Source organism: Tenrec ecaudatus, chromosome 12 (genome assembly GCF_050624435.1).
Source record: "Tenrec ecaudatus isolate mTenEca1 chromosome 12, mTenEca1.hap1, whole genome shotgun sequence".
NCBI lineage: Eukaryota > Metazoa > Chordata > Mammalia > Afrosoricida > Tenrecidae > Tenrec > Tenrec ecaudatus.
Window position 1 is genome coordinate 22,521,793 of NC_134541.1, and position 72,089 is coordinate 22,593,881.

The following is a 72,089-nucleotide window of genomic DNA, read 5'->3' on the forward strand; positions in this document are numbered from 1 at the left end:
CCACTGGTGAAATTTTCTGCGTAAAGGCACTCAGCTTTCTTGCTTTGTAAGCCCACTGTTTGGCTTCCCGCTGGTCTCACGCTTCTGCTAATTCTGTTACTTATGCTTCTGCTATTGTTTTTGGTTTTTTGTTTCTGCTTCTCACTGTCTCTTACCATGTCCAGTGTCAAAGCTTGTCGTCTCCTGGATCAAGGATGTTTCTCGGGGGCAGGGATCCTACATCCAAAAGATGCACTCAACTCCGGACTCTTCTTTCTTGGTGGTCCTGAGATCCCGTTTTCTACCGAGGGCATGGCTCATTTTAAGCCTATCAGGATGACAAAAATTGAAGAATCTGCATGTTAGCCTTCCATATATCTTATTTGCATAGTATCACCCCTATAAGGGTACCAGGAACCTTGTTTTTATTTTTAGCAGATAATCTAATATGCTTAATGGGACAACCTCACATTTTCATATTCCTACCCCATCATTTGGTGGATGTTATAAAAACTATGGTAGAAGAGCCACATCATTCATAAGAGTATTTAAATCATCATACCGATTATAAGCATTTCTCTAATTGCTATTTAGAAGGCATGATGCTAACAGCTTTGCTAGTGCGGTCTTATCCTCAGAATAATATAGGTATTATTTGCAATCAGTATTTTGCAGGATGAGGACCTTGAGAAACAGATATTCAATCTAGACTGTTAAACTTGTTTGTACACTCACAGGTCACAAGTTGTAAAGCCAAGATTCCTTTACATTCAAAGTCAGTGTCTTAACTACTATGTTTGTTGATGCATTCTTTCATATTGACTTGAACAAAGATATATTTGGAGAGATATCGTGGTAAGGAGACACATTGTTGGCAGGGCAGGAAGTCTTAAGTCATAAATCTCATAACAAAGTCTCTAAATCCTGCTCTTAACTTAGATAGTTGTCTTTCTCCTTCCCTCCAGCATCAACACTGAAGATGAATTCTTGCTCTAAACCATTAACCCTCTTTGCTGGGTTGCCCCGGTGACCAATGGCATTTGCAAGGCAGTTGGCTAAGGTCATGGGTCAGGCCTTAGGTATAGAGAACACACTCTGGGTCTTTGCCTCCTCAATCACCAAGCTGGTCTTACCAACTGAGAGGGCTAATTGGCCATCCCTTTGAAATGAGGATGCAGCATAGCTTGGAGTTAATAAAATGCATCTAAGGGGACACAAAGTAAGAGAGCAAAGGTTCTTAAACGCACTCACATCAAAATCACTAGGGATGAGCCGGGGACATACAGCTTCCTGAGCCTCATACTCAAACCTCAAATAGGACTCTTTTTAAGAAATACTAAGGCAAAACTTCCCAGGTTATGTTTGTTCACAGTTTGGTTTAGAAATCACTGAAAAAAAGTCTATCATCATGTGCTTCGGCAGATGATCGTGTGAAAATGGGCCTCTGGGTGCTGAGCTAAGAGAAGCTGGGAGGAGAATGAACGTATAGTGCATCTCAGGTTTAGCACTCAAGAATGCTTGGGAGTGGAGACAGAGACAGCAGGCCCGGGACAGGAACATAGGTCCGAAGAAGTGACCTTGGAAAGAGAAAGGGACTGTCGCTTCTTTATCCCCATCAGACTCAACTATAGCCCCATCAGACTCAACTTTACCCCCATCAGACTCAACTTTACCCCCATCAGACTCAACTTTATCCCCATCAGACTCAACTTTATCCCCATCAGACTCAACTGGTAAGCAGGTTTGGGTAAAACTGATGCTTTCTGTGACTTCCTGGCAGCCACATGGTGAATGTACAGACAACAGAAGCTCAGGGTTGACTTTGTTGTGTACAAGTACCACTTTTGTCACTGGTTTGCCCCCTTTTCCAAGCTTCAAGAAGGAGCCACTGGCAACCAACCATACCACCGAGGTCTTTGCCTTGAAGTCCTTCGGTGGGTAGTCAAGGAAAACTCTGGCCCCCGTGTTCTCCATTTTCGGCGAGCTTTACTTTTTCTTAATATCTATGTAAATCCAAAGTCAGACAACTGCAAATACCACTTTCTGAGCTTGATCTCACATAAACCTGAGGTAAGAAGGCCTCATTCTGAGTCTCTGTCTTCTCCTAAACCATGAATCATCAAACAAGTCTATCGACAGGCTCCCAACTGCTCTTCCAGATGTTTTTGTGTGCGCTGCAACCTTCTTCTGCAGATGTGGGGGAAAGAAAGGTGGACTGGGAACCCATCTTTGAATTTTTAAGTTAACCCCCTTCCTCTGGAATGGGGCAGGTTCAGGGATGAACCAACTGTGCTCAGGACATAACCAACCAGGAGCTCCCACACTCTGCCTCTGAACAATCATGTTGGAAGGCCAATACCCCCTGCAGAGGTGACAGGAGAGGTGTTGAGTTGCCGTGAAGAGGGAGAGTTGCCCAGGTAAAAGTCTAGGTCAATGGTTCTCAACCTGTGGGTCATGACCCCTTTGGGGGTTGAATGACCCTTTCACAGGGGCCACCAAAGACCATCAGAAAACACATATTTCTGATGGTATTAGGAACCAATATACCGCTCCTCTTATCTGTCTGCAGGCGGGTCCGCCCATGTATGAGTACCTGGTGTGAAGACTGTTCATGCTACACCATGCTTCAAGAAAATTTTCATTTATAATTAGAAACAAAGATTTCACAATATGGAATTACATATTGCTTTTGTGATTAATCACTATGTTTAATTATGGCCATGTTTCACCACCTCAGATAGACCAAGACCCCCTGGGAGCAGAGAGTCTATTCATTGTTCTGTTACAAAGTGATAAGCCTGGCCACAGAAGCATCAGAATGGACCGATCTGGTCCATAGACCTAGCCTCTCTATAGCCACTCACCCATCCAACACCCCATGTCATCCATATTTCAAAGATGTTTGTTGAAATGAGGTTGGCATACAGGAAAGTCCCTAGGAATCTACAAGGAATGATTTTGAAATATATAATGGACGCTTATAATTAAACTTTATTAGGATGACTCCGTTAACTCAATCTCTTTGAGTAGAAAGCCTTGTCTCTTTTCCTCAGAGCGACTGGTGGTTTTGAGCTGCTGACCTTGTAGTTAGCAGTCCAGTGTGTAACCACCAGCTTTCAACACTCCTGTCTTCCAGGTAGAAACTGGTATTGATTTTTCAAGTACAAGATGTCCACCTTCTCTGTCTCCCTGTTCCTCTCTCTGTCTCTCCAGCTTCTGGGGCCTGCTTACTTGGTAAAACCAGGTACACCAGATCTCCTAAAACCTCCTCAAGAAAGACAAAGGCCAGCCCCCTGTTGTTATGTCCAGGGAAAGTCGGCTCTGTGCAGGCAAAGAAGAAGTGCCAAGGCAAGGGTCCTGCTAAGATTACAGGCTGTTAATAAGGAAAGACAGAAGCCAGTTGGTTTGATGTACAACTGGACAAGCAGAGGTTAAGAGGAGAGCCAGGGCAGGCTCATTTGCAAACGTGGTCCCATTTCATTAAGTGAGAGCAGAGACAGCCTGTCTCAGTCCAGCAGAGAAGGACCTCATTATCCACGTAGGGAGCAAGAGATAAGAATCTTTTAATAATTGCTGGGAATTTTTTTTATTATGATGTGGAATGCCAATTTAGGCCTTCGCTTGCAGGCTGGCTACAAACAGCCTCCTTGGGAGTTAAAGCCGGTGCCCCCTGGCTGTGGTCATTAAGGACAAAGAGGAGCGAGACTGATGTTTGCTCAGAGAAAGGCTGCAGCTCTGGGGTCCTGCTGGCTGCCTGGAGCCAGGACTCCACCAGGCAACCTGAGGACTGGCTGTCCGGCCTCCAGAAACTTCTCAGAGTCTGCAGAGCCGGGCTTGTCACCCCAGGTCTTATTTCCCTACCACTGGCCATCACTGAGTCTCCTCAGGATGTTTGACACAGCCTTTCCCTTCCCTTTAAACAGCTTCAAGTGCCAACATTTATACAGAAACTTTACATCGTTATATACCGGAGACAACCATGGTGCCTTAACCTCCTTCAATGGCAGTTAAATGAAACTCTGCATAGCTCGACACCATTGTCTATCGAGGGCTGCACCTACTGCATGTTTAAAAGGCTGGCTAGCAAAGTGTGAGCTGTTACACACGCACACACACACTCCAACAAACTTCATGCTTTGCCCTTGATATGAGATGAGGCGCTGAAAGAGAATGGGGCCATGGCTGTGGGCTCTCAAAGGCCATGATGGAGAAAGGAGATCAAGGCCTAACAAGACCCGCAAACCCCTGATCCTGTAGCCCCAGGCTGTGCCGAGGGTTCCCCTCTGATCCCACCCAGCCCAGCTGTTAGCTCCTGTTGTCTACAGGACCCCACAAGTGGGCCCCGATTCTTCCCCCCAGCCTCCTTCCCCTCTTACTGCCTGGCTCTGGAGGCCCCTGCCCTCCTGAATCCCTCCTAGCTCTCTCCATCCTATCACCCGTGGCGGGCTGGATGCTGAATGACAGCGATGGTGGATGTTAAGTCTGAGGTGTCAGGAGCAATGAGGTATCTTCCAGTCAGACAGGACTCCCTGTTTCCATCTGCACAGCGAGGGCATCCTGTCCAGGGCCGAGGCTCTGGGAGCTGTCTGCGTGCTCCCGGGCTGGATTTCAGAGAGACCTGAGGAAGTGCAGGGTGTTGCTCATTCCCTGGTGGAATCTATGCGGACAGCCCCAAGGCTTGGGAGGACTCCTGGTGAACTAGCAAGGTAGCTCCAGAGCAGACATGGCCAGAGAGCAGCCCCTGGCTCCTTGCTTCCCTGCTCACTGCTGTGCTTCTGCTTGCCCCAGAAGTAACAAGCAATAGTGATTATTAATAACTAATTATTGATGAATGGTGGTTGCTAAATACAGGAGGGGAGGTGATGGAGGTTGAGTAGCATATTGACTACTTTCTGCTCGCCCGATTCTGATGGCACAGTATAGCTAAGCTCTTTACTGCCAACCCAAATGTAAGGACTTAGAACTCACCCACTGACTCCATGAGAGAAAGCTGCACGAGTCTGCTTTGGTAAAGAATGTGTTTGGCAGATAGACAGGGATGGGATGTCCACTGACGCATGCCCAAGAGAGCCAAGCACGAGAACAAAGGGCGGCGCACTGCACATGCTCAAAGGCCTAGGTTTTCCCGCGGTGGGCCTGGGTGGGCGTTAAACCTGGATCGGCGCACCTGGGTCTGGTAAATTCAATCCAGCCAATGGGGTCAATCTGGGGTCGTCCACCAAGCCTCCCCCTGGAATCCTTGAAAAGGCAGGAGCCAGGGTGAGGGACGAGGAACTGGGGGAGAGAACGTGAGAAAGAACTTGAGACAGAACTTTGGAGGAGAACTTGGGAGAGAGATCTTTGCATGACCCTGAGCAGTATCTGCCAGACTGCATGGTTGGGAGGAATCCTATGGGTGCAGTGTAAAACCTGAAACTTCTTTTAACTCTCATTAAACTAACTTGGATCACGAGCCAGGCTTCGGCGTGAATTCTTTCTCTTGTGGAGCCAAGGACCGAGGTGTAACGCTAGCCCAGAGAGAGATCTTACAAATGCCCACTGTCACCAAGTGGATTCCCACTCACAATGGTCCTAACAGCTTCTGAGGTGGCATATCTTTCCAGGAGCAAGCAGCTGCAGCTCTCTCCAACAGAGCTGCTGGTAGGTTTAAACCACTGACCTTGGGGGTTAACATCTCAATGCCAAACTCAGAGTGCCAAAAGCCTTGTAAAGGCTATAGGGCATTTCAACTCCACTCGAAAATCCCTGTCTAAACCAGGGTCAGCTCAGTAGGAATGGGGTTGGAACATCAGCATGACACTAGAGTTGTTGAACATCACTGAATCTTAATTTGCTCATCTGGAAAACTGGGCCCATAGAGGAATCTACTTGTGTTAGAAGTCAGAGACAAAGAGAGGAATGTGATTATGACCTATACTCTCATGAAGACAACCCAGGAGTCACACAGTGACAGGCGATGACAACATTAGAGCGGTGAAGACAGATAAGATGAGTTCAGAATCTGCTTCCACTCTTTCGAAGTGACCCCTCCAGGTCTCTGTTTCCTTATCAGCCTCCCACGATGGTTGAGAGAACTGAGATTCTATCTCTGAAATCTCCTACCCCATATAGGTGTTGACTTAAATGGAGATGAGTAAGAAAGGGATCCTGTCAACATTGAAAAAGGAAGACAGAAGTATTCGATGGAGGTCACTCAGTCTTGATGGACAAGTTCTCAATATCTGACTTCTTTCCCTGGCCTAGACTTTGAGCTGACAGGTTGTTCTGGTCCAGCAGGCCTCCTCACATGCATCAACCAGCTGATGCACCCTCCCAATGACCTACCCTAGTTCTTTCCAGAATGAGCATCTGTCTGCCTTCTACCTACTGACATCCTTAAGCCATGTCCTCCAAAGAGGCTTCGCTGATTTCTTTTAAACCGTATGAAAACAAACCAAACCCATCCCTGTTGAATCCACCTTGACTTATAAAGACCTCATCCAAAACCAACCTCCTTTCCACTGAGACTATTCTGACTCATAATGACCCTAGAGCACAGGGAACCCCTGTGGGTTTCCAAGACGGTACCTCCTTATGGGAAGAGGAAGCCACACCTTTCCCCCAGTAGTGACCCTGTAGGACAGAGTCAACTGCTTCAGGGGGTCTCTGAGGCTGTCCATTTTGACAGAAGCGGACGGACTTCTCTTTTCCTTGGAGTGGCTGGTCCGCGCAAATGCTGAGCTATCGGTTTTCTGCCCAATGTTTAACCCACTGACCACCAGGCTTCCATTTCACTCGTATCATACTGTACACTATGAGTCCTGGTGAAACAGTGGTTCAGTGCTCAGCTACTTACCAAAAGGTCACACTGCAAACCTACCAACCCTTCTATGAGAAAAAGATGTGGTAATCTGCATGCATAGGCTTAGAAAGCCTATGGGGCAGTTCTACTCTGTCCTTCAGGATGAGTTGGAATCTATTTGATGGCAGTGGGCTTGGTTTTGGTTTTATTACCATACAAAGAGAGGAGAGATCAATATTTCCACATGGAGTAGCTCGCTTGTCTCACTAAAGTGCTGAAAAGAAAAGATGGACTGTGGGTCTGAGGAAGCTGACCTGGGTTCATGTTCTTTGTGGGTCAGAATCAGAAACTCTGCTTATGGCAGGATGGCTGATATAATGTGCCCAGTCCATAGCGTGTAATTTCCAAGATGACTTGGATGCAAGGGAATTTTCCAATAGTTTGTTCTTGGCTTCCATGAACACCAAGGGCAGAACAGAACACCAAGAGATGAGAAGACGTAGCGATGGACGAGAGAAGAAAGAAAAGGCATTTCTGGATCATCAGCATGCATGGACCATGGGATTCAGAATTAAATTCGAGAGCCAATGTTCCAATGTTTGTACCAACCTGATCTTTTGCTCTCTCTCTCTCTCTCTCTCTCTCTCTCTCTCACACACACACACACACACACACACACACACACACACACACACACACACCCCTTCTTCAGCACTGCGGCTGCTGCTCTTGTCTTCTGTCTTCCTCTGCCTGGAACACTCTTTTGAATCATACTTACATGCTTTGTTCCTTTTCCTTCCGGCTTCCACTTAACTCAGGCCTCCTCCAAAGGCCTTCTTTGACAACACTATCAAAAGCAGGGTTAGGGAACCATTTTTCTGTCAAGGCCTATTTGGATAATTATAACATAATTCACGGGCCATGCTGGTCAAACATTTAATGAACTCACATTTAATGTGATGGCTAGACCTGCTTCTCTTTGGTGAGACATACGATGTGAGTTCGTATTAATGATCTTGCGCCTTATATGGCCCACAGGCTGGACATTATCCACCCTGACTAAAGCCGTGCTGCGTCAGTATCGACCCTTAATAATTTTATCACCTTCATTTCAACAATAATCATTTTTATCATTCTTTGCTTGGTTATTTTGTTTCCTTGCCCAGACAATGTGACTTTAAGGGCCCTCTCCTAGGTGTTCGCCATCATCACTCCAGTGACTGGAACACAGTCTGGCATCTAGTTAATGGATTGAATGTTATCGAGTGTTTGTTGACTGAATGCACGAAGGTCAAAAGGAGCAGAGCTGTGGGCACTTCATGGATTCTCAATTAGGATTTTCTATGCAGACTCTTCTTAGGAAGACCAGCCCATGGACTGCCCAGGGGGACTGTTCATGACATCATCACATCTGCCTTCTTGGTTCATTGCTCTCAAATTATTGCTCCCAAATCAAGACTCAGGCAACATCTAGGATCTATAATTACTTCCGAGGAGTCTTGGTGGCACGGTTGCTAAGCACTCAGCTAGAAACGGGAAGGTTGGCAGTTTGAACCCATCAGCCGTTCGGTGTGTGGAAGATGTGGCCGTCTATTTCCATCAAAGCTCACCGCCTTGGAAACCATCCGAGGCAGTTCTACTCATTCCTAGAGGCTCATGGTGAGTCCGAATCCACCTCATGGCAGCAAACTGGGGTTTGGATGATATGGATTTGCAGTCCGCGAAGACTTTTTTAGTGTCTGAAATGCTACCCGAGGGAGGCGGGGTGGAGACTCAATTCAGATGGTGAGATTATAAGTACAGTTTGGAATGATAGACAACATCTTGGGCAAAGTCATGGAAGTCCTCTTTATTCTGTCTTTGTATAAAGTGCTTTGATCTGTAGACACCTCATAGAAGACAGATCAGTAAGCCTATTGAAGAGGGACATTCTGCAGATGTTTCCACACTCACTTTTACATAGTCCCCCAAAGTGTAGGAAGCCCAACGCCAGAGCTATGTCAAGCACAAGCCACTGAGGTCAGCATCTCCCACCACAGGGGTGAGGGCATCTCTATGTGGACTAAGAATGTCCATGTTGAAGCTGATGGAGTAAATCTACAGTTCTGACTTTCATGCCACCTATTACTTGTAAGACGTTGGACAACTCAAGTGACCTATGCTTCAGTTTGGCATCTAAATAATACTGATAAAGATAATAATAACGCTTCCCTCGTGGGATTTCTGTGAGCCGTAAATGACTCAATGTCTCCAGCACTCTGAACAACTAGGAAGAATGAAGAAAGAAACAACCCTATCAAGTATGTTGTTATTATGATGATAATTCTCGGAATTATTTCTACACAGCTGTGATTCATCATGGTACACCCGCTGCTCATCCAATTTGCCTAAATATACTAGTTGTGGTTAGGAGCTGTCTAGTAGTTTTTGACTCATAGTAACCCCACATGAAAGACGGAAAAAGCCCCATTGGGTTTCCTAGGTTATAATATTTCAGGAAGTTGAATTCCAGATCTTTCTTCTGTATAGTCTCTGGGTAGATATCCATCACTAACTTTCCAGTCAGCAGCCAAGCACTTAACCAGCACGGCACCTGGGCTCTGTTAAACTTCCTTAGGACACTGCAGATGTCCTAAGTCAAATGCAGACAAATGCCCAACACGTAACCACATCAAACAACCTCTGCCTTCGAGGAGCCGAATACCGAGACAGGAGACTGGAACGGGCAAAAATGATTCCAAGAGGTTGGGAAATCTATCATCAAGGTAAGAGACACGTGTGGATTACCTGGAGGAGTGAAGGATCTCCTGAGATCATCAATGAGGGCTCCACGGACACAGTGGCCTTTTGGCAGGGTGTGTGTGGGGGGTGGTAATGAGAGATGGCAGGGGAGAGGGTGTACATGAAGGCACAGAAATGTAGAAGGGGGCAGTGTCCTCCCAGGGAGCTGCAGATTTAGGCTGGTCTCTAGCACACTTAAGGATGGAGTGATGACGTCATCAGAGGTAGGGTCTTGGTTCTACTGTATCATCAAGCACTTGGAGAATCACAGAAGAGGGGAGAGAGCAACCAGTCCAACCTGGTTTGCAATAGGCACATGCGTAACAGGAAGTGAAGCCTCAGGGGACTGGTGCACGGACCTCTTCTAGAGATAGTGAGCCCTCATCTTCACCAGGCCAGCGGCAGGTGCAGGAAAAATGCTGGAAGGAGATTTAGAAGGCTGGGTGAAAAAGGCCTTATTGACTGGCTATGCAGTGGACATTTGGGGAATAGCTTCTCAGAGCAGTAGTCAAACTAGTGCAACTCATCAGAGTGAACCTGTGTTCATACCCTCCCAACACTCTTATCAATCCCAGTGTGATTTGAAAATGCTCAGAGAACCCATTTCCCATCTGATTTAGGTCTTGGAAGATTGGTGTTACCTGGTGATCTGAAGGGAAAACTGTTACAGATATCAGCAGGTCATACTAAAGGAACAGTTCAGAGGCCCCCAAATCACGCTCCCAGAAGCTAATGTCTTCCATGTTCCCCTTCTCCCTCTGGTTGTTAATCTAACTAAGATAGCTCCTTGGAGGCAAGGACATTGGGGCCTCGGAAACACGCCGTTACCGCAATGGATGGGACAGAAATGATTTCTCCTGATGACGTTTCCAGGGAACCCCTTTCCACCTGTAGGTCACCTTGGCTATCGGAGCCTCAGTTAGTCAGGGGAACAAGAAGAAGAATGGGTAGGAAGAGAATCCATAGAAAAGGAGACCAGGAAGCTTGCGATTGAGATCGGACATCAGCTCGGATATACTTATTGGCTAAATGCTTCAACTCATAGACACCCGCACACAGAGACAACTGAGATACCCTAAGACATGCACATGGATGCTCCCTGATGTAAGGACAGAGAAGGTTGCACGTGGATTCTACAGAGTCCAAAGAGAGAGATAGGAAAGGAGAATGACGAGTAATGAAATATGGATACAGATTGACCCCTGTGGTCCTAAATTATAACAGACAATGCACTCATATATAACATGATGCTGACATAGGCCAGGAATATTCTTATCCTGATCATATCCATACCTGCTAGCACTCTTCTCCTCCTGTTCTCCTCCTCCATCTTGGCTTAAGTCCATCTAGCCATTTTGCTTATAAGTCAGAATTGGCTGGATGACAGTGAGTGAGTACAATGGTCTACCCCAGGGCCTTTGCATATGTTTTTCCTAGAGCCCTTTCCACATACTTCTTTGCTTATGTCCCCTTTAAATGGCTCATTCTTTTCCTCATATGCCTCTTGCTCAGAACAGCTCTACCTGGCTCCTTGAATTAAAGTTGTACTTCTCACCACTCCTTATTGCTTTATCCTATTTTATTTTTTTCCCACCTACTGTATCACATGCTCATTTGATTATTGTTGATCGTCTGTTATCAAATAGAGAGTTTCATGAAGGCAGGGGGTTGTTGTTGTTGTCGCTATTGTTGTTCCTTTCCTCCAGTCCACATCTAGTGACAGTCAAGGGTCTTGCTCCCAGAACGTTTTCAAATAAACACTTGTGGTATAAAGAGTGAAGAGAGAAGTTAGTCTGGTCCACACTAAATGTCTGCAACTTACTTCATTCTACCACTGGTCCTATGAGGTACTCCCTTGTGATCATACTTTCCAGATAAGGAAATGGGAGTGTTCATCAGTGTTACCACCTAGGTTGTTGCCCAAGCACTGCCAGAGGCAGCAGAGCGGGCCTTGACACCCAGGTGGCCTAACTCTCTGGTCTACTGGTGGAGAAACATACAGGTAGACCTCATTGCATGATGCTTCACTACGTTTCACTTCATAGCTACGCATTTTAGGTATTGCAGGTGGTGGCAACCCCACATCAAGCAAGTCTGCTGGTTCTATTTCCCCAATAGCATATGCGTTTCTTTGTTTTTCGGGGTCGCGCTTTGGTAATTCTTTTTTTTTTTTAACATTTCATTAGGGGCTCATACTACTCTTATCACAATCCATACATGCATATACATCAATTGTATAAAGCACATCATACATTCTTTGCCCTAATCATTTTCAAAGCATTTGTTCTCCACTTAAGCCCTTTGCATCAGGTTCTCTTTTTTTCCCCTCCCACCCTGCTCCCCACTCCCTCATGAGCCCTTGATAATTTATAGATTATTAGTTTGTCATATCTTGCCCTATCCTGCGTCTCCCTTCACCCCCATTTCTGTTGTCCGTCCCCCAGGGAGGAGGTCACATGTAGATCCTTGTAATCAGTCCCCTCTTTCCAACCCACTCACCCTCTACTCTCCCAGTATCGCCCCTCACACCCCTGGTCATGAAGGGATCATCCACTCTGGATTCCCTGTGCCTCCAGCTCCTATATGCACCAGTGTACAACCTCTGCTCTATCCAGACTTGCAAGGTAGAATTCGGATCATGGTAGTTGGGGGGAAGGAAGGATTTAGGATCTGGGGGAAAGCTGTATTCTTCATCGGTGCTACATCGCATCCTGACTGACACATCTCCACCTCTAGACCCCTCTGAGAGGGGATCTCCAGTGGCCGACAAATGGGCTTTGGGTCTCCACTCTGCACTTCCCCCTTCATTCACTATGGTGAGATTTTTTTTTTTTGATGATGCCTTATACCTGATCCCTTTGGCACCTCGTGATCGCACAGGCTGGTGTGCTTCTTCCATGTGGGCTTTGTTGCTTCTGAGCTAGATGGCCGCTTGTTCACCTTCAAGCCTTTACAATATTTCATTTTTAATACCTCTATTCCATACATCATAGACTACAGAATAGCAGAAATGTCAGTTTCGTATGCACCAAGAAACTAGGAATTGTGTCCCTCCCTTCATTATGGACTCACTTAGTTGTAACCATGGGGGAACTGAACCTGCACTATTGCCAGGTAGGTGTGTATATCAATCACTTGGAAGACTAGCCAACTGCAAATAGTCTCTGGATTGATGAAGATATTACCTGAACTGACTTAAGTAAAGGATAGTTCAGTTCCTGGCTACTTGCCACCTGGGCTCAGTGTCTATGTCATCTGGGCTCTGTCCTCAACAAATCTCTTACAGGTATAACAGATTCCTGCTGCATAACCCAGAGGAGGCAGGAGCTGCAGGGACTTGTCCAGGAGCAAAGGGATCACCACACCTCTACATGGCCTCAGGTCTGCAGCTTCCTTAAGCAGAGAGTTTGTCCTTACCTCAGTCCACACCAGCAACACCAGCAGGACGCAGTGACTCCCATGAGTGGCTCATCAGTAGCCATTGAGTCAGCACTGTTTCTGATGCCCTAAGAATCTTGTGACTATGCCCAAGGTTCCCACTCTGAGCGCCTCCCTTTGTGCCCTTCTCTAGAATCTCCAGCTTTCCACAAAAACCCAGCTGAGCCCCATGAAGACATTGCCAAGACTGACTTTTTGACAGGAGTATAACTTCAACCTTCCCGCAGAGTTTCTCCATAGCAACTTGTCACTGCCCCTCCTTCAGTGCCCCTATGTGAACCTATTCAGATGTCCGGCAGCCCCATCCTTGATCTCATTCCTTATCATTCTTCCATTGGCTCCTTCTCAGTTACATTTCTGGGCTCTACTCAACTCCTTGGCCCTGCTTCTACACCAGCCCCTGTTTCCCTATCTTAATAGAAATTCAAATCTAAGATTCCAATACTAGAAGTTTGGGACATCAACAGAAATTGCAGAGTGTAGAAGATGGTGTGTGTGTGTGTGTGTGTGTGTGTGTGTGTGTGTGAGAGAGAGAGAGAGAGAGAGAGAGAGAGTGAGTTGTGGAGTGCTAAAGAGGAACTAATTTAAAATTTAAATTATTTGCACAGTTTGAGCCTGCACATATATCCAGGTATTGATCTAAGCTCTTTGAGCTATTTACATTTCAACACACCTAGGAGACTGAGATTTACACTGCATTTGGTGTTTAACTAGCCTCTTAATGCAGCCTGTTGAGCCATAGTATTGGTGGGCAAGTTGTAAATTTCAGTCTTGGTACTGAATTGATTTGCTTAGTGGAGTTGAATTTAGACCATTAAAATAAATAAATAAATGAATAAGAAGGCCTCCCAGGCCCTCATGTCATATTAAAAGCCACCCAAGTCAGAGAGGTGTAGACTTCAGTCATGACTGGGTTCACTGTGTCCCTCAGGACATAACCGTTTCTATTGGAATCCCACAGCAATGTGGGACTAAGGAAAGGACTAAGGCATCATGAGTGATTTGAAATTATGGAGACCTGAATTCAAGTCCTGATTTATTTATGCACTTAGAGCTAGAGTTTCTTATGTTCTGGCTTCTAAATGAGTAGTCAGGCTGAGTGAATAGCCATTTATTCTCCAATCAGGAATCTCATCCCACTGTAGTGAAGCTTGCCATGTTCTGTGGAAATCTGAGACGTGACCAGCCCTTGTCTTAGAACAAGAGATGAGCAACTCTCACCCATTGAGGACTGAGGCTTGGAATCATCTCTTGATCTGGGGACATCTCCAAGTCATCAAGGGGTCTCAGTTATTCCATCATTCTCTTGAATTGAATGGTTTCAGTGAACCTCAGGCTACCGGGGTCCAAGCCAATGGGGAACCAGACCAGACATGTTCTTAAAGCTTATTCCAGGATCCCCAATGGCATAGGGGCTATGCACTCACTGGGCAGTGAACCATCAGATATTCATTCCAGATGGTAAGCTTATTTTAGTTCTTAAATTAAGAAAAACAGTCCCCAAATCCACAGTCTACTGATGTTCCCTGATTCTCTGAAACTGTAACATTCCCTTTGCATCCATTCCAGTGACCCTGGCCATTTTAGCTGGCATTTTATTGGTACTCTAAGCCATCTGTTGGGTCACCAGCCATTGCCAAGTGTAGGCCAGCATCAAAGGATATCTCTGACGGATAAGTAGGTCACTGGGACTTGTTATAATGAGAGTCACACGCTCTGGGAGCAGATCCATGGGAATGGGAGCCCTAGCAGGCTTTAGATGAACCATTTCACAGTTCCCAAAAGAACAAAGTATGGACACTTGGCTCTGTGCATGTTTTCCCCTAAAACGCGATGTCGGTTTGGCTTACCCACCCTTTCAATGGTCCTTACGCCAACCTTGACTTAGGAGCACAAGGGACCCAGCAGAGATGGGGAGTGTTAGAGCTGAGGGAAAGTAAGGGACAAGGAGAGAAATAAGCAGACAGATACTGAACACCCTCTCAATAGAACGAGTCGGTATTTTACAGCGAGGCAAGTGTAACAGCAAAGATAAATGAGACCGCCGGGCCCTAGTCATTGTCTCTGGATAGAGTGTAGGCTGCAGTGTAGACAAGAGATCATTGCGGTTGACTTATACATGCCAGGTTGAGAAGTTTGGACATTTTGCTGTAGACAGTGGTCTGTATTGAACAGATGTTGAACAAGGGATTCGCATTGTTCAATTTGTATATTGGAATGATTTTCCTGAAAATCATCTGAACAACTGGATGGGATTTGGGTGAGTTATGAAAACAAATTAATTAAGAACTAGTGACTCTAACTCTAAGTGAGACATGACGGGGCCCTTAAATTAGGGTAGATTGTAATACCTTCCACAAAAGAAATTACATGATAAATAACTCCTCAAGTTAATAATTACTTCATACCTGCACGCACACACCCCTACCTCACACCATGTCTCCACGTGCCCAAACTATTGGCTCACTTATAAAACATCACCATTTAAAAAGAAACAATAGTGAATTTCACAAACCATAGCAGTCACTATGACTCTTTACTTTCTTTTAGAATCTGAGCGCTTCAACTCCCTAGACATGTGTGAGGCACTGCTGAAAGAAGCAATACTGCTTACTCATGGAGTTCATCTTCAGCCTCCTCATTTGTGTTCAGCATGAGCGGCCAGATGCCGCTTTCCTCCACACCTGTCTGCGGGGGCAGAATCCCTACGCCTCTTCCATGAGATTCTAGTCTGGTTCAAAGCAGCAATTCAGTAATAGCTCACCTCATGGTAAACATTAACTTAAGCAGACTCTGATTTATTTACTGTAACCAGATCAGAGTGGAACGGGGGTGGGATGATTAGGCCTAGTTCATCAACACTTTAGGAACCAGCATACTTTCAGTGGAGAGCTTGGAGTGGCATGGGCTGGCAGGATTGGGATGGGCTGTACTTGGCTGAATTCTGGGAAAAGACAAATATTTTACTTGAGGTGTATGCTGATACTGAGACTCAGGTTCGGGTTGAGAAGGGGTGACAAGCGTGCCATTCCTGACCCGGGTAGGACTGGTAGCATGGAATTCTCGGAGTAGTAGCTGTTGGATGAGGGAGGCAATGTATGGATTGTCTGCTGTATCTACAGTGGGCAGGTATGGCCCGGGCAGCCAGGAGGCATGACACAGTCTGGTGGGAGCCCCTGATTCCTGGCTCAGGTTGGTTTGCCCTGAGCCTGGATGTTTGCCTTGGCAGTCCTGGAGCATGGGCCTTGGCCTCAGCACAATTCCCCAGTGGCCAGCCAGCCGGGCCAGCACACCTGAAAGTCATTAGCTTGGGGTCCCATTTTGTTCTCATATTTCCAAGCAGTGACCTGCAGCCATGTGTGACGGGGCAGGCACTTTATCATCTTGCTTTCCCCAGCCCAGCCCAGGCCCAGAGTTTCCCCTCCCCATCAAGCCCTGGCCAAACCCTACCAATCCCTCCCAACCCAGAGCTAGCAAGTACCGCTTTCTTTCATTTTTAGTAAATATTTGAAAGATCTGATGATCATTTTCATAATACAGTTAAGTCAACCTTCATCATGTTTCCATGAATAGAGACATTGAGACTTGAGTATTTAAGTCACTTGCCCAGAGTCATGCAGCTAAAAAGGTACAGAGAGTCCATAGGGGCTGTCTGATATCAACAAGCTGTTCAAGTTATGGGCCTCACCCAACATGTGCGCCACCCCCCCCCCCCAGGTGCTCTAGCATTCTACCTTGTGGCTTCCCACCTAAGATGCTGCAACCCATGTTTTCATCTAAAGCGACTTGTTCAATTTGTCTATCAATCACCTAAATACCGGCTCTCTTTTCATATTGCCAAACCACTTGAATATCTCATTATTTTTACCTCCTTTGAAAGAGGTGAGTAGCAACTTATTTTTCCAGGAGTATGTCTTTCTACCTTAGAGTTGTCTGTTTCTAAAGCCATTATTCTCGACCCAGGCATTTTGCCTAATAGGACCCATTTGGCAATGCCTGGGGCCATTTTTGGTTGCCATAGCTGGAGTGGAGGTGGTTTCTGCTACGTGATAGTTAGTGGGCACAGAATGATTAAACAATGTGCAAGACAGTCTGTCTACACAATTAAAATGATCCAACTCCAAGGTTGAGAACTCTGTTTTAAAGGTGTCAATAGAAGTATATAAAAATATTTCCTTTAGACCCTTCTATTTCTAGAAATCAACACTACTGCTTCTATGGTATTATGAACTCTCTCTGAGCTACATTCTACTGAGCGTGAACCAGCAGATGAAGTCCTACTGGGTGCATATCTCCCCAGCTCTTCATTCAATAACACAATATTATTAGCTTGAAAGTGACCATGATGTGAATATTTCCCCTGCAGGAAATGGCAAGTATTACCTCAGGGACTTAATACTTTCTGAAAAGCCAGTTTATCTGTACATCCTTAAGAATTTTCCATGTAACTGAGATAGTGAGTTTCTTATTTATTACTCATAAGAACAGTCTGTAGTCACTAAGAGCATTAGTTCCATTTAATATTAGGAGGCCAGGCACAGAAAGCTAGAGCAGCGTGTCATAAGTAATATCATTTTGAAGGAGAAGGAACAGGACTCAAAATCAGGCATACACACCCCATACCCGACAGTTTGCACACCACACTGCCTGGGGCAACATTGTCTGCAAACAACTTCCATGCACTAGGTATTTCTAAGTTTATCTATTTGAATATTGGCATAAGCACAATGATTTTCCAAGATCATTTTGCAAATGTGAATCTTGATAGATGGTAGATTTTACATAATTTTTTGAGATGAATGTGTATGTTTTAGAACAAATAATGATTAAACAAAAATGGCTGAAGAGTTCTTAACATTTAAACCTTCTCCTGCAAATTGCAGGTTAAGTTAAATGTCACCTTCATGTGCTATTTTCTTTGATCAATATTTAAAATTGTAATCCCCTACCCATTTTCCTTCCTTATTTCTCCATGGGCTGTGGTTTTGTTTTTTTAAATTCTACATCCCTAACCCCTAGAACAGTGTGTAGCTCATAAAAGACTCTCAGAAAAGATTCGCATAACAGAAAAGATTTGTTGACTGAATAAACAAATACCAAACATGAAGGCTCCCATGAGCATAGAAAGCTATCTTCTCAGTCATAAGATGATTTGATGTTTGACATATGAGTGGATACGTTTGTGAGAAATGTAAAGAAGGACTGGAGGCGCCTTAGAGAAACTGGATAATCATCTTTCCAATAACCAAACCTGGAAAGACAATTAGGCCAACTGAGTTGGTTTCGCTGAATTGATGCTGGTCTTCTGAAATTATGTGGGGTTTCTCCCTCAAGCAATCCCTCTATATCTATACATCTACCACAATTTTCTTTTTAGAAAAAAGATGGACCTGGGGTTTAGGCAGAAGCCAGCTAGCCATAAGTGCTAAGGAACGATCCATGCTAAGCCTTGTAGAAGTCCAGGTTGAAGAGGACATCCTCATGCTTGTTGGTTCTGTCTGAAATGCCCAGAAGCAAAAGTTCAAAAGGCCCTCTTGGGGAGGAACAACCCCCTGATTAGTATCTCACCCTTGAGAGCTGCAAGGAGGAGGGCTGCTAACTTGAGCAACTACAAATACAGGTCACACCATTCAGTTTTTATTTCATCGACACGTCCCCAAATATTTTGATGTAAGTATGTCCCACAGAGTGTACAGGACCTACTGATGCTACAACGAAAAAATCAAACTGGCCTTAAGCTAAAATCCAAACCAAACCATCATCCTGTATTTTCTCTGGCCCCTCTCATAGGGAGCTCCGGCCTGACTCCAGGGTTGCCTGGTTACTCTCAGGTTCGCTGCTGTGCCGAGTGCTTGGGGGGCATGGATGGAGACCAGGGACAGGAAGCAGTCCCCAGGACATGATCGGTCAACAACTCTGGGAACTGGCAGTCCCTCCCTTCTGCTGCAAAGATTCACAATATATTTGAGAAACAGTCAAGCCCATTCCTGGCATTCACCTAAAACTAACTCTCTCTCTCTCTCTCTCTCTCTCTCTCTCTCTCTCTCTCTCTCTCTCTCTCTCTCTCTCTCTCTCTCATATTCTTCCTAATTTCTACTGCCTTCATTGACTTCCTTCTTACTGCCTTTCTTACAGCCACCATGAGAGCTGTCGCCCAGCCAGTTTAACTCATTGGATAAAGGGACACTCTCCAAATACAGGTCCCCCTTCATACATAGTCTGGGGAATGGACCTCCAAGTCTGTTTTTCACCTTTTTCTTTGAGAGATTCCAATAACGCCCCTTTGAAAACACCACCTGTTTCGTGTCTGCATATTGCTTGTTCGCGCTACCAGACATCCTACATCATTAAGAAAACTAGGAGTTCAGTATTCACAAGCACAGGAACCAAAGGGGGGCATGGAATTCAGCCATCCATGGAAATGGTACAAGACTGGGAAACATGGCCTGCGTTGGCCATGGAAGGAAGGATACTATTAAAAACCAAGCCAGTTGCCTCTCAGCCGGGTCTGATTCCGGGAGGCTCCAGGTGAGTCACTGTACAACTGCACCCCAGGGTTTTTGGCAGGATGTGACCAGGCCTTTCTTCTGAGATACCTCTGGTGGGTTCGAGATGCCAATGTTTTCATTCACAGTCCAGTGTTTGACCACTTGGGCCACCCAGACACAGGCAGATAGAAGAATGAAGAAGAAGCCACAGGTTATAGTGAAGGTGAGCACACACCAATACTGGGAACAGAGATCCTGGGAGAGGGACATTAAAGCTTCCGTCGGGTGACTGCTTCCATGGGGGATCTGAGCCATGCTTCTGAGGCCTACAGACAAAAGTGGTGGGCATAAAGGAGGCAGTACACCCAACTGGTTAGCAGAGCAAGGTCCAGTGATTTGATAAATCACTTCATCTATGTAAACTTGAGTGTCCTTCAGTATAACATGAGAATTCCATCCATTTACATATTTAACAAATGTATGTGGAGTGTACTGTCCTGATAGGAACACAGCATGGAGGAAAACATGCACGATGTCTGCCTGTACAGGGCGACCATACGAGCAGGTGATGGGTTGAATCTACCTAGAGGCAACTGGAAAGAAAGGTCTGGCGATCTGCTTCCCAAGAATGTCATGGAAAACCACATGAAGCACCCTGCTCTGACCTGCACAGAAGTTGTCATCGACTTCACTGACTTCCCCCCTTTAATTTGAGAGTCTCCAAAGTGATGTGCTAGAGTTACCTTGCCCCAGCTCACGAGAGCCAATTGTTCAAAGCTTTAAGAAAGCATATGTGCCCGTTTTAGATACTGCCAGTATCTTAAAATTACATTCAAAACCTTCCAATTAATAAAGTGCATTAAAAACAAGGGCAAAACAGAAATGCTCAGGATACTGTGCTCTCTAATGATCACCTGCAGGGTTTGGACCTTGTCTCTTCCCTTTTGCGCAGTAATGCGCATGAGTGCCCACAGCTCTGTTCTGTTCTCCCAGAGGTAGACTAGAAGGCTGGAGAGAATACACACACACACACACACACACACACATTCTTCTGTTGGGAGTCCTCACCCCACGCATGTGTGGAATATTTCTAATCCATTCATTGTCTGTTAAAATTACCCACCCCCCAAAAAAATCCCCAAAGAAACCCCATTAAGTTCCATGTTCCCTGGTGGGGACTTGCTGGCAGACCTTTTTAGACTGCCCACCCTTTTCATTACATCCTTCCTCCCCTATAGGTGTTTTCTGTACCTGAAAAATAACCCAAACCAAGAGATCGTCTTTCTTTGGAACATGCCAGTGCTACTGGACTTCTCAACCATAGCCCATCTGGCACACAGTGGTGGCTTCCTGGAAAACACACCATCAGCATTTCAATGACAATTGAGCCATCCTGGTGGAAAGGTTTCAGCAGGACTTCCAAACTAGGATGAATGAAGAAGAAAGACCAGGTGATCTAGTTCTGAGGCTGAGCCAATTAAAAGTATATATATATATATATATATATATATATACATATACACATACATACATACCATAGTGAATGAAGGGGGAAGTGCAGAGTGGAGAACCAAGACCCAAATGTCGACCACTGGAGATCCCCTCATAGAGGGGTTTAGGAGAGGAGATGGGTCAGTCAGGGTGTGATGTAGTACCGATGAAGAACACAGCTTTCCCCCAGATCCTGGATGCTTCCTCCCCCTGACTACCATGATCCAAATTCTACCTTGCAGGACTGGATGGGGCAGAGGTTTTACACTGGTGCATATGGGAGTTGGAGGCACAGGGAATCTAGGGTGGACGATACCTTCAGGACCAATGGTGTGAGGGGCGATGCTGGGAGAGTGGAGGGTGAGTGGGTTGGAAAGGGGGAACCGATTACAAGGATCCACATGTGACCTCCTCTCTGGGAGATGGATGGCAAAGAAGGGGGGGAAGGGAGACTCCGGATAGGGCAAGATATGACAAAATAACAATCTATAAATTATCAAGGGCTCATGAGGGCAGGGGGAACGGGGAGGAGGGGGGAAAAAAGAGGACCTGATGCAAAGGGCTTAAGTGGAGAGCAAATGCTTTGAGAATGATTGGGGCAAAGAATGTACGGATGTGCTTTATACAATTAATGTATGTATATGTATGGATTGTGATAAGAGTTGTAAGAGCCCCTAATAAAATGTAAAAAAGAAAAGAAAAAAAAGAAAATGATTAGGGCAAAGAATGTACAGATGTGCTTTATACAATTGATGTATGTATATGTATGGATTGTGATAAGAGTTGTATGAGCCCCTAATAAAATGTTTTTTAAAAAAAGAACAAACAAACAAAAAGCCATGGATCACCACAGAATGTTGTCTGATTCACTTCTTTGGGACGCATCATCAGAGGAGACCAATAGCTTGGGAGAGCGCCAGATTTGGCGAAACAGAGGGCTAGCCAGGACCAGAGAGACCCTTGGTGAGATGAGCTGGCGAGAGAGCTGCAATGAAGGCCTTGAACATGGCAGCCATCATGAGGCCCAGGACCAGGTCACTGCTGAGTCGGTGCCTATTCAACAACAGCTATCTAGTATCTATCTATCTATCTATCTATCTATCTATCTATCTATCTATCTATCTATCTATCTATCTATCTATCTATTATCTATCATCTATCTATCATCTATCATCTATCTATCCATCATAATATCTCTTTCTATCATTAAACTTCCAGACCTTCCCAAAAGAACAAGAACAGACTTCTAGGATTAAATTGTATCAGGTAGTATCTCAACCAGGGCATTCTGGATGGTGAATGGGGCTGGGGTTGGGCAGGGGGGAGGGCACCATTCATATTAGTGCAGAGGACAAGAAGTACTATGTTGAGCAAAGTATGACGTGTAGAACACAGCCTGTGCAGAGGAGCTTTGAAGTCACCAGCCAACTCCCAGAAGATCTGCCTCCTTCTCCACAGAAAGAAACACAAGAGCTCAACTCATCTGTCAGAACCTCAGGCTCTGGTTCCCAGAAACCGCAGCACGTCACGCTCAAGGGAAGCCCATATCTACCCAAGCACTCAGACAAATTCACATCTTTCAGGAGAAAAACAACACCGATCTGTTCTCCTCTGCCACCTCCTTTGGGCAGCTGCAGCTTTTTAAGAGCCAGAGAGTCCCCCGTGACTGAGAATCACACCAGGGCATGCGAGCTTTGCTGAATGACTGCTAATGGTGGAGTCCCACCAAGCCCGGAGCTACTTTGGTGAATTGAGTGGGCGAGCAGGCAGGGTGAAGTTTGGGGGTGGGGGTGGGGTGAGATTTTCAATGAAGGAAGTTTCTATACAGACTTCACAACCCAGAGAGATCAGGTTTCAGCTTTGTTCTACTAATTCCCATTGCATTTTTCTCTCCCACCAAAACATTACAACTTAAATAGCTATGTAAGTTCAAATGCACTTTTATGGAGTGAACTAAAAAGCTTTTATAGCCTGAAAACAGCAAGCTTCAAGATCAAACCCTTTACCATAGAATCAGGCATGCTTGAGCTAAAGAAATTGATGGCATTCTTTTCTTTATCGTTAGCTTTATTTCCCCTACAAAACTAATATGAGAGAGAGAGACAGAGACAGAGACAGAGACAGAGACAGAGAGAGAGAGAGAGAGAGAGAGAGAGAGAGAGAGAGAGAGAGAGAGAGAGAGAGAGAGAGAGTAGTTGCTCTCTAAGTTGTCAGGGAGAAGAGTTTAGTAAGAGGCTTTCTGGCATTTTACTGCAAGGCTGCCCCCCTCTGGTTCCCACCACAAAGGGATTGCTGGAGAAAAGGAGTCTGTTTAGAAAAAGCAGCTCAGAGTTAAAGGCAAGTCAAGATCAGAGGCCCAGCTGCTGGTCACTGTTTCTGGTGTCTCAGCCCATTTGAACCTCCCTCAGGTACCAAAATATGTAACTCAGTTGAGAGGGACATTCGGCAAGCCAGGGTTCCTAAAGTCTAGTTCAAAGCAGGTCAGGTTGAACGGCAGAGGGATATTCCTCAGAGAGACAGCAAGCACTGGGACATCCGGGGCTTTATCCCAGTGATAGAGTATCCTGCCTTTAGGATTCACAGTGACCCTATAGGGCAGAGTTGAACTGCCCCTGTGGGTTTCTGAGGCTGTAACTCTTTATGGGAGAAGAACGCCTCATCTTCCTCCTGGTGGGTCTGAAGTGCTGACCTTGTGATTAGCAGCCCAATGCATGGCCCACTATGCCACGTGTAGGGCCTCTATGAGTCAGAATGGACTGGACGGCAGAGACCAGTGGCCTTCAGGACAAAGGAGCCCTTGCCATCGTGGTTAAGGCACTCAGCTGAGAACCAAATCAGTCAGGCCTTGATCGGAACCAGCCATTCATGGGAATAAGACGTGGCAGTCTGCTTTCAGAAAGACAGCCCGTCTCAGAAACCTTAGGGACCCCATGGGGGCAGTTCTACTTTCTCCTGTAGGATCACCGTGATTCCATCCACTGAAGGGCAAGTTGGTTTGGGTTTGGCCCTTAGGACTCTTTCTCCATGGGGGCACTGGGAGGGCGACGGAGCATTCTTCCACCTAGGAGAGCCTCCGTACCTTCCTTGTTACCAACTTTGATGGTGAAAAGCGGTGCCCACCCAAAACATCATTTGTCATTATCTTCTGCTACATCCACGCATCTCAGTGACATGAGGCATATTCCCAACAGTCATTTGCTTCAAGCAATTGAGCTTCTATTCTAGCCTCCAGGCCTTCTCTTCTATTAATATTTGTTGTTGTTTCTAGCTGTCTTCCAGCTGACGCTGACTCATCACAAACTTATGTGCAACAGAAAAGTCACATGGGCCGAGGTCATGCTCACAATTACCAGCAGGTTTGAGTTTGTCACTGCAGCTGTTCTACCAATCCATCTCACTCCTATTGGCTGGCCTTCAACTTCACCAAATATGATATTCTCCTCTGACAATTAATCCTTCCTGGTGACTTATGGAAAGTAAGGGAGTCAAAGTTCTGTTGAGATCCATAAGATTTTTGTTGGCCTATTCTCAAAGTAGAACACAAGGTCTTTCTTCTCAGTCTGTCTGAATCTAAACAGTCTATGGAAGCTTGTCCAACACGAGTGACTCCGGTAGTATTTGAAATGCTGGTGACATAGTCTCCGGTATCACAGAAACATGTCAAGCCAGCGTGACAAACTGAGGGACCAGACAGGTTTGATTATTGAGAATCTCTAAAATGTTTTTCCTATGGATCAATACAACATTGCTGACCCAATGTTCTATTCAACTGGACTCCATTTAATTCTGTGTTTCAACTATACTCTATCAAGGATGATCAGAAATCTGTTCCACTATCTCCTACACTGGTCTAGAAGTTCCACATGCTTAGCCCACACATGCTCAGTGGCTGTTTCTTGAATAAATAATATCTCAATGTCAATTTCCCCCCTTTTGTCCATGACTACTAGGGAAGCATGACAAGCCAAGTCATGGTGACATCAGTAGTACTGCAGTCACTTCATATGGCCTGTCTAGTTATGAAGTCTTTGGAACTCCCACTCAATGACTGTAAAAAACTAAAATCACTAAGACCAGATAGCCTCAACTTTCTCCCACAGATCAGCTGTTGGATTTGAACTATCAATCTTGTGGTTAGCAGTCCAATGCTTACCCCAAATCACCAACAGGACTATACAAACGTGATGGCCCACGCAAAGGATTGGATAGCTTGCCAATAATATAAATAAAAGGCATGGCACCCTTTTGGGGGATTGGTCATTCAAATAATATGTATACAACCCTAACTTGAGGATTGGTCAGTGTTGTTTTGTGGGTAGACCTTAAATGAGCCATCTCAAAAGCTACTGTCAAGAAAGACGAGTCAAACGTGGAGCCTCTCCTTTGGTCACAGGATCTCTCTTTGGACACAGGATCTCAGCTGAGAACCTGCTTGAGCCAGGAAACCAAAAGCCATGACACCAGAGATGGTGAGAAGCAGCAGCAGAGAAGTGGAGGCTGCAGAACTCAGAGCAACATGAGACGGAGCAGCGGATTTCCAGGTCCACAGAGGAAAAATCCCGGGAGCCTTTGGGCAGAAGACTTGCTGGTCGAATGGGGTATCTGGGCACTTACTTGGGGGGAGCCCAGAGAGTTTTGTAATACATACAAAAGCTGGACAGAAGTCAAGGGGCACCAAGATATTTGCCTGTTAAGTCTGAGAAGGGTGAGAAGAGGATTCCCTGATTAAAGAACTGCATCCTGAGTGTTTCTGATGCTGAAATGTAACCTTTAATTTCCCATTAATATTTAATGTTCCTATAACTGTGAATATTGCCTGTGAGATCTGGATGGCCATGGCAGCGAATCAGTGAACCCATGAGAGAAGCCAAGAGTCTTTAGGGGATGTTCAGTTGGTGTCAGATATGGCGGAAAGTTTGGATAGTGGGAGCATGTCTGCTCTTCATGAACAAGATATAGCTGAGATCTAAAATGATTCTCCCCCTGTCCTCTGGATCCAGGCCTTTTCTCCCTTTACTGAATTATTTTTCCACACATCTCTCCTCTTCTTCCCCCGACCCTTGTACTTATTTCCAGCCCTCCTCACTCCTGCGGACACCAAGACACTTACCATGTGTACCCCTGATGTGTGCTAAGTCTAAAAGCGACTCTCGTGGACAGGAGGGAAATATGGCCTACTACGAGTTGATCAAAGGACTCCCATTCTGTAGACTAGCAGACGTCGTTCATATAGTTGTCGCAAGGCACCATGGAGTTCACTCTGAATCATTGTGGCCCTACTTACAACCGAATGGAACCACCCTTTCGGCTTCCTCTTCCCAGTTTTCCTATATTTGAGTCCACGCTCAGCACCACTGTGGCAATCCACCTCCTCAAGGGCCTTCTTTTGCACTGACCAAGCCTGATGCCCTTTCCCAGAGACTGGTTCCTCTTGATAACAGGCTTGACATGTTTCAGTTTTTCTTGAGACTTACATGTTTTTCTTCCATTCTTCCAGCTTGACACATGCTGAGCATGCCCTGCCCCTTTGGGTTCCTAAGGCCAGGTCTTTGCACCTGTCATTACAATGTTTGAGTCTGTCTTCTCAAGCTGCCTTTTGAAAATTTCCCTTCGGTTCTTTTATTTCACCATTTCTTCCTTTCAATTGAACTAATATGTACTCAAGAGCAAGTTCTAGAGTCTGTTCCAACATCCACTTTGGCTTTTTAATGACCTTTTGCTTTCTTTTTTCTTATTATTAAAAGATAATTTTATTGGGGACTCTTACACCTCTTGTTCTAATCCGTACATCGATTGCATCAGGCATGTTCGTACATATGTTGCCTTCATTCTTTTCTTGACATTTGCTTTCCATTGATCCCTTGGTATCAGCTCCTCTTCCCCCCACCCCCACCCTCATAACTCCTTGATAGACTATAAATTATTATTACTTTCACATCTCATGCTGACTACTATCTGCCTTCCATGTTTTCTGTGTTCTTCCTCCTGTAGAGGGGTGCATGTTATGTGTTGATCACTGCGATTGTTTCCCCCTGTCTTCCTTCTTTCCCCCTTCCCTCGACCCTTCTGGTCTTGCTATTCCCATACCTATTTCTGGATTCTGTGTGTCATGAACCCCCATCTCCTTTCTATACCTGTGTATATGCTCTGGTCTAGTCTCAATTGAGAAGCAGCTTTCTTCATGTATAATGTATTTGATGCCATCCCACAACTTGTCTGGTCTTTGGTCATCAGTACTCAATGCAGCAACTTTATGCTTGAGAAGGTCTCCAAATCCAGGCCGGGTATACTCAGCAGTGCACTTTGGCTCTCATGGACTCTCGTGTTCCACAGTCAGCCTCCAGTCTTATTTCAGCTGCTCAAACTGAGCTTCTCCATCAGATCTTTCACAAAATGTAATCAATCTGATTCTTTCGTATTTCATCGGCTGAGGTTCATGTGTATAGTCACTGGTTATGTGTTTGGGAAAAGGTATTTGCACTGAAGATTTTGGTCTTGCAAAATTCTATCATGTGATAATAATTTCAATTCTAATATCAAGGCCATAGTTTCCAGCTACTGACTTCCTTCCTCTTTGTTTCCAACTTTCACAGGCGAATAACCAGCAATTATCAATGCGTCATGTTTGGTAAAGTGGATGGGGCAGCAAATAAGAGGAAGGATTATCGTAGTGGCTGCAACAATGGGCTCAAGAATAGGCACAATTGTGAGAATGGCTCTGGACTGGGTAGTGTTTCATTCTACAGTAGAGGCCCGGACTTCGACATTAATCCATTCTAGAAGACGTGATGCCGTCGAGTTCCGAATCAGTTTTTCCCATAAGAAATAACTAAACATGATTAATCCAGTTTTGACCACCACATTTTTACCCTAAACTTGCCTTTTTATGCAAAGCATTACACACAAATTTCAAAGTAAATAAGTTCAGAGTTAAATAATATAATTTAAATAAGAAACACAACATTAAATTTTTTTAACAGCTCCAGTATGGCCCATCCCTTGAGATGGCTGAGGATCCGGATCTGCGGACATGGATGTGGAGAGGAGGTGTGGAGAGAGAGGCACTGTTTGCAAGGGGAGTCCCCTTCCATAAAATCAACTGGCAGCAGCTTTTGAGGAGGTTTTTTTCACTTCTTTGCCTTTTTTCGCTAGGACCTGGCTGGCTTTCTCTAAAGAAAAATCTGTCTAATGTGGTCTCCCGTTGGTGTTTCCTTAACTGTCCTCTAAAACGATTTACTACACAGCTGCAAACGGTTTAAATAACGCATACTAACAACGCCAACTAAGCCGAGTGACCAGAACCCGAACAGCTTTTGTTTACAAAGATCATGTGCGTGGGGTCGGATTCCGATGTTTTGTCCGAGCTCTGGTGCAAAAGTTTTTTTGACATTTCACGTCGAAATCCAATTAGGTCAAGTACTGCTGCCGTCGAGTACCGGGTCCTACTGTGTTGGACATAAGGACACTCTGGGTCCGAACTGGCTTGATGGCCCCTAACAGCATAATGATATAACTTGTACTGTGTGTGTGGCGGGGGGGGGGGGAGCACACACCATTCAATCTGTCACAAAAGTGAGGCTAAATCGGGGTCATCAACTGTGTCCTTACCGTGGTTACACCATCATGCCTGGCAGATAAACATTTCAAGTCCAAGTCTGCAGTTCAATGCAGAGCTGGCGCAAGGTTTGGGGAACGTTGAGCATTAACGAGAGAATCTGAGAGGACCAGTCATGATAACCACCTGTCTCCCAAACCAGGCGGGATGCGGAAGAGTTGATGCCCCCAAACACAGACCACACATGCACTGGCATATGAACACAGAAATGAAGCGGGGTGAACTTGAGCATGTATGAGCAGGTCTGTTGGAGAGCAAAATACACAGTGTTTCATGACAGTTTTAGAAGTTGCATCTTTATTTCAACGATATCCTATGGGTCACCTATATCAGCCCATTCAGTGTGAGAACGGACTACATGATGGAATAAAAACCAGGAGGCAGGAGCCTTAGGAGTCAACTTAGAGCCTGGATAACTCCGTCTATAACCAAGCCTAACTTTTAAGATAAAAGGATTAGAGGCATGTTCCTAGATGTGACTCGTATAGAAACCCTTATCTGTCAGCAGACATACCTTCATATTTGTACGTGTGTTCATACTCCCACCCCCTGCCCCCCTCATGTTTTCAATGTCTTCTCTCCCTTGCTTCTCTAAGCTCCTGCCCATACTCACCCACAAAACCATAACCACCCACCAGGTCATCACTTTTCTTCTTAGGTATCCCTGGCCTCCCAGCACTTTGGGGAGAATAAATTATTCCTTTGCGCCATTTCCACAGCTTTTCTTTTGAAGCTCTTTTTTTCACATGGATTCACCCTATTTTACCTTAAAACAGAAACTATAGTAGGTATTAAAGAGAGGAAAGGATGTAGGATTGGTTACGGTAGATACTTGTGTATAAGCTGAGTTTTTCAGCACAATTTTTATGCAGTTTTTGTGGTAAAATTAGGCGCCTCAGCTCCTATTCGGGTGGACTTATACTTGAATATATACAGTATATAGGTGTTGGAAAAGCTGAGGGTCCACAGGGAATTCTTGGCACCCTGGTTAGGGCTGGAATGCGCCCCTACGTTCGGCCTAGACTCAGCCTCAGACTTGACTTTTAACCTTTCCTAGAACCCCAGCTGTATAAACAGATCAGCCCTATTTGCGCAACTCCGCTCGCTCTGAAACGAACAATACTCAGTAATTCTACACCAGCACACTGCACATCTTAGATGGCCTATTTCCCTGAACCTTCAAGTTACCAATCGTTCTGGTTTGTCCCTCTATGGGGAATGAATCCGCAGGAATTCCCTAGACAGTCAGAACCGAAGACGTGTTCTTAGGCAAATGACCACAGAGCTTCCCTTGGCTTCTTCCAGACTCCTGGTAGGGAAGACGGGCCAATACCTGGGAATAGAGGGTGTGGTGTGTGTGTGTGTGTGTGTGTGGTGTGTGTGTGTGTGTGTGTGTGTTGTATTGAAGAAGTATATACTAGGTCCAAGGAAATGCCAAGGTCCAGTTAGAGATAGATGTGCTTAGCGAGGTCTTGTTGTAACTTTTATTATACTCTATCCAATCAGAAAATTAATACTCGTAACTGTTGTCTACTGCTGCTTAGTGTGCACCAGGCATCATATTGGTTTATACACATTACTTCCTTTAAATTTTATGACACGGGGTGACAGAGGCAACATTATTATTAGTCCTACTTTAAACAAGGAGAAAACTGAGGCTCAGAGAAGGGAAACAATCTACTCCAATTAAACAGGGTTGGCAAGATTTGAATCAAGGAGTATCTAACTCCTGGTCCCAAGTCTAAGTACCCTGCTATCTTGCTTCTGTGTGAAGACTCTGTGATATGTTTGCTCTTCAGCTCTCCCCTTTGCTCACCTCTCAAGGGAGAAGAAAAGGGAACGTGGTTGGACAGGCTGATGGCTGGGAAGACTGCCTTCCTAAGGCGGGTCAGGTCACAGGTAAAGAAAGCCGCCATCCCTCCTGGCTTACCCAGGGCACTCCCGTTCATGCGCATTGTGTGATGCTTCATTTGGTATAGAACATGTCCTTCTCTCTGTCACTCCCCCAAGTTCCTGTCGGATAACACATTAAATGTAGACTGATCACCCACTGTAGAAGCTCTACTTGCTGCACGGCCTGGGACTTTGTCGCTTCTTGTGAAATATTTGTTGCACTGAAAGATATTTTGTTCTCTGGGGAGCAGACATCACACCCCAGCAGAAGGAGTATCTATTGAATAGAATCTAGACAGAAGAGGCCCCGGGACTGAAATGTCCCTAAAGCTACCTGCTCCAACTCCCCGGGCATTTCTTAGTTCAGGGAAATATCAGGGCCCAGGGTATAAGCATCCATACTTTAGCCTGATGGCCGCAGGCCTCTTTACCCCAAGTTTCCGGCCTGGCCTCTGTTTTTCCACTTTCCTTCTTCCCCCACCCCATTCCCTGAACTGGCTCCCCCTTCCCTCCATCCGCAGGCTGGTTACTAATAAAGCTCACTCCTGATGAAAGGCCCCAGCTCTCTGGGAATCTCACAGTAAAGGAATGTCAACGTCTGCCAGACCTGGGTCAGGCTGGTGTCAGTGGTCTCAGCCCTCTCTGCAGTCATGGCTGGCCCAGGTTTAAAGGCATTACTCAGTCCTGCCACACCCCCCTCCTTGGGGGCTCACACCTTTGATCCTTCGCAGGCCTCTGACCATAACCACATCCTGGACTTGTGTGAATTATAAACTGCCACGTCTGCCCTCTTTGGCTGCCTATGGCACTCTGTGCCTCTCTCTTTCCTGGCTTAGTTCTGAGACTTCTACAGTCTGGCCCAGGTGGGAGGCTATTTATTTATCCCTTAGACCTCTGCTTTCATGGCCCTGTGCATGCCAATTGATTCTGAAAGGTCTTCCTTGACCACAGTACTGAAGTGCCCCAAGTACACAGTCCATGGGTGTTATTGACTGCCCATTGCCATTACAGGTTAAATTAATTTACTTTAAGTTGTTTTTGTTAGGTGCTGTCCATTTGGTTCCAAATCATAGCGACCCTTTGCACGGCAGAATGTATCCTGCCACGTCCTGTGCTGTCCTTAAAACTGCACTCGTGCATTGAGGGATTGATATTCTATGATGCCCACCTTCCTGACAGAACTGCTGAAGACAAAGTGGGTGAACAAGCAAATGTGGTGAAGAAAGCTGATGGGGCCGGCTATCAAAAGATAAAGCGACTAGGGTCTTAAAGGTTTGAAGGTAAATAAGCAGCCATCTAGCTCAGAAGCAACAAAGCCCACATGGAAGAAGCACACCAGCCTGTGTGATCACGAGATGCCAAAGGGATCAGTTATTCGGCACCAAAGAACAAAAAATCATATCATTGGGTGCTCACCTTCATATGATTGTTGAAGACAAATGGGGGCATACGCAAATGTGGCAAAGAAAGCTGATGGTTCAAAAGCTATAGCATCTGGGATTTTAAAGGCTTAGAGGTAAACAAGCGGCCATCTAGCTCAGAAGCAACAAAGCCCACGTGGAAGAAGCACACCAGTCTGTGCAATCGCTAGGTGCTGAAGGGATCAGGTATCAGGCATCATCAGAACAAAAAAATCTTACCATAGTCAATGAGGGGGAGGAGATGAGCCAGTCAGGGTGTGATGTGGCAAGGATGAAATATACAACTTTCCTCTAGTTCCTAAATGCTCCCCCCTTCTCCACCACCACAATACCATGATCTCAATTCTGTCTTACAAGTCTGGCTAGACCAGAGGATGTACACTGGTACAGATAGGAACTGGAAACACAGGGAATCCAGGACGGATGATCCCTTCAGGACCAGTGGTATGAATTGTGACACAGGAAGGGTGGAGGGAGGGTGGGCTGGAAAGGGGGAACCGATTACAAGGATCTACATGTGACCTCCTCCCTGGGGGACAAACAACAGAAGAGTGGGTGAGGAGAGACGTCGGACAGGGCAAGATATGACAAAATAATTTATAAATTATCAAGGGTTCATGAGGGAGGGGGGAGTTGAGAGGGAGGGGAAAAATGAGGAGCTGATGCCAGAGACAGGTGGAGAGCAAATGTTTTGAGAATGATGAGGGCAATGAATGTACAAATGTGCTTTACACAATTGATGCAAGTATGGATTGTGATAAGAGTTGTATGAACCCCTAATAAAGTGATTTAAAAAAATGTATCTCTTAAAAAAAAACTGTACTCATGTTTGAGTCCATTGCTGCAGCTGCTGTGTCAATCCATCTCATCCAGGGCCTTCCAAGCATGAAGTCTTCCTCCAGGGTCTAGTGTCTCCTGCTAACACAGCCAAAATACATGAGGTGATGCCCTTGCCTCCAAGGAGCATTCTGGCTGTACTTCCTCCAAGATCGGTTTGTTCTTCCGGCAGTCCGTGGCACTTCCAGGGTTCTTGGGCAGCCCTACAGTTCCAGTGCATTCATTTCCTGTTTCCTTTTGGTCTTTCTTATTCAATTTCCAACTTTCGCACACATATTAGGCAATTGAATTCAAATGAACACATTTCCGTTTTTAACAGTTTTATCGACATAATCAACATGCCATACGATTCAATGATTCGAGTATACTGAAAAGAGTTATGAAATTATCACCACCACCAGTCTGAGAACATTTTCTTCATGTCTGTCCTCATTATGATTAGCTTCCCATGCCCCCCACCCCCCCCAAACTCATGTGCCACCATCTTAAGAAACCATTAATCTAGTTGCTGCCTCTATTGATGGACTTACCCCAGCTTTCATATAAAGAAAATCATACCCAATAATAACAATAGTACTGACATAAACCATAGAAGAGCTTCAATCCAAACGGAACAGAAAATACTGAAAGCTAGAATAAATTTAAAATGTGTCCAAAGTGAAAACAAACGACAAGGTGTTAAAGTTACGTAACCTAACGATGTCTGCTTTCATTCACTCTCGGCGGGCGGCGTCTGAGGGCAGGATTATGCACGTCCCCGGGCCATGGTTTGAAGAATTCAATGCAGGCTTAATTTGAGTTGAGCAGACACTTTGCAAATGGATGCTGGGCTTTCATGGTCATCCACAGCCTCTACAACCAGGTGTCTGGAATAGATTTAGTTTATTGCCTGATCTCCACTGAATACAAGATCCACGAGGTTCACCATTCGATGTGAAAAGGTCTGACTCTCCATCCTTCTATCCCCATTGCCTCATATGAGCCGACTTCACACTGGTGAGACCCATCAGTCTTTCCTTCAGCTTGTTGCTCTGTCTCCTATGGCTGGAATTATTCTCGTTTCTCCAAGGAACAGCATTTGATGTTCCTCTTTTGCGTGCAGCTAAGGAATGATTTCAACTTACTCCACTTTTCCATCGGACACCTGCTTTAACTGCATGAATTCCCTAAGGTCGAGGACAATAACTCATGCTTTTAAGTGGTTTTTTTTATGATCCTGAGGCAAACTGTTGGTTGCCGAGCCTGGAGGAGAGTGGGTGAAAAGGAAGTTATGGGAGTGGTTGTTTATTGAGGGCGATGTTCTGCCACTTGCTTGGCAGGGAACTACCGTTGCACACTTCAAAGCATATAATCAAGCACATGGATGGCCTTGCTAACTAACAGGGATCTAGTCTCTGGAAAGCAGTTTAGAAATGCCCGTTTCCATGGTTTGATGGCAGTTGCTTTTTAATCTTTGCAACATTAATTTACCATTCTTTGCCTTTCTGAAGTTGCCTTTTTCAATGTGTGTAGTCTTCTCCTGTGCTTCATTGTAATTTGGTCATCAAAGAACTTTATCTACATTTGGACGCAGTGTAACAATAGAAACCTCTGCTCAAACTGGCTTTCCTGAAGCGACTGCAATGGTTGGTGGACCTGAATAGATCCCACTTTAAGTCCCGTGTGGTCCAGGATGTCAGTGAAAATAGGTTTGTCTCTGGCCGCCTCTCGGCTCGACTTGTTTGTGATGGACACCACTCTTCTCTACGCAGCAGGAAGACGCCTTACAACTTCTGAAGTTTATCTCCTTCTTCATTCATCTCTAGTGGGGGTGTGGGAGGAGGAGAACTTTTGGTTTCATATTCTCAAAAAAATAGTTCATCTTTGCCTTCGCAGCCTCAGAAAATGTTCCCTCGGGGCCAGGGTGCTGTTGGGTTACATATCCCTTTCAGAAGTCATCGCTGTAGCCAAGAAGCAAGTCCGCCTGAAGCAAGGAAAGACTTCGGTTTGCAAGTGTGGTTAACCCAGTCCCAGTGCACAGTGGGGGCGTGTGGCTGGGTGGATTCGCTTACTAAAAATTCGGGCAGTATTAGAGAGAGACTTAGAAGAGAAAAAAATAAGAATGGTCCCTTCCAGAGCCCCACTGAAGGGTCCTGGTGGTTGATTTAGCTATCAGCCAATTGCTCATTTGTTTGTCAAAGGGCTTTTATCCTAGGACCGGCTATATGTCAAAGAAGCTGAGGGTCTACAGACGACCTGTACAATGGAGAACTGCAGCACACAAGGAACCACCAGACACCAGGTCCCCACTAAGATGCAGACTGCTGTGAGAGCCCCAAAGAAGTGATTAGTATCCAGAGGAGTAAAGGATACCCGTTCCAGGAAGCATTTGTCCTGAGTGTTGAAAGCGCCCTGATTGTCCTGGCAGGAAGAGTTGAGTGAGGGGAATACATGGAGGGAAGTTATTACAGGCAGTCACATGTGCAATGATATACAGGCTTGAATTTGACCTTCAGGCACCCAGAATGGTAGAGAACTACATGTGGGGAGAGCTCTGCGTGACGGATCAGAGTGATGGAGCAGGGAAGATGGCGACAAAGCCAGGTGAGGACAAGTGGCACTGGGCCAGAGGTACCACTGTTCAAAGAGCAGGTGGTACTATGCATCGTTGATTGGAAGGCACAGAGCAGAGAATGAACCGCTTAAAAATGAATCATTTTCTAAGCTTTATCAAAAAACAATGGAACATAAATATGCCCGATAAAGTGAACTTAAAGAAAATGAAAGTTCCCCCCCCAAAAAAAATACTCTCCGCCTACGACGCATATCACTAAGTATATTACAAAAGCTGGGAAACATAAGCGAGGCATAAATGTTATGACTTTCTTAAAATTAGCACTGACACATACACACTTTTGAGAATCAAAACAGTAATAGTATTTCTTACATGGGTACAAGGCTGATGTTTTGTTTCTTCATGAGAGACAAATTCTATAACTCAATTAGAAAAGATTGAAAAAAATGGATTAAAGATTGAAAAACACTCGTCAGTAAAATCACAAAAATATGTTGAAATAGCAGACATTTTGTACCACGTATATATGTGTGTGTATATATAGTAAGTTAGTTAGTTAGTTAGTTAGTGAATGAGTGAGTTATCAGCTAGTCAGTTTTGGGTTGCCATCAAGCCAGTTCATATGGAAAACAACTGTCTGCACAGCAGAAAGAAACACTGAGCGGTCTGGAACTGTCCCACCAGTGACAGTTATGTTTGAGGACCTTGTTGCCACCACTGTATCAATCCATCTCATGGAGAGTCTTTCTCCTTTATGTTGCCCTTCTGCTTTATCAGGCATGAGGACCTTCTCCAGGAACTGACCTCTCCTGATAACATGTCCAAAGAGCAGGAGATGAAATCGCACTGTCCTCACTTCTGCAGAGCCTTCTGGCTGCACTTCTTCCGAGACAGATTTCTCTCGGCAGTGCATGGTACCTTCAACATTCCTCACCAGCCTTATAATTCAAACACATAGATTTCTCTTCCATCTTCCTTGTTCAATTACCCCACCACCCTTCCACACGCATACTTATCATGATAAAAATAGTGCAGAGTGGAGACTCAAAACCCATTGGTAGGCAACTGGACACCCCCTTACTGAAGGGTTGTGGGGAGGAGATGAGCCAGTCAGGGTGCAGGGTAGCAACGATGAAACATATAACTTTCCTCTAGTTCTTAAATGCTTCCTCCCCCCTCCCCCTATCATGACCCCAATTCTACCTTATAAATCTGAGGATGTACACTGGTACAGATAGCAACTGGAAGCACAGGGAATCCAGGACAGATCCCTTCAGGATCAGTGGTGAGAGTGGCAATGCCTGGAGGGTGGAGGGAATGTGGACTGGAAAGGGGGAACCAATTACAGGAGCCAAAGTATAGCCTCCTCCCTGGGGGATGGACGGCAGAGAAGAGGGCCGAGGAGATGTCATGCAGTGTAACATATGACAAAATAATAATAATTTATGAATTATGGAGGGTTCATGAAGGAGGGGGAAATGGGGAGGGAGGGGGAAAAATGAGGAGCCAATATTAAGGGCTCAAGTAGAAAGCAAATGTTTTGAGAATAATGATGACAACCAATGTACATATGTGCTTGACACAATGGATGTATGTATGGATTGTGATAAGAATTGTATGAGCCCCCAATAAAATTATTTAAATAAAAAAAATAAAATAAGGATAATCAACATGTTTACAGTGGCAATCTCTGGGTGGCAACGTGGTATTCTTGTTTGTGTGTGTGTGTGTGTGTGTGTGTGTGTATCTATATTTTCTATGTATCCTTCTGTCTTTTAAAGGTCAAGCATATATAATAATAATAGCAAATGACATTAAGATGTTAAAATGCCACTAGACCCTTACTTAAATGCAATGGGTTTGATGGTCAGGGAGCAAAGCTTCACTGAGGACCAGGGGGAAGTGAGAAGGGGACATCAAAGTCCTTGTGGGTGAGATGGGGTCCAGGGAAGGGTCCAGTGCTGGGGATGGGACAAGGCCTTGCTTTTTTTTTTTCTTTCTATACAATGAGGATACTAGATCTTTCTGAATTTCAGAAAGTTTTGGTGAGAATCTATACATAGTCTGTATGTGGATTCTTTATAGAAAACTGTTAGTGTCCCACCGGACTTAACCCGGGTTTAAGAATTTCTATGGGTATTCATGCCTTTACTTTCCCAAGGAGACCGAGATACAGAGGTGTCCAGGGGTGATGACTCCGTGAACCTAGGCACTTGAACCCTGATTTTGTACTTGAAACAAAATATCAGTTTTGGACTCCATCTCACGGGGTCCCTTGTTTATCAGAGTAGAATTGGACCCCATACACCTCAATAGCTGCTATTTTTGCCTAGATTGCCCGGACCTTTCTTCCAAGTTGGTCTCAAACCAACATGTTTGCCATCATCCCAAAGACTAGCCCTCTGTACCATGCCAAAACTTTGATGGCTGTTACCCACCGCCAAGTCCCTTGGGTCAAAGGAAGTGGCATTAGTGGATGGAAAAAGGCAACTATGAGGAGTGGGTCGGAGGAGACAGGACACAGGTCATGGAAAGACTACACCATGTGGGTGACAGGCTGCACTGAGGGAACACGACTGAGAGAAGGAGCCATCAGTTCTCTTTAACTCAGCAAATCCTTGTGAGGTCTCCTCTCTGGTGAGAAGCGGGGCCAGAGGGGGTTAAGCCGAGCAGGAAACTCTCACCTCTTTTACCAACTTGCTAATGGGGAGAAGCCGTTTCCAGCAGCTAAGTTTGCACCAATAATCAGGACAGACTCTGTTTAAAGAATATGTCCTCTGTCATATATTCACAAATGATTCTGTCTTCCTGCCTGACTCAGGAATGTAGGCCCTGACCTTGCCAGCAGGGAGAGCTGCCCCCCCCCCCCCCAAGCCCGAGGCAGCCCTGAAGGCAGAGGCCCAGATTGCCAAAGGAAGTCTCCCTCCATAGAAATGGGGCTCTTGGAGCCTGGGGTCTGAGCGGTTCCAGCGCAGGCCTGTGTTCTAGGTCCCTCTCTCTGCTGGTGAAACACTCCCCTGGATGCATAAGGGTTCTTTGTTCATTTATCCACAGCACAGGCCAACCTGCCACAAGGCTGAAAGGTTGGCCTCTAAGCGGGGATGGAAACAAAGGTGGAACCTGCTTTGGGAAATGCTGAGAAAAACGGATGGGCTGTACATGCTAAAAGAAACAGAAGTCCACCCTGCGACCCAGCTGCAGAGGGTTAAGTCAAAAGGAGGCAGACCCCCAACAAGATGCATTGACACAGCGGCTGCAACAAGGGGCTCAGACGCAGCAAAGATTGCAAAGATGTTGCAGGATCAGGCAGTGTTTCGTTCTATCACACACAGGGTGGCTTTGAGTCACCCCTGACTCAAAGGCACCTGACAATGATTATCCAGCAAATATGATTCCTAGAAACACACACAGGAGCGAGAACAGCTTACACACACACACACATACACACACACACATGAAAGTGCAGCATTTAATTCACAATAGCCCCAAACTAGAAGCAGCTCAAAGGTTCATAGAAGTTTCTCTAAAGCCCTGTAGCATGTCCACCCTATGGACTAATGGGGTACCCACGACATGGATGAACCCCTAGACCTGGTATGCAAAGGAGCCAGGCATGCACAGATACAACAAAAAAAACCCAACAAGCTTAATAAGTTTAATTATATAAAGTTAAAGATTAATGATATGAAAGAGTTCTTTGTGGTGAAGTTGGGAAAGCATCGGACTGCTAACATCAAGGTCAGTGGTTCAAACATACCAACCACTCCTGAAGAGAAAGATGAGGTGATGTGCTCCCACAAAGGATTACAGTCTCAGAAATCCCACATAAAGTTGCTCGAAGTTGGAATCAACTAGATGGCGGTGAGATTAAGTTTTGAATCTGAAGACAAGGAAAAGGTCTTTGCCTAGGGAAGATCCTTCTGGCTTGCTAGATAGGAATGGTCATTCAGGTGCCTGCAGATGTAAAGAGCTCACCCATATACAGTTAAGACTTGTGGACTTCACTGTACAGAAATGTCTAAAATATATTAAAAGACTTGGGGAGCAAGCATTGTCATCTCTTTCTTAGTGTGTTTCTGGAAATGTCTATAGAATCTACATCTTCCAAAGTTGAATAATTGCTTTCAGGCTAACAGTGATTCAAATCCATCAAAGCCAAAATACATGATAAAATTCCAAATACTTTTAATATGTTTTAATGTTTTTTGCATAGTCACGTTGGAACAGGGTGTTAATTCGCTTAAGGGCAATGAGCTATTGTTTGATTAAGACCGGTGATGAGATTTGAAACTTACTTGCACTAGACACAGTCTAAGTACTTCAGATAACTGACTTATTTCATTTTCTAAGAAGGAACCCTGTGGCACAATGTTACTAACTAAAGTGTTGACAGTTCAGACCCACCAACACGTCCACAGGAGAGAAGACCTAGTGATCTTCTTCTATAAAGATTACAGCCTAGAGCCATCTAAATGAGACATCGACTAAGTCCGCATAGAAGAGGCACACCAGTCTGTGTGATCCAAGGATTGGAAACAATGTAATCCCAATCAAAGGGAGGGAATGGTATCAGAGATAGAATAGTGGACACCTGGCTGGAAGAGGCTATGAATGACAGTAGAAGCCCCATGTCCATGCGCAGGGTTCACACGGAGATTAAGCCCCAGGTGACCATGGTCAAGGGAGGTAGATAGCCTTTTTATCAAACAAAGCATTATAAAGTTGATACTGGCAGACATAGTTAGATTACAATTTAATACCTTATCATCTGATCTTCTTGCTGACCTCTTTAAAAGTTGTTTCAGTTCAAAAAAAATGAAGGAGAAACACACATGGTTGAAGCCCTGTGAATCCCTCTGACCGTGCACCAGGGGCGTGACCAGCCTTGCTGTCATGCAGAGTGTACTGGAAAGGGGGTTACTGCAGATGCAGTCCGCTTCAAATGTAACCCCTCCTCAGCTGATCTTCCTCCTGACCCATTTTAAATGTGTTCTTGGGTTAAATATTTTATACTTTCTTTTGGATTGAGGCGTTCCTATATTTTACTCCGTTGTTATTGTTAGTATTTGTTTGCATGCTTTCTGCATATGAAATCCAGAATAAGTAAATCTATAGGGACAGTAACTGGAATCATCATTTCTTGGGGTGTGGCGGGGGGAGGGGAGGGAAGACGGGGTGCTAATAACAATGAGTACAAGAAAGAACAAAGTATTCTCAAAGTGCTTGTGGTGATGATTATACTCTTGAATTGTAGACTATGTGGATTGTGTGACAAGAAAACTGTCTTAAAAAGGGATTACAGCCTAGAAGTCTCTTATGGGTAAATCCTACTGAATCATACAGGGTCACTATGAGTCCAGAACACCTGGATGGCACAGAACAGTTTTATAGGAAAAGTACCAGCTACCTCTACCATCAGGCGCATGCTTAGGTTGTATACAGAAAGCAAGATGCATGCTTCATAGTCTTTCAGTCTGAAACAGAATTTAGGAGGCATCAGGGAGTGTTCAAGGCTATAAAGCTAGTAATTAGCAACACTAAGGTCTAAACTAGCAGTTCTCAACCTTCCTAATGCCGCCACCCTTTAATGCAGTTCCTCATGTTTGGTGACCCCCAACTGAACATTATTTTCGTTGCTACTTACTTCATCACTGTAATTTTGATACTGTTATTAATTGGGTTACCCTTACGAAAGGGTCATTTGACCCCCAAAGGGGTCACAGCCCACAGGTTGAGAACCACTGGTCTAAACCCAAGCATTCTGGTTCTAAAAGAGACAGGCTTCGATGTATGTCACACTTCTGTTTTAATCGCTACCTCTTTGCAAGCCCAATGTTTGCTATTTTGATCTCAATGTTATTACTTTGGGGAAACATTTTTTTTCTGCACTAGCATTAGCAGTTTAATTTTTCTGTGTCCAATTCAATTTGAGGTAATATTCTGCACACACTGTAATAAAAGGTAAGTTTTCAAATGCTTTCTAGTAGCAGAGTTCTGATTTTCAATTAAACATTTACCCTGAATCCCAAAATAAATTTAAAAGTTTCTTTTCAGCTGAAGAGGTCTGTGTAGGTGTAGGCAGGGGTCACAGAGAAAGGTGTAGTTTGGGGGTTTGGGGCAGTGAGGTGGGTGGGGATGTGAGGCTGTTTGCAGCTGCTCACTCCCCCTGAACCGCACTTCAGTTTTCTCAGACGGAATGTTGGCACCACAGAATTCCAATCATTGCAAGCAAAACAAAACAGAAAAAACAAAGACGCAGACAGCAATGTGTCAAAGACGGAAGCCCACTGAAAGAGAGACATGGGCCAGCAGGCAACTCCGTATTGCTTCAGTTTGGAATTCTCCCTCACCAGCTGATGCAAAATGTCTGGCGGCAAGTGAAGTCGGTTTTAGAAATCATGGTGCCGAGTATTTATAATGTATGATAGGGTGGGTTGATCAAAAGTTGAATTCAGTCAACCCAAAGACTACACACACTTCAGGGGCTGGTGGCCATCCTCTCCGGCCCTCAAGTCCTCAACTGAGACCCCTCTAGACTCAATGGCCATGGCTTTGGTTAGTTTCTTAAATAATATCTGCACTGAGATAATATTTGCTTTCTGAAGTGTCAGCTTCCCATGTCCTTCCCATTGTGAAAAATCTGTGCTTTCATGAGCTCTATTAAGTCCTGAACTAACTTTTCTTCGTCAACATTATTTTCAGCTTTTGATTTCTTTACATTTAAAATGTAACACATGTATATGGTAAAAAAAGAAAGAAAAATAATAAAATAAGTTTTAAAAAACTTCAAATGGCACAAAAGAATATCATGAAAGTAAATCCTCTACCCAGACCAAATTGCCAGATGCAGCCGACATAATGGTTTCTGTTTTATCTTTCCAAAATTATGTTCCCCATCATCCTGACATGTATGCACGCCTGTCCTTTGAGTTTCATTTTACAGCCTCTTCTGAGTCATGCTATTGTCCTTTTCATTTGTTTGTTCCTTTGTTTTTGGTTTTACTTGGAAATATGTCTTACAAAGTTTGTGCCACTTTACCTCACTCTCTAAAAGACCAGGCACTTTCCTGTGTATTGATGAAGCAAATTAATCAACCCAAAGTTCAGTGGTTGGAAACCATCAGCTTCTTCATGGGATGAAAAACCCTAGCTATCTGTTCCCATTACAGCCTAAACACCCTATGGGGCAAGTCTACTGCCATAGAAGGGGACTATGAATCAGAATGGACTCAATAACCCACAAAAATGACAGCAAGGTAGCTAATAAAGTGCATCATGGATGGACATATGGTTCTGGAGGCAAGGAGATCCACGTCAGGGGATCCACAGGGGCCAGGTTCTCTCTGAATGCTCTCTATGAGAAGAGTCTTTCTTACCTCTCTCAGTTTCTGCTAGCTCCTGGGGTTCCTTGGCTTGTAGTTGTTGCCTAATCCATTGTCTGCATCTTACATCTCTTCTTTCTTAAATGATTTCACTGAGATAAAATTCAAATTTACCTTACTCTGATATGATATCGTGGTAACTTCTAACACCTTCAAAAGGCTTATTTCCAAGCCGAGTCATATTCATAGGGGTTAAAACTTTAGTATGGTGTGTGGGGGTGGGGGAGGAGGCACACAATTCAATCCATAACAATGGTGAGGCCAAGTTAGGGTCACCAACCATGTCCTTATTGTGGTTGCACTGTGCTGTCCAGTGAATAGACATCTGAGGTCCAAGTTTGCAATTGGTGCAGGGACAAAACAGGGTGTGGCGAGGGCTGAACATTAAGGAGATGAGTGAGAGGATCAGTCATGAACCTCACCTCTCTCCAAAATCAAGTTGTAAAAGGAGGAGTTGGAGTCCCCAAGCCCAGGCCAAACCTCCACTGACATGTGAATGAGGAAGCCCGGCTGGAATGAACCTGGGCATTCGTGGGCAGGACTGTTGGTTCCTCACAAACAAGGCCAACCTTTAAAAAAAAAAAATCTCCAAATGTGAAGAAAGCTGGGGCCCTATAGGCGGGAAGATAAACAATTGGCCATCTAACTGAGAAACAACACAGCCCACATGGAATAAGCACACCAGCCTATGAGATCACAACACGTCGAAGGGATCAGGTATCAGGCATCAACGACCAGGAAAAAAAACAATCATAGCATTGTGAATGAAGGGGAGTGCAGCGTGGGGACCCAGGGCCCTTCTTTGGGAAATTGGACATTCCCTTGCAGAAGGGCCTCGGCGGGAGGAGACGAGTCAGTCAGGGTGCAGTGTAGCAATGGTGAAACATACAAATTTCCTCTAGTTCTTGAATGCTGCCTCTCCCCCACTATAATGATCCCATTTCTACCTTACAAATCCAGCTGGACCAAAGGATGTGCACTGGTGTAGATAGAAGCTGGAAACAGGGAATCCAGGACAGATGAACCCCTCAGGATCAGTGGTGAGAGTGGCAATACCGGGAGGGTGGAGGGAAGGTGGGGTAGAAAGGGAGAACAGATTATAAGGATCTACATATAACCCCCTCCCTGAGAAACAGACAGCAGAGAAGTGGGTGAAGGGTGACATCAGACAATGTAAGATATGACAAAATAATAATAATTTATAAATTATCAAGGGCTCATGGGGGAGGGGAGCAGGGAGGGAGGGGAAAAATGAGGCACTGATACCAAGGGCTCAAGTAGAAAGTAAATGTTTTGAGAATGATGAGGGAAAAATTGTACAAAAGTGCTTGACGCAATGGATGGATTGTGATAAGAGTTGTATGAGCACCCAATAAAACGATCTATAAAAAAACTTCAAGTCTTAGGATTCTATGGTTACAGTTTTCATTTTGTGCCAAGACTTTTCTTTAAAAGCCAAACTTTCAGGGAAGTAGGGATAACTTGGCCTTGGCCAGGTGAGCAGAGGAGAGATTGCCCAATGTCTATGTTCACGGTGACTAAACTCGTGATGCGTGGCTGCACAGATGTCTTAATCCATGTCTGGATACATCGCTGGGGGGCGGGGAGTAAGGACAGAATTCACCTGAGGGTTCATGGAAGAAACTCCTCGTTGCTGTTGGGTCCAATGGACTGACCCCTTTGGGACAGAGGAGAATTGTCCCAGAGTTTTCTCAGCTGTAATCTTGATGGAAAGCACATCACAGTGCCTCTCTCCCACAGAGCTGCAGGGTAAATTTGAAATAAGTAGCTTTCCATGAGCAGCCGAGCACTAAACCCTGCGCCACCAGGGCTCCTTACAAAGCTTCTTGATGTTGTTTCTGCTGCTGGTGTTGTGAGCCAGAGGGTCCACTGCCATTCATTGCCACCCCACATGACAGCGCAAAACTGCCCCGTAGGATGCTCAAGGCTTTGAGACGCGGGCTGCTGCATCTTACTGCTGCAGAGCATATGGTAGGTTTGAACCGACAACCTTTCAGTTAGCAGCTAAGTTGGGCCAAAGGGCTCCTTAAAAAGTTCCTTAGGCACCTTTATTTACAGCAAGATTTTCTTTGCTGGGGCATCTGTGGTTAAGAGGATACACCAAGATTTGGCTTATTGCTGGCAGAGCTGCCGTTTATGGGCTGTGAGTCCTGGGGATGGTCATGCCTACCTCACAGGTGTTAATGTGAGCCCGGCAGCAGATGATGCAGGTGAGGGCGTCGGGAAGCCAGAGTGCTGTAACAAATGTGCCAGCTTCACTTTGCAGGGGTCGCAGCCCTGGAGGAAAACTAGGTCACGCACAGGGATTCCTGGTTCCGGGCCAGTGAACCGTATGGAACGGCCATCCCACCTTACCTGCTGCCCCAGGATTGGACGGTGGCCCAAGTGGTGCCCGTGCTTCCTGCCCACACAGACAGCTCTGCCACTGCATAGCTTTACCTTCTTTGCTTCTGCTCCTGCTCCTGCTCCCGTTCCGATGACTCCAGGCCCTGGTCCCCTCAGATGATGGGGAATATGGGTGAATCTGCTGCCCCAATGAAGCGTCCGATGCCACCTCCTGCCTAAATCCTTGGGAAGAGCTCCTTCTTTTGTCAGGTCCAGGAGCTTCTGTGTCCATGCAGCTATGTCTCTGCCCACACCAAGATTAGCTCCTGTGCAGAGAGTGTTGCTTTTCTCCCCAAAAGCTTTCATCACACACCCATTTGCTTGAGAAATAGCAACATTGGTGTTTGCTCATGAACTTTTAGAGAAAGCAGAGCTCAGTGGATCAGTGGCTCAAGGGCAGGGTCCTGGGATCAAAGAAAGGATCACACACTGCTCTCTGGGAAAATGGATGCTGATGATCAGCTGGGACTTCAGGTGACACAAGGGCTGCCACACGCTTTTGTGGCCATACTTTGTAGCTGCTTGGCTTCTTCATGGCATGCCACCTGGTCTTCATGGTCATGGCTGTGAGCACCAGAGAGGCAGAAAAAGAAGAGGTCTCTCGCTCTCTCTTGTTTATGTCTTATCCGTGGAAGAGTCAAAGTGTCATTTGAACCCTCTCATGTTTGTATCGTGTAAAAGCTGACAGTCATTTCTAACTTCTCAGGCCAGCATATAATCAAGAGGAAAGGAATTAGACTCCCCATTTTTTAGGGGAGAAGTGTCAAAATTTTTCAGACATGTTTAAAAGGCACCACACCCTTACACCCAACCCCATGGCTGCAAACCTGCTTTGGCGGGAATTAGCAGGCTCTGGCTCCCGAAAGATTTATTAAGGAAACACCTCCTGCCATTTTATGGGCAGTGTGTGCTGGCCCCGGGCCTCAGATCTAAGGCCCTTGATGCTAGATTGGGAACACGACGCTCTGCATTCAGAATCACACTGTCCTTTTGCACAGTCAGGGGTTTTGTTCATGAACTGTGTTATTTCACTACTTTGTGAACCAAACCACTGCAAGGCTCACACATCTTCAGGGTGGCTGGACTCCAACTGATCCAGACTGGGCTTCATGAGAGAATCGTCTAGCAGGAGCTCTGTTTTGTCTCTCCTCCTCTCCTGGAAGCGCCAGACTAGATAAAGGACCTCTTCATGAACACAATAATGTCGCTCATGGCATCGACCAGTGGTTCTCAACTTGTGGGTCGTGACCCCTGTGGGGGTTGGATGACCCTTTCTCAAGGGTTGCCTGCTTCATAACAGTAGCAAAATGACAGTTACGAAGTAGTAATGAAAATAGTTTTATGGTTGGGAGGATCACTACACCATAAGGAACTGTATGAAAGAGTCATGGCATGAGGAAGGTTGAGAGCCACTGATATAGACACAATTGGGCACATGGTAGACCTCTTATCTCCCTGTCTCTAAACGCGTCCACTCACTAGTCCAACTCATACACTCGAGTTCAAAATCAAGAGTCAAGGAAATGCACTCCACCCATGATGAGGCCAGAAGCTATGTGTGGATAATGTCAGAAGTTCAAAAGTGCATCCCGGCCTGTGGCTCCTGCTTACAGTCGCTGGCTTTCTCCATACCTGAGGCGGGAATTACAAATCACAGCATCCCCGGCTCACCTCTAGGGCAATAATGGGATAAGGTTCCTGCATGTCTATGGCCAGTCTAGAACGCAACCTCAGGTGTTTTCTGAATGCAGTGCTCCAAGGAGTCAATATGCTTTGGTTGGAATGGGAGAATAAAACAAATCAGCCATGGAGTGAAATCTATGAGTATTCCCCAAAAGGTCCTAGCTTCCCAATCCTAACTCTTAATTCCCAGCAGGCTAACTTTCCAGGTTTACAGGGGCAAACCAAAGTGCTTACATTAGATCAGCTGAGGCTCCCGAGTCAGAGATAGGTGAGCGTTGCCCTGTGAAATATACACATCTCTCTTTTTATTAGGATTCATGTGTTATAGCCCTGTTCCAAACATCCATGGCAGCCAGGAAGCATCTTCTTATGGCCTCAGGGGAGATGAGGCTGTGACTCCTGTGAAATATACACATCTCTCTCTGCTCATCTGTTACTCCGTGTAGAAGATGAGAGGCCATGGTCATTTCATCGTGCCCACAAATTATGAAGTGGATTAATGTAGCTCTCGGCTCTAAAATTCATCTAATCTAATTGTTGCTTTTATTTGATTGGTGAACAGAGACCTCAGTGTTACCATCACTTGGAGGACCCAAGCCAAGGTAACTTTGATGACCTCCTGCTCGTGCAGAAGCTGTCGAGTTTATAAGGAAAATCAAAAGCGAACAATAGCTTTGAGCTATGGTGTAAGTGAAGCATCTTGAATATGCCATGGGATTCCAGAAGAACAAACTAATTGCCATGTAAAAAGTACAGCCAGCCTGTTCCTTTGGCATGAGGGTTGCTTCAGATAGTTAGACATGTCACCCAAAAGTACCAGACACCGGAGAAGGGCATCATGCTTGGTAATGGAGAGTCAGCTAAACAAGAAGGCCCTCGAGGGGTGGGTTGACCCAGTGGCTGCAAGGACGTTTCAAGCGTAGCAACGATTGTGGGGATGGAGCAGCATCCTGTTGTCCCCAGGGGACTAGAACTCACAAAAGGCTCAATGGCACCAAACAGCAGCCCGTGTTGCCGAGTAGAACTGGTCCGTGGGCTTCTCTCGGATGGAATACGTGTGAAAGCAGATCGCCAGCCGGGTTCCTTCGGCAGTGCCACTGGCAGCTGCTCCAACTACCAACCTTTCTGGTTGACAGCCAAGCACATCCGATGTCCACCCCCCCCCTGGAGCCTTGAGGTGTCTCTTCTTAATGAGGACGTCTTTTAAAGGGGCCTCCTTTGGTAGGCGAATTAATAGGCTTTGGTTAGGTGGAGATCCCTGCTATGCCAAAATTAGACGGTGGTCTTATATAACACATACACGCCCACCTACACACACAGTGTATACCAATGTAGATGCCCAGGGAACCATCTAGAATCAGGCACCAGAAAGTGATTGCAGTATCAAGATTTCCACATTCCTATGAAACAGACCAGGGGTAAGCACTCTAAGATACAACCCATTGTACCTCGTTTTTCCAGTTGATATTGCCATTCAGCAAAGAACATTACTTGTGGGCAGTGTGGACTAATCACCCACCAGGGGGTAGGTGGAGATGAACAATAAGGGGGGAGGGCAGCACAGAATGATCAAGGCAAAGGAAGACACTGGGCGGTTCCTAAAGGGTAAAAGCAACAGAGGGAAATGCATTCGCATACCCAATTCTGCAGGAACCCTACTGCTAAAAATACAGAAGCACACTCACTAGCTGAACAGGGGTGGGAAGGAGAATGGCATTAAACCAAAAGATTTGGTTTGGGGGGTGGGGAGAAAGAAAGAAACCCCCGTGCTGGTCCGTGTATTATGAAATACGTGAGAAATACCTTTTTTTTTTCTGATTTGCTATTCTTCAGAAGTAAATAATTTCCTTAATATGCCAAAATAATATCTTACCTTGCCCTATCCGGAGTCTCCCTTCCCCGGATAGGGCAAGATATGACAAAATAACGAGGTATAAATTACCAAGGGCACATGAGGGAGGGGGGAAAGGGGAGGGAGGGGAAAAAAAAAAAGAGGACCTGATGCAAGGGGCTTAAGTGGAGAGCAAATGCTTTGAGAATGATTGGGGCAGGGAATGTATGGATGTGCTTTATACAATTGATGTATATATATGTATGGATGGTGATAAGAGTTGTATGGGTCCCTAATAAAATGTAAAAAAAGAAAAGAGGAGAAAAAAATGATTAGGGCAGGGACTGTACAGATGTGCTTTATACAATTGATGTATGTATATGTATGAACTGTGATAAGAATTGTATGAGCCCCTAATAAATTGTTAAAATTTAAAAAAAAAAGAAAGAAAGAAAAAAAAATAATATCTTACAACGTAAACGGAAAAATGAAAGCACAGGGGACACCACCCCTGAGGGAGTTCCCTCCCTCATTCCTGCTCACAGATGCCACGCCCCCACTCCTCAGTTACAGGGTCAGCAGATGTCCAGAGGGTAGAGTTGATACAGAGGGTCACTACCAGGGAAGACAAGAGGCATGGCCTACGGCCACAAGATCCACAAGGTTAGGTGTCAGCAACCCACCAGAGGCTGAGTTAAGGGTGCTTGAGAAGAAGGGCGAATGCATTCTTCATCCATCACTACCTGAGGTGACAATGACTATGTGGGTTAGTATTCTCCCTAGGGGGCTACTTGACTCTCAGGCTTCTAAGTCAACTTGATTTGTTTGGGTGTCTCTACATTCTGTAGGAACTAGCTTGGTTCAGCTGCCTTCGAACAGGATGGCCATTTCTCGGGAGACGATGGTCCCTTTCTAAAAGCAAGCTGGTATTTTAGGATCTAAAATCCCCATAGAAAAATAATCATCTCCCTAGGGCTAAAGTAACTCTCTTTTTCCCGGGCAGATTGGATGACCTGTCTAGATGGGAAAAGGCATTGGGCTGGCGGTCCTTGTCGCAGACCACTCAATGAAGAAGTCTCTAAGACACATCAGCCAGTCCAGCCCAGCTGCTAATTGGTTTGCAATTTCCCTAATTAGTTTGTCATCCACCTGGACAGCTTCGGAGCTGGCTGGAAGCCCAGACCCTGCCCAGCCAAATTCACAGTTCCTGGAATTTAGCAGTGTAACAGCAGTGACAATTCCACACCTTGTTCCCACGTGGGCATGCCCACCCGCACACAGCCACTTTCTTGCTAAGATATAATAATAACAGGTTCTCACAATGTTGCTAACAATCTCATTAGGCTGTTTGGTGCAGGGAGGAGCAGGAGTGAGTTTCACTTGGCTGTAAAGCTTGGTGAGTCGACACCAGCGCTGCGGCTCAGATAGGCTTCATCATTCAGCCAGAATGGCAGTGAGGGTTGAGGGGTGTGTGAGAGGCTTGGGGCTCCCACACAGCTCCTCCATCATAGATATGAGAATGTGTGCTACAAGCTCCTGGCCCCGCAAGAGCAAGCATGACTCTCTCCTTCAAAGATTCTCTACAGAGGAGGGGCAAGTCTTAAGACCCCAGGTTCTACTGTCATACAAACAAAATCCGGTTACCGTCAAGTCGATTCCAACTCATGGTGAATCCATGTGCTACAGAGTAGTACTGCTTACAGGGTTCAAAATGGAAGCAAAAGAAAGCATGTACATATCCTGTGTTAATAGAAATGATTTCTGCCACAAACTTCAAGAAATAGCTACATCTGAAAAAACTCACTGCCTTCGAGTCTATTCGGACTCATTGTAACCCTATCAGACAGAATAGAATGGGCCCCTGGTAGTCTCAAGGCCGTAAATCTTTACAGAAGCAGAAAACCTCATTATTCTCTCAGGGAGCCACAGGTGCCTTCAAACTACTGACCTGGCAGTTAGCAGGTCAGTATATACTCATGTAACCCACCACACCACTAAACCTCCTATACGAACATAAAATTCCAGATTACCTGTTTATCCTCACGGCTGACCTCCAACTTTAACAACAAAACAGATTTACAACTCGAATTGAAGTGAAACAGCAACCCCATTAGGTTTGAATCAGCAATATCGACCCCACGTGGCCTTTTGCATCCTTTCCCCACAGCTAACCTGCCGTTTGAGACCTGAGCAGGACACCGAGAGCTGTTTCCGAGGTCCTTTCTCGGTGCTCTCTCCTCCCCCTCACAAGGCTTGTCTCGTTGAGCAGCATCAAAACCTTGGCTCATACCCATGGATTTGACCTTCGCTTGGAAGGCATTCCTCACTCAAGCAGTCCAAGTCCCCTCCTCTTCTTCGGGTAAAGACACACATGCAAACATAGAAAGCGCATGGGAGAAACCAGTTGCAGACTAGACATCTCTATGACCCAGAATATATTTGTGTTACTGCTTTCTTCTATTATTACCCAAACAATAATGACACTGTTGGTCAGATCATTAACACTTTCTCCCTGTGGAAAATTGTGCACCTGCCTTCTTTCTTCTCTTGGAGATTTCTAGGTGCTGCAAGCCAATTGCACCCTGGGTACTTCAGGTAAACCTAGGTACGTCCAAGCCCCAGGGGAAGTGCATCTCAGACTAAATTTACCACTCCTGCCACACGTGTGCAACTGTGGTCCTTTGATGGTTTGCTTTTGTTGTGAAGCAAAGCTTTGCACAGACCTACATTTTAAAAGTGTAATGTCAGGAGGGGAAGAATAAGTTATAGGGAAAATTGGAGACGTTGAGACCTGTAAAAGGTGTCAGTTGGCCAACAAGAGTCCCAGAGTAGGGAGGTCCACCCCGGGCTATGGGGATTCAACACCCCCAGCAGCCCTGCGGGAGACAGCCTTCCTGATCTGCTGTTCTAACGATGCCCATCTACTCTGTCATATGAAATCACTACAAGTCAAAATCGAGCCGATCACACCTAACCACCACAATTACAACAACAAATCTGCCAGAGGTGCCTGCAGAATAAGACGCTCATCACAGCACCTGCCTCACTGTAGAGAAACGCTAGAGATGCAGCACGGCGTGGACCGGGACTAGGACGAGCCATGTGAGATCCACAATTTCCCATACAACTTGTTAACCATAACTCCTTGTGATATTGTTTTAGATGTGATTAAAGATGCACCTTTGAGTGTCTGAAGGGTTTACGAAGCAAATTGGTGCTTCACTGAACAGGCCCTGCTGTTTGACGGCTTTGGTGGCCACCCGTACCGCGTCATGACACTCTTTCCGCGTGCTTCCTGTTCGCCGTTTTCCTTTGTCCTTCTTTCTATTCATTACTGCCTTCCGAGCTTTGTCCCGGGGCAAATGCTGCCCTCTTACTTTGGTTCTAAGGAGTGTGTACCTCCCTGGAGTTGTGGTTCCACCTGTATTCTTCTCTGTTGTTTGTACCAACAAGAAAGAAGAGTAAGCAGCAGGGTATATGATCTGGACCTGGGTTGCTGTGCTCAGAATCTCCTAGACACAGAGGAAGATTGATGCTAATGCGCACAGAGATGTCTGAGAAATTCTGGGCCCCCAGGTGCTGAAAAGAGACAAGGACCTTTCCAGGAGAGCCAACCAAGAGAGAAACCTCCTGGAGTTGAGTTTGGAATCTGGCCTCCTAAACTGTGCCAGACACATGTCTGTGCCTTAAAGCTACTAGAGTGTGCAATTCCTGCTAAAACAGCAAGAAGTAACCAATACAGATGCCGTCAGGATCCTTTATCTTTCATTCCAAAGCAGAACCAGAATTCTTGATAGATTGTGCCAACCATAATGATAAAGAACTGAGGGATAAAGGGAGGGGGAAGGAGAATAATCAACAATCAAATAATCAACCATCAAACATTTTCAGAAGTTTCCAAATGTTAATGCAAGTACCAATTTATATTGCCCCCACAATTAATATTACCCCCGCAAGTACCATTTGCTGCGTTACCCCCACTTCCAGAGATTGAATTGCCTTCTTTCAACACTTTAGTGGTCTCAAGCTTTAGAATTTTGTGCATAATAGGCAACAAGACTCCTTGGGTCTTTCCAACAATGTGGGAAAACATAAGGGAGCCCTTGTGGCGTGGTGTAGTGGTTACAAGTTGGGCTGCAAACTGTAATGTCAGCAGTTCAAAGTCACCAGCCACTCTGAGAGAGAAAGGTGGGGCATTCTAGCGATGAAGAGTTCTGGTCTTGGAAATGCACAGAAGCAGTGCTGACTTGTTCTAGAGCAGCAGTTCTCAACCTGTGGGTCTCCACCCCTTTGGAGGTCAAATGGCCCTTTCACAGGGGTCGCCCAATTCTTAACCATAGCAAAATGACAGTGATGAAGTAGCAGCGAAAATGATGTTATGGTCAGGGGGTCACCACAACATGAGGAACTATATTGAAGGGTCGCAGCATTAGGCAGGTTGAGAACCACTGTTCTAGAGGATCGCTATGAGTCAGCATAGTTCATTTCAGGTTTCTGAGGAAGATCATGCTGCACAGACTCCAGGCAGTCCTGGTTCATGTCGACCTGGGTAGCTGTGACGAGTATGCTTTCTAATACTGGTTTGAAGTTGCTGATGGGCATATGACTGTTTTACTTTATTTATTTTTTTGAGTTATTTTATTTTTTCAGATTTTTTCTTTATTTTTAATTTTAATCATTTTATTGGGGGCTCTTACAACTCTTATCACCATCCATACATATACATTCATCGTGTGAAGCACCATCCGGTTAAGATAAAGGGCTAAAGACTCCTTACACCACTGCCAATTTTGGAAGCTAAATTTCTGGTCCTGTGGTAGTGAGATTTTTGGAGACATGCTGGCAATTCAGGGATTTACCATCAGTGGGGGGATAGGTAGATGTTCTGAAAAATGCCGACATGCTTGCTCATTGGGCCGCCTCCTCTTTTTTTTTTTTTATACTTGGGCCGCCTCCTCTTATCATCAGAATTATCTGTGAACCACACAGGGGCAGCCATGCCCTTCACCGAGTTGGGAGTCCTATGAGATGGGCAAGGGCATGCCGGTCCCCTGCCGAGCAGATGGTGCCAAGAACTAATAATTCAAAAAGGTACGCCTCCCCAAGGGCTTTCCTGAACAGATCAAATGAATGCACAGGATAACTTGGACCAGTTAATGTCTGTCTGTGCTCAAAATCCAACCCAGTATGAAATTTGGGTCCCTTTAAGTTATTTACACATTTTATCTTTTGAGTTATGCTCTATCCTTGGATCTTATTGGCTATTCCTTCTGAGTGGTTCTAACTTCTTTTGGAGAACTTCAAAGAATATCCCCCCCCCCCATTCAGGCAGACAGACAGGCAAACAGTGTGACCTGAGATCATTACTTTGGGAGCTCTGATTGTCCTTGGGAGAGGGCCAGTGGCCCAAGAGCACGGCCAGATGGGGTCAGGGACCTCAGACCAACAGATGTGGCCATGAAGGGTTCCAGGAATAACTTTCAGAGGCTGGCCAGGACAGGAGGCCTCTTGCTCAAATGCCGAGCCCCAGATGGGTGAAGGTACACACTTAAGAAGTGTTTTGGCTGAGTCATGGGGGACACTTTTCAGCAATGAGGGTAAAGATCAGGACAAAGAAATGCTGCCCAGGACGCTGAATACAGGAGAAGGCAGACCTGTGGCATGAGTCCCCTTGCGATCCCACCTTGGATGTCTAAATGGGAAAAGACACCATCTCAGATAGTTCAGGCATGATAAAAGCATAAGCCAAACCCACTGATGGTGAGTAGATTTAACTTATACTGACCCTATCTATAGGGTTCAGGAGATTGTAAATCTTTATGAGAACAGAAAGCCTGACTTTCCTTGGGGAGCAGTGGGTGTGTTTCACCCCCAACCTAGAGGTTCGTAATCAAACCCGTTTTACTCACCAGCCCCATCAGGGCCAAGCAGATCAGTTTCATCGTTCCAGTTGGACCTCGGGCATACTGTGGATTTGGTTCCTAAAACTCCCAATAAATCAAATCATGTCACAGTAAACAGTCACACCGATGCTTTGATTCCTAATGTAGATAAAGTTATGCTTAGCCTGTGCAGTGCACAATAACTTATGAAAAAGTTTGTGCAAATTGCTAAAATGACATGCAGAGACATGAAGCAAATGCTTGCCGTTGGGGAAAAAAATGGCGCTGGTGGACATGGCCCAAACCTTCCATTTGTCAAGACTGGGGGCCCTGCAGAGCGGATAAGAGGAGGCATGCTTGGGCATGGGTTAGCAGAGAGCAGCAAGGACAAACTAATACAGGAGGCAGCCAGTCAAGAAGCAGGAAGAAGGAGACAAGGGAAGTGAAGATTTTTAACCCTCCATCACAATGCAAAGATTTAGCTGTTTTGTTTGTTTGTTTGTTGGTTTGTTGGTTGGTTGACTAACCCCCATGCAAAGGTGTATCTCTGGCCTTTCTGCCTGTGGCAGGGCTTTAATGTGAGCCTTCCCTCCAGGAGAGAAGGGAAGATGTCATCCTGAAGACCCATTTAGCATATGAAGGGGGTCTTGGACCACATTTTGCTTATTCTTACAACTTTGCGAAATGCCTTTGTCTATGACGATTAAAGCAAAACCAAACAAAAAAGACTTCAGTTGTGATCCATTTAAAGTTTACTGAACATTTTATTCTATTATGTAGGCATGCTGTCTTCATTCAAACAAAGTTCCCCTTCCAAACATTTTTTTTAAGGATAGCACCAAGCAAGTAACCAACGAAAACAACTCAGCCCTCATAGTGCTCTCTTTGTAACCAGACAGAACAATGGGGACACAGATGGAAAAGACAGATCAGAAGCGCAGCGAGTACGAGTATAAGGGGAGATGGGGCTAGACAATCAGCCCTTGGCAAACCCCCCAGGAATCATTGCTCCAGGCAAGGATACTCAATGCATGCCAAACGTCCTGGGTGAAGTCCTGCAAGAAACAGGATAGTTTCCATGTCTCTCTCCACCAGCTCCTAATGCCTCTCACATAGTAACTTCATAGTGTAGGAGCCTGTCAGATAATCGCTCAAACCAAGCAGTTAAAGTTAACACCACAAAGAAAGTGAGACAACGCAGCATCATGTGCCCCAGGAGATGATCCGCTGAGAAGGACACAAGGTTCCTTCTCTGGTTTCTCGGCCAGCATGGTGCAGCCTGACTCTCATTAGGAAGAAACCTCAGCCAACTCCAGACTGACAGACATGCACACAAAGAACTGGCCTGGATGCATCGGGAGTGTCCAGATTATGTAAAACAGAACAAGAGAGGCTGAGGAAATGTTCCTGATTACAAGGCGAACAAAGGGACAGGCAACATGTGATCTTGGATTTCATCCTCACTAGGGCTTAGGTTCTTCAGCAGGACAATTACTGAACTTGGAACAGGACTTGGGAATAGATGATACTATTGTTAATTTCTGAATTTACTGGGTACTGACATAGTGCTTGTGTCCGAAAAAAGGGCCCCGATGGCTCAGGCCCAAAGGCCAACAGTTCAAACCCACTCATCACCCAGTGGCAGAAAGATCATGGCTGACTGTTTCCATAAAGATTCCAAAATTGGGAACCCGAAGGGCAGTGCTACTTTGTCCTATAGGGCCGTTGCATGTCATGAGGATGACAACCCGTTCTTCAGCTTCGTTTACGTGTAATGCAAGCTCCTGGCTTTAGCACACTCTCACTGAGGTATTTAGAAAGGACCATGAAGTAAACCTTTGTTGCACCACTTCATGAAAACGTGTGTGTGTGTAGAAAAACCGGTAGGTATGCAGGTGTGTGGAGGGATAGAGAGATAATAAATATAAACTTTAACATTTCAAGAGAATGTCGGTGAAAGTCATACAGAAAGAAATAATCTTTATGAGTTTTACATTGTTTCCATAAGTGATGAATAAATAAGTTTAATTTGTTAAAAAAATTTTAAATGCAACAAAGAAGTCAACAAGACAGCTTTTTGGTCAGTTGCCTCCCAGCCTCATGGAGACTGCTGGGTGCGTCACCACAAAGAGACACAGGGAGTTGAGTTCACTAGTGTTGTGAGGGCACAGGGTTGTGGTACAATTCACCGAGAAGAGAATAGACATTTTCCAGAAACGATGTTGAATTTCAGTTGAGCAAACTCATTGTGTTCCTAGACCGGAAGGGAAATAAATAGCCAGAGGATTGTTCAGAGAATTCAAGTCAGTTGCTCCTCGGTGATGTAGCTAAAGCTTCAGCTCACAGACAGTTTTAACCAAGAGCATCACAATCCATTATCCATCCAGTGGTCCAGCACTATGACAACCTACCTGTCCTTGGGTCTACTGGATTGTCAGCATAAACAAAAGCATTCAGACTCAAGCTATAATGACAAAGCATCCCTTGCTTTGGTAACAAAGGTTCAAGTACCAGCAGTCTGGGAATCATCTTTGAGGTTTATCCTAGGAATAGGATAAATTCCATGGATGGAAACTTATTTAACTCATCCTTAAAACTCCAGAAATGTGGCCACTGCGCTATTCTTTAGGAAGAGAGACGTAGGTGCGAATTAGATATTTAGGTAGCTTTCTATGTAAGTAAGGAAGGTGGTTCCAATACAGGGCCACTGTGTGCAGTAAGCTGAGAGTATATTGGTATATGTGATTACCAGGGTAAGAGATGAATATCCAGAACCAAAGGAGAAAATATATTTTGTAGCTTATGGAGAGAATTTCCCTGGATGATTTTAACTGGTTAAAATAGAAATCCTCAGGCGGACTTGAATTGTGGAAGATTTAGGAGATTTAAGGATACACTTCTTGTCTTCTACGGGAGCCCTGGTGTCCCAGTGGATTACTGGTTGGGCTGCCAATCCAAAGGTTAGCAGTTTGAAACTACCAGCTGCTCAGAGGGAGCAAGGGCTTTCTACTCTGCTAAAGACCTACAGTCCCAGAAACCCACAAGGAGAGTTCTACCGTGTCCTATAGGGTCACTCTGAGTCGAAATCAGCTTGTTGGCACTGAGGCTCTTTATCTACAACTTCAATTTTGTGGTTTTGCTTTGTCCAAAATTACCAAGCTTGATCTAGTGAGGACCTTAAACGTCTTCTGAATTCCCAACTTAGAGGCAATGACAATGTTTGGAATCAAAACAGAATCAGAGTAAGGGAAAACTGGAAAATCTTGCAAAAATTCTTTTGCACCTAGAGAAAAGAAGTATGAAGAAAGTCGCTTCAGAACCACCTTTGAAACATCCAGGAGGGAGTGTGGTTTCCTAAAGGACGGGAAGGAGAGGAGACTAGAGGAGAGAACACGGCTATGTAGGAGAGGAGGGGAAACCTTGTTCAGAGCAGGAAGCTGTGGTATCGTCAGCTTATCCGGTCACCTGGACGGTCCAGGTCCAGGCAGAAGCGAGGGATGGAAAGGAAATGCAAACAGGAATATGTTTGTAATGGATGCCATCTGTTTTTCAATATTGAACACGGGAAACTTTGAAATACTACCTTAACTTGAGGAGATCACCGTTGGCTGGAGGAGAAGACGACTTGGGAGACTCTCCCAGGCACTGTGGAAAGATGAACCTCCGCCATGGGGTGCAATATTGGGCTCGCTGCCACAGAGGACAGAGTGCTTTCCTTCTGGACATTTAGGATCTTCAGACATTCGATCTGCCTCCTTTTCCACATGGGACAAGACGATGAGTTATTGCCTCATGAAGAAACGGGAAGACACCCCGAGATGCTGTTTATTTCTTAACTGCTTTGCTGTGAGCTGCTGACTTACATTCTAAACAGTTTAATAAAACTTTCCAACAATTTCAGCATTTTCTAAATTTGAGAGCCCATCTTTATAGTTTTTGGAAGAAAGTCCAGGAGAATTGTCACTAAGCAATTTCAGGCAAAAAAAAAACAACTATCTAATTTTAACAGATGAAATAATAACAATCAGAGTGATGTAACTCAACCCCCCTAACAACTCACTAGGCATGTGACTAACACCCCATTACCTCACCCAGCTGATTCAGAGAGATCAGAATGTGTTTCTCAGCCAGGTGGGTCTAAATGTCTACCTCAGCCACACGGCCTTTGGTCAACGGAGAAGCTTGCTGAAGTAGTCAATGCACTCTAAACCCAAGACGGTGGATGTTGGGGGACTGCTAGGATTGTGGTGTGCCGAGCCCTGGTGGTGTCATGGGCTAGGTGCTGGCCTGCTTACCATGGGGTCAGCAGTTGGAAACCACCAGTTATTCCACAGGAGAACGAGGAGTCTTTCTGCTCCTGTAAAGAGTGACAGTTTCAGAAACCGAGAGGGACAGTGGGAGGCTCTCCTGCAGGGTCACTGTGAGTCAGAATTCACTCAATGGTGATGGCTTGGTTTGGTGATTGTGAGGGGGGGGCGGGGCTTTGCAAGGAGCACAGGGAAGAGCCTGAATGGAAGCTCCTCTCGGCACATTTTCCCTCTTTTCCACTGGGTCTTTGCCAAGGCTGGAGCCAAACCAAGGGCTTCCCAACATTTATAGCAATATAACTGTACCCTCATAGCTTTGGAAGGGATCAAGGATGACTGCTTTTTTCCAAAAGAAACTGAGGTGTAGAGAGTAAAGCATCCTTCCCTAAAATTTGCAACTTGCTGGTGAACTTGAACCCAGGTCAGACTCCAAAGATGTTTTTTTGTTTTTTTTTTTTGGGGGGGGGGGTAACTTGTATGTTTAGTTAGATAGATAGATCATGGTAACACAACATCAGATGATGTAACTTATTTTTTGCATGAGCAATTCGCTGATGTTAATCAGATATGACCATCACCAGTATCAGCTACTGAGTTTCCATCACCATAAAGAGATCTGCAATATTTCCTAACTAATGGTATTCTCTTTCATCCTCCCTATGGTATCTAGGGAGCACATTTAATTTAATTTAATTTGTTTTCTCCATTTACATTTTCCTTGAGCCTGGGGGCAGCATCAGGTAAGCGTTGTATTGCTACCCACTGCTCCTCTCTCAGGAGAAAGCTCAGAACTCTCTGCCCCTGTAAAGATGAACAGCCTCGGAAACCCAAGAGTGGGCTGCTACGAATCAGGACTGACTTAGTAGCAGTGGGTTTGGGGGTTGTCTGTTTTCATCATACATTGGCTATTCTATATATTTTGTATAAGGGAGTCTTGTGGCATAGCAGGCTGCTTGCCCCAAGGTCTGCAGTTTGAAACCACCAGCCCTGAGGGGAAAGAAATGAGGCTTTCTTTTGGGGGAAAGATCCAATAGGATCTCTTTTGAGTCAAAATGTACTTAAGGGCAGCGAGTTTGTTCTTATGTTTTAGGAGAATCAGACGATATCTGTCCTTTCACCATTGATTCAATCCCCTCAAGCATACTATTTTCAAAGTTCATCCCTAATTTAGCATGTATCAGGACTTCTTTCTCTATGTCCAAGTTCAAAGTTTCTATTATCTGTTGACAGACAAGTGGGTTGTTTGTTTCCAGCTCAGGCTATTGTGAGTCATGCTGCCAGGAACACAGGTATGCAATGCTGCAGCTTTCAAGACCTGCTAGCGACCCACTGGATGCATCAGGAGATGCCTAGTCTTTGCCTTCATCTGAAACCTTGCCTCCATCAAAGTGGACTTGGCCTCCTCGCCTTATCTCCCCTGCGCCCTGCTCCTTTCCCTGGCTTTTGGCAACACCCCCAGTGCCTTCCTCTTCGGGCTACGGTGTCTGCACCTTAGTCTCTATTTTGTGGCCATGTGATATGTCATGTCCAGAAAGCAGACATGCAAGTAAGCTTTAAATGACTGGTCTTGGCATCCGATCCATCACAGAATCAGTCCAGAAGTTGCTCCCATACAAATTAGCAGCTGAAACAGACAGCTCGCCAGGACCGACCAGTGTGCTCACCGAGGGGAATCCTGCCTTTCCGTAGATTTCTCCTTCCCATTTCAAATGCCATTACTGGCTCAGAAGGAAACGGGGGGTGGAAAGATTTGTGCGGCGTCTGCGATTGCGCAGGGTTCAATTTTCCTTTTCCTCAGACTTCCTCTCCCGTTTCACAACTGGTGGCTGTTTCCCTCGGGGTTAAAGGCCGTATCTTGCAGCCAGCAATGATCGCTGGCACATGTATTGCTGGTAGTTGCCATTAAATCAAACCCCACCTCCTGCAGAACCCATGGAGAATGGAACAGAATGCTGCCCAGTCCTGCATGGTTCCCTCTGTGGCTTACGGATAGCGCCATTAGAATGGAGCGGGTTTTCACTGGTTGGCTTTGAGGAGTGGATTGCCAGGCCCATCTTTCAAGTCCTTCTTAGTCCATCAAAACCCATTCAGGACCATAGCAACAGGCAAGCCTCCACTAATAGTCACGTGGTGCATTGGCCTGGAATCAAACCTGACTTTCCTTCCTAGAAGGTGGGGATTTCTATCGCTGGACCAACAATGCCTCATTGAACTAAACCCATTCCCATTGAGTCAAGTCAGACTCCAGGAGTTAGAAAAAAAAAAGAATTGTTCCCTTTTCCTGCTCATCCACTTACTGTATATACTCGAGTATAAGCTGACCCAAATATCAGCCGAGGCACCTAATTTTATCATAAAAACTTCATTTAAAATATGCTGAAAAACTCAGCTTATACAGTACACACAGTAGATTCCCTGGATTATATCTTTCCTATACCCCATGCATTCCAGAAGCCCCTAAACATGGGACCAAAGTCTCCTGACTCCAACTCCCTCGCCTGCCCCCATGAGAGTCCATCTATTATATACAAAGTCCAGTGCACAGGGGAGGCCTTTAGAAACGAGGCCCCCTTTCTATCATTACGCTCACAGACCAGCTTGCTTAATGACAATGAACTTATTTAACCCTTGCTAAATGTTATAAATATAAGAGAGGGTTACTAACTATAGGTGAGGAGATTTCCCCCCACAAATAACACCCCAACAAATATAATATTCAATAATCAACACATGAATCTGCAGGTTACAAGCCATGTTCTTTTTAATTAAGCTTTTTTACTGTGAATTGGTGAAGGCTTATAGAGCAGATTAGAAGTTTTACTTGTAACAAATCACACCTTGTTTCAACTGATTCGTCTTATGTACCTTCATGTATCCCACTCCCTTGCTGTTTCCGGTTTCCGTTTCTTCTTCTTTCCTAACCCTTTAGAAATCAATATCCCTTGGAGCTATATTTAAGACAAATTCCTAAGGATTATAGAAATGTTCTAGGCACATTTTAGTAAACTCACTTAACATTATGGCAGTAGAGTATAGAATAAGTAAGGATGTAACTTCAAATAAACATTTGGTAACTGATGAGTGAACATTCTTTATTCTGCCCTCTATCTAAAGGCTCGCCTAGTGTGTTTTATCCTCAACCTATCCAGCTCCTCGACAGAGCTGTCTCAGTTCCACATCACTTAAACCTATACCTATGGTTTCAATACTTATGATAAATATCAAATCAAATCATTTGCCATCTTAACAAACAGGTCCACAAACCTACTGTGTTGGTCACTTTGTTGATGCTCAATAAATGTGAAGGGGATTCAAAGAGTTCATTAAAAAATGGAATTAAAAGATAATAGAATTTTTCCACAAACTTGGACACGTCCTCATAGATGTTGAAGGCATGATTAATGACCCAGCTGTAGAGTGGTCCATGTGTGAGGCGATGGAGTTGAGCTAATACTAACTACCTGTGTTTTCCTCTAGGATCCGGTTCCTCAATCTTCCACTCACTGCCAGCAATTCAGCACCAACTCATAGTGACCCGACAGGAGGAGCCCGGGGCTGCTCACTGCAAGGTCAGTGGTTTGAAAGTACCAGCCACTCCGAGGGAGAAAGATGTGACATTCTGCTACCATAAAAAGTTGAAAAGTTACAGCTCTCAGCCTTCTGATTATTAATCTTGGGGACCAAAAAGCATATGCTTAAATATTGGACACCTAATCAAAAGGTTGGCAATTCCAGCCCACCCAGCCACTTCATGGGCTACAGATCTGAAGATCTGTTTCCATAAAGATTACAGATATGAAAACCCCACAAAGCAGTTGTGGTTTCTCCCACAGGGCCACTAGGAGTCAACCATCATTTCAAAAGCACCTCCTTACCCACAAGTCTCCATTGTGAGCGATGTCATGTGTACAGGAGGGTTATGCAGCAGCAGCATGGAGCAGCATCCCTGACTGCCGTCCACCAGATGAGAGCACCGGGAATCAGGACAACCAAAATCTCCCTAGGCATTTCCAAACTTCACTAGGAGGGCAAAATGGCCCCCAGCTGAGAACCACTGGTCGAGTGCAAGCCAACTTTCCATGAGCCATCCTCAGCCGAACGTGATGTAGCATAACTACGTGGGCCATGTTCACAAAGCTTCGTGGAGGACAAGTGGAGAGAATGTGTTCATGGCTTGGCTCCTGGCAGAGTGGAAAAATCAGCAGCTTTGGAGGCAGACAGGTTTCCGTTTGTGTTCTGGTTCTACCCACATCCTGGCTGGGTGACACTGGGCAGCTTACTCAAGCATCCAGCTCTGGAACTATCTGAAGTGCTCCCCATTCCTTTAACATGGGAGAGCAGAGCAGGATGGAGATGCTATCCCCACCCACCCACCTCTGCAGGAGGAAGATGAGGCAGTCAGCTTCTATGAAGATTCTGTCTTGGAAAACCCAATGGAGCCGTTTTCTACTCTGTCTCATGGGGTTCTTCTGAGTCAGCAGCCATGCCGCAGCAGTGTTTCGCTTTGTTTTGTTTTGTTGGGTGGGAGAAGTAGTTGGCTGTCAGCATGGTGGTCAATCTAGTCACCCGTTATCCCCAAACCCCACCTCCCTGCTTGACCACTGTCCTTCCTGACTCGACTCACCCCATGAGCTGTAGGATGCCACCACCATTCCCAAGGTTTACTTTTGATTCCGACTGCTGATGTTGTTGTTCATTGCCCTCCAGTTGATTCTTTATAAAAATCATTTTAATAAATCATTCTATTGGGGGGCGCTTACAGCTCTGATAAACAATCCATACATCCTCAAGTTGATTCTAACTTAAGGCCATCCTATGTGTGCAGAGCAGAACTGCCCCCAAAGGATTCTTCCAGGCCAGGGCCACGATACTCAAGCTTTCGGGGACATTTCACATTATTTTCCTGAACATGATGAGGCGGTGCAGTAACACCTCTCGCTAAGGCCCTAGAGTACTCCCTTCTACCACCACGATTGCTTGACTTCAGTTAATAAGCTCTAACAAAATGCTGGATCTTTGGCATGTTTTCTCTTGTGAAGAAGTATTACTGTAACAGGTAGCCTCAGTCTTGGCCCGTGACACTGCAATTTAGCACTTGGCAACAGGCTGAGGATGTCATTGAGCCAAGTGCTTTTATCCACAAACACTGCACGGCCCAGCTTCTTGGTCACTGCCATTAGCACAGAGGTGTGGGAGGGGTAGGCATGGAGAGAATCTACAGAATCTATTCAGGATGCCCCAGCAAGGGGAAGATGGTGTCCTCTGAGCAGTAGTTCTCAAAGGCCTGGGAAATGAGGACAATAGAAGCAGCCAATGTCTTCCGCCCTGGCTGAATGACAGAGGGGACACCGCTCCCTCCACAAGTTCCACACATCAGTCTCTGCACCCCTGCAGCTGAGAATGGAAGGAACTCTGGCCGCCCCGTCCTTGGGAAACATCTCAGGTGGGTGAAGAGAGCCTGACAACTCTGCAGAGACTTTGGGTGGTGCAGTCAGTTAATGCACTTAGCTGCATGGTAGAGGGGTGGGAGGAGTCCACCCAGAAGCACCTTGAAGGAAAGGCTTAGCAATCTATTCCCAAATAATCAGTCAGTCAAACTGCTGATGGAGCACAGTGCTACTCTGACACATGCGGGTCTCTGGGAGCCCAAATGGATTTGATGGCAGCCACCGCGATCACATGTCTCCATCAACATCTGAGATCTCTCTGACTGGTATGCTAAATCCTGGTCAGTAGTTTTGTTCCTGGTTTTACGTTTTGTTATTTTAAGGGAGGGGACTAGTACATACCTCAATGGTTTTCTAAGTCAAGCTCAAGCTTACAAACCTATCATGTTGTTGTTATTATTAGTATTAATTCATCTCATGTGCTAGATGTGGTGAGCCAGCTTTGAGTTAGAACCAGAATTCAGCATTTAGCTTCATAAGTTATGAGTGCAACTGAGGCAGGGCTTAATTAAATCGGAGTAAACTCTGAGCTGAGTAAGAAAGGATGGGGCTGGATGGGAATCAGTCAACTTAGTAGTCATATTTCAATAAACCATCTATAAATGTTCTCATCTCCTCAAGACATTACATTCGATCAATAACAAAACTCTGTAACAGCACTGTCCAGTAGAAATATAATGCTCGCCATCTAGGCAATGCTGAATATTCTAGGGGCTACAGTAAGGGGTCCCGGTGGTGTAGTGTGTTATGCACTGGGCTGCTGACAGTAAAGCAACCAGTTCAAACCCATTAGTGGCTTCAAGGAAGAAAGAGGAGTGGTGCCCACAAGATGTATAGTCTACGAAACCCAAAGGACAGGTCTGCTCTGTCCTATGGAGCCACTAAGAGTTGGAATTAACTTCAAGGCAGTGAGTATTTTGTTTCATGGCTACATAAACTGCTCTCCCATATGTGCGTGGGTGCGCGCACATGCACACACACACGCACACACACACACACACACACACACATACACACACTAGTTGACAGCAAGTTGATTCCAATATAAGTGTTAAAGACTAGAACTAAGCAATTTATAGGATTCCCTTGGCTGTAATCCTTTGTGGAAGAAGAACTAGCACCTCAACAGGTCTTTTGTCCACAGCAGCATTAGGGGGATTTGGACCATCAACCTTGAGCTTGGGCATTGATTGGAAACCACATAAAAAGACAAAAGATGAAGCTGTCTGCCCTCATAAAGAGTTTCAGGCTCAGAAACCCCAAGGCGTAGTTCTATTCGGTCCTACAGGGTGGTCGTTATGAATTGGAATCAATTTGATAGCACTGGGTTTGCTTTGTTTGGTGATTTGTTTATTTAAGGCACATTTTTAAAAAAGTGAACTCAACAGGAGGAATTAAGTTTTATTCAACCTGAGATATTCAAAATCTTTATCAAGTCAAAATGTAATGAATGAGAACTTGCTCATGAGGTCTTTTGCACTTTACCTCATGGCCTTGAAATCTGGTGGGCAGTGCACATTCCCGGCACCTTTCTCCCCACTCCCTGCACATCACACACTGTAACCACGTGGGGCTGCTGGGCTCCATGTGGGACAGCACAGTCAAAGGATTTCTTCCCTATCCTTTTATTGCCATGCCTCCCCCTTCTTAGCATTTCCTCAGTGGTCAGCCTTATCAATATTGTGGTTGTTTATTTGTTTACAAAGATACATAAGGACAACATGCCTAAGGAGTCTCATTGATGCAATGGGTAAGCACCCCATGGCTACTTGCTAAACCAGTTTGAACTTACCAGCACCACCATGGGAGAAAGATCCCGAAGGATTGCAGCCTTGGACGCTCTATGGAGCAGCTCGACACTGACCTGCCTGTAGGGCTGTTATGAGATTAACCACACACCACCATCTGTTGTGTTAGACATGGTTTGTATTAGTCCTCATATGTGCGTTCTGGTTGTGAGGTGCCATTGAGTTGAATCCCACTTAACATGAACAAGAGAATGAAACAATGCTCAGCCCGGTGTCATCCTCATAATTGTTCTTATATTTGAGTCCATTGTTGCAGACACTGGGTCAGTCCATCAAAGACCTTCTTCACTGCCCCTCCACTGTTCCAAGCATGATGCTCCTCTCCAGAGACTGGTATCTCCTGATAACATGTCCAAAGTACGTGAGACCATGTCTTGCCATCTTGCCTCTAAGGAGCGTTCTGGTGGTGCTTCTTCCAAGATAGCTGTTGGTTCTTTTGGCATTACATGGTACTGTCAATATTCTCCACCAAAGCCATAGTTCAAATACATATATTTTTCTTCAGTCTTCATTATTTAGTGCCAAACTTTCACATGCATATGAGTGATTAAAACTGTGACTCCTTGGTTCAGGTACACTTTATTCCTCAAAGCAGCATCCTGGCATGTCAACACTTTAAGCAGGTCTGTGCAACAATCTTACCCAATGCAATGTGCCGTTTCATCTTGTGCCTGCTGCTTCCATGAGCATCAATAGTGGATCTAAGTAAGATGACGTCATCAACAACTTAAATCTTTTCTCTATTTATCATGATGTTACCTTTTGTAACATTTTCACTGACTACTGTATAAATGTAGCTAAGCTAATAATAATAATAATAAGCCTAGTCTGCAACCATTTACAAGAAGGCAGAACATCTACGTTCATTCATAGTTTAAGATGTCAATGGGGATACCACATGAGCAAGTTATAGGTTACCATGAACTATATGATCCATTGAAAAGTGTATATTTCAAAATATAGATGAGGTGTATTAGTAGAGACATGGATATAGATGAAGACCTTACTTTGTCTATAAATTCAGGAAAAATTAAAACCTACTGTCATTGAGTCCATTCCGACGCATAGTTACCCTCAAGGACAGATTAGAACTTCTCCAGAGCATTTCTGAGACTCGAAATCTTTATCTGTATTATCTTTCTCTCAAGGGCCTGGTGGGTTTGAACTGCTCAATCTATGGATACCAACCTCCAGCCCCACTGGAGCTTCTTTCAGAAGGACCAGGCATATCAAATGTCTTAGAGTCGTACCACGGAGGAATGAAACTAGATGGGCCAGTGATGATTACTTCTTCACTTGTAGAACTGTTAGGTAGCATGATTGCTAGTCATTTCTTTTTAGTGTGGTTTTTGGTATTAGTAGTATTATCTCTCATCTTGAGCAGTAAACAACAACTTGCTATGGGTTTGACTATGGCGCATAGTGACCCACGTGTCTTAGACCAGTGTTCCATGGGGTTTTCCATGGTGGATTTTTCAGAGGTACATGTACAATGCGAAGCCAGACTGGGTGGACTGCAATCTCCAATCTTTTAGTTAGCAGCATAAACTATATGTGCCTAGTGGTAGCATAAAGGGCTCTATCAGAGCATGTCAGCTTTATTCTGGTATCGAAACCCTCTAGCCTTCTGCCCTGCTCACGTCCTTCTCTGAGCCACAAGTAATTTGGCAGTGATGAACTGATGGTCTTTCAAAAGGATAGAAAGTGCGTCTCACGTGGACTGATGGTTCAGTGATAGCTCTGCCAGCATGCACTGAATCCCCCTCTCCACCTTCTGCGATAGACGTGACCACAAGTCCATTTCACAGAGGAATAAACCAAGACCTGGCAAGACTGAGCAGCATAACCCAGGTCACATAACTCAACAGCATTAGAAGCAGAATGTGATGGCCAGGACCCAACTTCACTGTCCAAAGTCCTGTGTATCCCCACACTCCCCCAGAAGCTCACATCCCCAGCACAGCAGCTGCTTGAATTGATTGAGATGTGCACCGAATCTAGCATGAGGAAATCTCTGCTTGAGTTTGCCTCAAGATGGGTGGTCACCAAGGTGAGGAAGCTATGACAATAGCTCACCACCCAGAGTGTCGGCACAGGCGGGTGCCCTCCAGAGGATGCATTTGTGCTCCCGGTTTCTGCTGGTGTGCTGGGGGTTCAGCACATTATCAAGGCTCTAATGAGTGCAAGTTTTGCAGGAAAGAGGATTTGAACAGCAAATGTGTCACCGCCAACAGGCTGCCACTTTAATTGTGCAAGTGAATTTGGGGCTTGTGAGAAATGCGGGATCAATTGACAGACTGAGAAATTTAGCTGGAGCACAGCGCATGTCTAGCCATCGTTCTATTTTGGTTAGCCACTCCAGTGCTGGCTTTGGCAGACGTGTCAGCGTTACTATGATGACTCCAAAGGGCCTCCAGTCGTGGTGCCTGAGAGGTAACAATGGAAGTTGTTAGCTGAGTGTTAAAGTCTCCCGACTGTTCTTGGCTAGTATCAAGCGGTTCGACTGTTCTTGGCTAGTATCAAGTGGTTCAGTTCACAAGGCTCACCAACCAACCATGTATTAACCCATCCTGAGCTTGGTGGCACGTGTTTTACCCAGAATTGGACCCAAATAAGAGTGCTATGCACTGAAAGGCTGGAGGTGCTAGTCTGTCCAGAGGTGCCTCAGAAGAAAGGCCTGGCTACCTACTTCTGAAAACCCAGTCACTGAAAACTCTATAGAGCACAGTTCTATTCTGTCAGATGCCATTCAATGGTCAGTGATTGTGGGAGGACTCAAAGGCACTTAAAACGAGCATTTATGCAGTTATCAGTTTTAAAAGATAAAGCTGAAATATTTTTTCTTCAGTTGTAAGGCTCAGATACATTAAAAGAACAACAGCAAGCCGAGCGTTTTGATACCATTATCCTCCGCCACCACCATCACAGCATGTGCCCTTTCTCAACATTAATTAGAGGTCAACCCGAACACTGCAGCTTGAAGAAGTCTCTGCTGAATCCATTTTCCAGTGCTGAAGCATGATCCATAGGTGAGTTTTTTATATTCATCGGTGAACGTAAGCACCCTGTTCTGCCTACAAGGAGCCCTGGAAGTGTGGTGGGTTTACACATGGGACTGATAACTACAAGAACAGTAGTTCAAAACCCCTGACCTCTCCTAGGGGGAAAGATGAGGTTTTCTACTCTAGTAGAGTTACAACCTGAGAAACCCACAGGGACAGTGCTATACAATCAGGTATTAAGTTGACTGATGGCAGCGAGGTGGGAGTTGGAGTTCTGCCAGCAAATACTCTGTTGGTGTTGGTGGCTGATCCTGCCTCCTGGAGACCTCGTGGGTAACAATGAGATATTGCCTGGTTCTGCACCATCTTCATGACCTTTGCATGTTTGAGAGAAGGGTTTCAGCCATGAGATAGTCTCTTTCAAACTAAGAGGCTCATCTTCCGGCACGATATCAGCTAATATTCTATTGTAACCCAGAGGGTTTCCAGTGGCTCATCCAGGTTTTTGCTTCTCCTCCAAGTCTCAAAACTGCTGAAACCTGCCCACTGTGGGTGATCCCTCTAGTATTTGAAATACTGGTGACATAACTTCTAGCATTGTGGACACACAAGTCACCACAGTATGAGAAATTGGCAGTGTGGCAGCTAGACCAGTACTCTACAATCTCCTCATTGTCCTTAGATTAACCTAAGATACTTCTATTTGACTCTAAGAATGTTGCTTTCTTAGGCATCGGACATCATTGAACCAGAAGAGTTGGCTGCATCCGAAATGCATGCCAGTTCTGTGATTTGGGTGAAACACACCTGTCTTTCCTGTGCCATTCTTTCCCCATCTGTAATATGGGCATACCAATCCATATTCTGCAGAACTGCTGAGACACTTACAGGAGATGACATATTTGTCTCCAATAGAGATTGTTTGCTCAATGCGGTGATGGCATAAGTATGGAAGAAATATAGACCCTGATGCACACGTTTCATGATTTTGAATCCCATACTCTCCCTTTGTTCTCTCTGAAGGATAGCCTCTTTGTCTGTGAACAGGTTCTACACGGACAACAAAGCTAAGGGTTCTGAAATTCCCAATGTGATCCACACAGATGACTTTGCACAGTCAACAAAACACAGGTAAACATCTTTCTGGTGTTCTCTGCTCTCCGCTGAGATCTGACATCAACCATGATATCCCTCCTTCCGATCTCTCTCTGAATCTCTCTTGATTTTCTGGTAACTCCCTATTGATGTACTATTCTGTCTGTAACTTGCATGTGATGTTAACAATAGTGTTAGATAGTTTCTGCCTTTTGTTGGATCCCCTTTCTTTGGAGTGGACACAAATATGGATCTCTTCCAATTGTTTGGCCAAAGAGCTGTCTTCTGAGTTCCTTGGCATAGACTAGAAAGTGTGTCCACCACTCCATCAGCTTGGTTTTGTGAGGGTGAAGTGGCAACTGATGATGGTTTGGGTTTGCATTTTCCTGATGACCAAGGAAATCATGTTAAGCATCTTTTCAGGTACTTACAGTCAAGGAAAGCTTTTAGTGTTTGCTGTAGATTGTTTCCACCTAGAGGAATAGCTCTCTCCCCAGGAGACCCACATGTCTGCCCAGTGGTAAGATATTCTGCCAAGTTTAAGACTGACTCATTAGTTACTCATCCCCACGCTCTGGGATACAGGGAACCAATTCCCAAGCAAGAGGCAGAAACCCTGAAGACTGGTACTTCTCCCTCTTCTCCCATGTCTGTCAGATGCAACTGGGTCTTTCCTGGAATTATTTTCCTTGGCTAAAGTCTCCACCACCCCCTAACTCAAGGGGACAAACAAGGAGCTTACTGTTAGGAGTTTGGGCCACAACCCCCATGATTGTCTGTCTTAGGTAAGTAGGAGTTGGAGCCAAATTCTCCCATTATTTCAGCTCACATCCGTGTCTCTCTGAGAGGTATTTCTCAGCTTTAACCATGAAGCCTGTCTCTCCCTTCTATACAGCCTAAATAGGCATGGTAAAGCCACTCTGGGAATGGGGTTTCAACTTTGTGTTACTGAGTCTCAGAAATGCTATCCATCAAAAATGAGCTGGCAAGTCCTTTCCCTTCCCAAGACAGTACATCCATTCCCAACTGCCTGGAACCCAACACATGAAGACCATGTTGTTAGGGTTGTGACCTGCTATGGGGTGATCCCCTGGTACCATGCAAATCCATGCAAACAGAACGGCATGATGTCCACTCCTCTTCTACTCCTAGGATCACTTGTAGATTGGTCTCTGTGATCCAAAGGGCTTTCACTGGCTGCTTTTACAAAGTAGATCACCAGGCTCTTATTCCAATGAGGACTATCAAGTTCTCTTAATAAGTGTTATCGTAGTTGGGTTTCACCGCACAGCCTGTAGAACCTGATTGCCTAGTTTGGTCACTCTCTATAAAAACTGGGAAAGTTATGTAACCATCCTTCAATGCTATTTTCTCATCCATAAGAGGCTATTTTGAGAATTAAATTAGGAAATAATTGCCAAGTTCTTAACATTGGGTCTGACATATATCAACACATCAATTAAAAAATAGTTATTGATGTGATTAGACGGCCAACTCTGAAAGAGAGAGTCCTCTGTTGCTCAAGTCCACGTGTGGTGGTGGTTGTCATAGTGACGTGATACACAACAGAGTGAAACACGGCCCAGCCCCATGCCATCTTCACGATCACTGGCAGGTTAGAGTCGATTTTTGTAACTGTTGTCGGACTCCCTCTCACTGAGGAATTCCTTCACTTTGCCTGACTTGTCCTTTACTAAACACCACATCCTTTCCCAGAAATAGGTCATTCTATAAATGTCGAATCTGATGGATGTGTTACACGTTTCCCTTCTTGTTGGTTGCCAGCGTACAAACTGTTAAATGCAGTTAGTCTGAGTAGCACGCACAATTCTAAAGCTAACTAACTTCCACTTGGCAATCTGAAGTAAGTGGTAAAATGTATATTTAAGCTACCCTAGTTGGCTAATCCACTTGATTCGACCACAGCGATCTGCTGTCTTTATCACAGGAGCGTCGGCTGGAAGATTT